Source organism: Pteropus alecto, unplaced genomic scaffold (genome assembly GCF_000325575.1).
Source record: "Pteropus alecto unplaced genomic scaffold, ASM32557v1 scaffold76, whole genome shotgun sequence".
In the NCBI taxonomy this organism is placed as follows: Eukaryota; Metazoa; Chordata; class Mammalia; order Chiroptera; family Pteropodidae; genus Pteropus; species Pteropus alecto.
The window spans coordinates 11,709,903-11,773,004 of NW_006443138.1; the positions used below are offsets into that span (position 1 = coordinate 11,709,903).

The 63,102-nt window shown below is 36.1% G+C and overlaps 2 protein-coding genes across 4 annotated transcripts in view; both read right to left on the reverse strand.

Annotated features, from left to right (window-relative positions):
* Positions 1–964, reverse strand: part of PHLDA1 (pleckstrin homology like domain family A member 1) — a 3,671-nt gene extending 2,707 nt beyond the window's left edge. Inside the window, exon 1 of the mRNA XM_025041085.1 lies at positions 1–964. This exon is cut by the window's left edge and continues 270 nt beyond it. Within this exon, the coding sequence (XP_024896853.1) occupies positions 1–881 (881 nt within the window). The 5' untranslated portion in view covers positions 882–964.
* Positions 965–12,823: 11,859 nt separating this feature from the next.
* Positions 12,824–42,711, reverse strand: NAP1L1 (nucleosome assembly protein 1 like 1). Of its 3 annotated transcripts, XM_006923766.3 has the most exons (16): positions 42,559–42,711; positions 34,989–35,025; positions 30,602–30,687; positions 29,091–29,193; positions 23,441–23,582; positions 23,095–23,175; positions 22,251–22,379; positions 20,615–20,686; positions 19,726–19,865; positions 19,138–19,283; positions 19,028–19,047; positions 17,421–17,543; positions 16,733–16,762; positions 16,172–16,219; positions 15,098–15,168; positions 12,824–14,409 (listed from the first exon to the last, which is right to left on the reverse strand). In XM_006923766.3, the coding sequence occupies exons 2-15, from the start codon at positions 35,003–35,005 to the stop codon at positions 15,133–15,135; spliced, it is 1,173 nt and encodes a 390-aa protein (XP_006923828.1). In that variant the 5' UTR covers positions 35,006–35,025; positions 42,559–42,711; the 3' UTR covers positions 12,824–14,409; positions 15,098–15,132. The 3 variants fall into 3 exon arrangements, with proteins under 3 accessions (XP_006923828.1, XP_015453948.1, XP_015453947.1); XM_015598462.2 differs by lacking the exons at positions 29,091–29,193; positions 30,602–30,687; XM_015598461.2 differs by lacking the exons at positions 12,824–14,409; positions 15,098–15,168; positions 16,172–16,219 and adding an exon at positions 16,400–16,495.
* Between the last annotated feature and the right edge of the window lie 20,391 nt (positions 42,712–63,102).

Sequence of the window (63,102 nt, forward strand, 5' to 3'; positions counted from 1 at the left end):
TGCTGAACCAGGTGCTGCTGCTTCTGCCGCGTGGACTTGACCGCCAGGATCGCTTGGCGATTCTTGTACTGCACCATCTGCAGCGTGATCTCGGCGTTCCAGCCCTGGTCCTGCGGGCACCGAAAGTCGATCTCTTTGCCCTCGGCCATCACCACAGTGAAGTACATATACTTGCCCTTGCGCTCCACGCAGTCCACGGTCTTCATGTTAGAAAAGTGCAATTCCTTGAGCTTGACCGGTGGCTCGAGGCTGGCTACAGCGGGGCCTCCGGGTTGGGACAGCTCAGCCGGCCCCTGCCCGGGCTGTGGCTGCTGCTGCTGCTGGTGTTGCAGCTGCTTGGGCGGGATGAGCAGCAGCCCCTCTTCAGTGAGGATGCAGCACTTTTTCTTCCAGAGCTGCAGCAACCCGTCGCTTCGCTTCTCCAACACACCCTCCTTCAGCGCCTTGCAGCCACTGCTCTCCAACATCCTACCGGCATAGAGGGGGCCGCCGCTTGGCTCGGCCTCTCTACTTCCAGCCGCCCGGGCCGGGGGCAGCAGCAGCAGTCGCGCGCCGTCCTCGCCCCAGCGGCTCCCGCGGCCGCCTGCCCGGAGCGCGCAGAGGAGGCTAACACGAAGGAAGCAGAGAGGCTCGGGGTCCCGGCAAAGGGGCAGCCGCGTCCTGACGCGCCACAAGGTCCCAGAACTGCGAGCCGCCCGGCCTCTGCTGTCCTCTTGCGAGCGCTTACTGAAGGGCACTGGCCGGGTTGCCTCGCGGCGCTTTTGAATGGGCCATCCTCCCCACCCCCGAGTGACACCCAGCGGAAAAGGCGGCTCCCGGCGCCCGCACCGCGGGGGAAAGCCCAGCTCCGAAAGGCGCTCTGCCGCCGGCGCACGCCTCATTAACTTGGGGCCTTTCCAAAGCCGGCCGCGTCCACGCCCCCCGCGTCCCTTTGCTCCGCCTCTCACCGCCCACTCGCTTCCGCACTCCTTCCCGGGATGGCTGCAGGGATCCGAGCCCCGGAAACTCCTCTTCTCCGCCACCGGCGACAGCCGAGAGCACCCCAGCCGCCCGGCAACACATGCCGACGCCCGGAGGGCGCTGAGAGGCCATCCCCACCGTCCCGCCTCTCTCCAGGCGGCGCGGCTGTCCGCTAACAGCCTCACTTATGAAGATGGGGCTGCGCGGCGGGTACGGGTCCCAGGCTGTGCCTGGAACGCCAAGTTGTCTCTCTGCCCTCGGGAACCAGCCCTGGGGACTCGCGCGGGGAGCCCTCAGAGCCAGTGTCCAGGCCTGAGCGAGCAAGGAGCCTGGGAATGTGGCTGGCGAGCCGCAGAGTCCCACGGAAGTGTGCTTTCCTTCGTAAACATCTCAGTGCACAAAGGCCGAGAGGGTACGGTGTCTTTACATTCACATTCGCTCACGGTCATTAACTAGGTCTTCTTGGAACAGAGAATTGTTGTTAAAGCAATAGTGCTACCATCTGCCCCGTTTAGGAGGGGTAGGGGAAGGTGGAACCATTTCAGACGGCATCTTGCCGTCCTTTTCTCGACCGGCAGCGCAGGCACTAGCCCATCTTCACCCAGGACACAAGCTCTCCAGCTTTTTTCTTGACTCATCCTTACAGTCTGCAACGTCTCACAACAGTAATTGAATCCCAACGACAAATCTGGGGAATGTCCCGTGCTGAAAGATCCCACACTTCAAGGCACAGCTAAGCTCTTCAAATGGCAGGTCTGCGGGTCCCTTTCTTTGCAAACTCCTAACGGGCCAGATCTCTGTTTTGTAATCTTATTTATCTGTGACCTGGGGAAGGTAACGCTGTACTCGCCCCTGATTCCTACTCACATTCAAACAATTTCTGTAGAAATTCCGGAAAACAAAGCAGAGAACATAAACCGAAACTAAACCTCTTGGTGGGGAAAGTCATCCATTGTAAACAGAGACCCTCAACTCCCCTGAGGATATAAAGAAGAATCACACAAAGAAGTAAACCAGTGGTGGACAAGTCAGAGTTGGCCAAGGTAAAAGGAAAGGCTTCTGCTTGTGCCCAAGAAGGAAGAAGGGAGAGCTTAACTCATCTGCTAGTTTCATATGGCTGGAACAAAGAACTCATTAGGGGTAGAAGTGAGCGATGAGCGTGGAGAGCAAAGCAAGAGTAAAATGCTTTGTGTCATGCTAAGAAAAGTTAATCCTACTGAAATACACTTGGCTGGCTCTCAAGGCCTTCATATTGTTAATGAATTAGCAGTCTTTTAAGGAAAAAAGGCAGTTATTAAAATTACATGAAGATTTCTAGTAAAATTATGTAAAAAAAGAGCAATTCTGTGTACCAATAACAAACACCACGCCTAACATCTTAGTTCTTCCCTTGCCTTTGTAGGACAAGTGAGCATTCCAGAGAATTTCTACATGACCAGCTGTTCATCTTTTTAACAGAATGCCATTCTTCAGCTCATTTGGAAAGAATATTTCAAGTTTGTAATTCAGAGTTCCTGATGGCAGGTGTAGTTGGGGAAGACATTTCATGTGAGAAAATGATGCAATACAACCTGACTGGGTAAATATAAGATGTAATCTGGAAACTCAAGCCATTTTTTTAGGAGAAACAATAAAGCATTATCTAATCTGTAGTTTATCCAGGTGCAATAAATGCATTCTATCTAAATTGCTTCAAAATGTCTGAACAACAAGCATGATTTTCAAAAGCACTTATTATAACTAGAGAACTTAAAACTCAGAATTTCTAGTTGGGTATTTTACGACTTAGTGCCTTCATGACCACCAGCTCAGAAGTCAGTCTACGATATGCTCTCTGACCACAGTGCATTGATTATTAGAAATCTCAGTAGTATGGGAATCTCGTAGATTGGTGACAACTCTGATGGTAATTTATTTCACCAGTCACCACCAACTCACAAAAATAGTCGTTAGCAATGAGATAAATTTACATACAAAAAAATGAATTACAGAAAAAAGCTGTTTCCAAAGAAACACCAGAAGTTCAGCTGCAGATATAATGAAAATCTACAAATGTCACTTAAAAGTGACTAAAGTTTAGAAAGCTAGCTAACAAAATTTTTGCTTTAGTAAACAAATTTGAAATGGCAAATTCAAATTGTGTCTTACAACTGCCTGCATCGGTTGACTATGAGCAGCATCTGACACAGTTGATCATTTTCTCCTCTCAGCACAGTTCTTCCCTTGGTTTGAGGGACATTACCCTTAGTTTTCCTTCTACTCCCTCGGTCACTGTCTCAGTCTCCTCTACAGGTTGCTCCTCTCCCCCTCAATCTTTTAATACTCTAGAGTGCCCCAGAGTTTGGTGTTTGATTCTCTTATTTATCTACACTCACTCCCTTGTAGATCACATCCAGTCTCATAATTTTCAATAACATCTATATGCCAAAGACTCCAAAATACATACATCCAACTGCTTGTTGCCAAAGAATATAACAAAGAGTACCAAAGATAAAAAATATAATACTAACACATAGGGCAAGGGAACACATACTAGTGAAGATATTCACTGGGTAGTTCACTAGAGGAAAAAGTCTGAGGGGATAGAAAGCAGGGTTCATAGAACTTTTGCTAATAAAAAAAAATTTTGAAAAATAGCACTCTGATAGGATGGAGTCCATAGGTTTATATATGATGGAATAAAACAAACTTCTGGATGGAATTGGTTCAATAAGGGTCTGGAGTCACTTAAAGTTCATGGTTTTTAAAACAGCTTTAGATGTTTAGAATGGCTGTGGTGAAAAACAGCCTTCGGTCTTGTTTGATATATTCTAGGCCAGTATTACTGCAAATTAAACATTTTCCTTTCACCCTTCTCTAACTCCTGTTTGGGAATCTAATAAGGAACTGATATATGCCCTCCCAAGCTTACCTCCTCACCCCGATTGATCTCTACCTACATCCCCCTTCTCAGATGATGGGAATTCCATCTGACAGTTGTTCAGGTTAAAACCTTGGAGCAGTAGTGCCCTTAGAACAAGCCAAAAGAGGCCCTTACCTTATCCAGAGTGCTGAGCTTTAGAAGAATCAAAATGACATTTAATTCTGGAGTATAGGTACTCAGAATTCTAAATACCCTGGCCTAAATGGCCTTGATTGTTCCAGGGTATGCATTATACCACCAGTGCATGCACTGATATGTGATGAGGGAAAACTTTGAAGATACAGTCTTAGTTGTCCACACAATGCAAAGGAGACCCCTTGCCATACAATTCAAAGTTAGAGATGGGAAGAGAAGGAAGGTGGGACATGGACTGAAGATCAGCTCTGGCACTGGAATTTAAGAATCTGAAATTCAAACTTGGCCCTCCAGGTACTTATGAAAGTATATCTGTCAAGATAGGAGCACTGGATGTCTTTTCACGTAACAGAACTCTTAAATATTTAACCATTGGTGTCTCCATTGTACTCGTCCCAGGACTGCAGATGTTTAGAAGCATGCCTGCCTTGCAGTAATCCTTCCCTCATTTTTCGTGATACCTAACCCACAAATTGATTCAAGAAATCCCATCGGTTAAGCCTTCAAACTACATCTATATTCCATCAATTTCTCTCTACTTCTTTCTTTACCACCATGATCCATATCACCATCATCTTTCCCCTGAATTACTGTAATGGCCTCCTAACTTGTCTCCTTGATTCTAACCTTGTTGTCTTATAATCTATTTTCAACACGGCAGTCAAGTCTTTGCTCAAATGTGCACTCAGTGAGGCCTACCCTAGCTACTCTAAAAACTGCAACCACCCAATTCCCCTTAATTTTCCCCATAACATGTATTACCTAACATACTACTAAGTAACATTATTATTCCTACTGCTTATTTCTCTTTCTTTTCCTGTAGAATGTAAGAGGACAAAGATCATTGTTTTGAAGTATCCTGCTCACCTATTATGATTCTTGGTACATAGTAAGCATTCAACATATGTAGAAATTTTAAATTGAAACAGAAGGCCCTGTCATATAAAGAAAAACAATGTCTTTAAATGTTTTTGACAGATTTTTCATAATGTATTCCACTTTAAAATTTTTTCAAACTGTAACAAGACTATGAAGAAACTTCCAAAACTTGCCATTCCAATACATATTTGGTATGTATGTATTTTTAATCTATACTACACATTAGGCTTCTTTTTTAATCTTAAATGCTATTTATTCTACAGATGCTATCTAAGTCTTACTTTTCAAAGCAACATGCATTTTAATATTGAGAGGTATTTATATAAACTGTCATCCTGATGGTTTCAACTAAGAGTAATCAAAGGATGAGGAACACAGTAATGGAACTTAATCGGTAGCAGTTTCTCTTACTGAGTAGTTAAATGGCCAGATACTTCTTAGATGTCCATTAACCTATACTGGCTTAAAGACATTTGATTTAACAAAACTTGGAAAGTTATTGTTTACTTTCATGTATACCTCAATTACAAAAACATAATATCTTAAATCTATAAACATCCCAATTCTCAATTTACAGTAAAAACTCATGACAATGATTATTATTAAAAATTTGGATAAAGTTCGAGTGTCTTTCAAGAAATAATTAAAAGCCAAATAATTTTTGAAAATGTCAGGTTACCCTTATTAGTATATAAATGCTCACATTCAGACTGCAATTTAGACTTCTTAGCCATACATTTCTTCATTTTAAAATACTATTCAGTAAAAATCCATCATACAGATTCTATCTTCCAAAATACATAGTTGTAAAGGTTAAATATTAACTCTCTTCAATTGAATACATAAGTATCCAGATTTCTTAGGTGTGTTGGCCTGGCTGCCTTCCTTTTTGCATTACTAGTTGATGAACTGATGCCTCCTAGTGATCAATTTGTATAACACAGCTTAGAGCAAGTCAGTTAAGTAAAAGGTGCTCTATTCAAGGGTTTTTAAACTGTTATTACAGCCCATTTGTAGATCAAGCAATCAATCAGCTGGGTCCTATTCTGCCATTAGCCTAATTCAGGTCCTCATTTCTCTCATCCATGCTCTTGTAATAGCCCAACCAATTGAATTCATATTATTCTATATGCTGCATTGCTATCAGTTCTTGTCCTAGAACATGATAGAAAACTTTCAATTACCTCCTATTGTATATAAGAATATTCTAATTCTTCATCTCGGTATGGAAAACCCTCCACAGAGCAAGTCTTACTTACCTTTACAATTTACACTTCTTCCACTCAACACGGTGAGCTCCACTATCTGCTTGTGCCGTGTTTTCCCAAATCCTCTGTAACCATTCAAGAGACCAGTTCAAATCCCACCTCTTAGATTTCTTTTGGCTAATTCGTTCCTAATCATATTTCACTACTTCCAATTTGATTAGTTAATATCTTGGATGACAATGTTTTCATCATTGTACCTAATAGTGCAATGGATCACGACAGGAGATGGCTGAGTAAGTGCTGATCGACTGATCGACAGCACTTAAACCAAAGGAGACTAAATGCTAGTTCTGGCTGGAAATACATTGCTATTATTCAAAACAGGGCAGGCAGTCTGCATAGATTTTATTGAAGACGTTCAACAAGTAACTGGGTCCAAGAGAGTCTGGTGATGCATTAGATACATGTCAGGGTAATATTAGCTTTGAAGTGACAAATGAATAATGAGTGGATAAAATGGAGCAGAGTTTGGCTCTCTTCTTTTTGCCATAAGTTCAGCACATAGGAGATAGCACCTTTGAACAAGGAAAGGTAGCCCAATGAAGGAGACCTAGAAGAATCAATCCTATGATGTCACAAAACTGCTACTACTCAAGTATTGATACTCTGACTTCTGGATCTTCAGGGGTGCCAGTAGAGAAGCATCAGGTATTCTACAGTGACTGACAGTGGAAGCACTGGTGAACTTTTTAGTTTGAGCCATTGCCGTGGCTGAATAACATCCAAGCCTCTGCCCTCCATTGAGAGCCCCAAAGCACCCAATACCCTTTCCTAAGTCCTCTTCTACTCAAACTAAGTAAATGCTCCTGTTCTTTGCAACTCAAATATCTGATGGCTAGCCACTTGGGCAAACCTCTCTATTTAAGGGAATAGATTCCAAAGACAACTCTTTTTGGTAGTGTTCTATTATATCATAGCACATAGTCTAAGAGGAGACTATTCAATTTGATATTGACATCTGTAAAAAAAAAAAAAAATTCAGTAAATGAGCAAAGACCTTTTTTAGGTGTTACTGAGGAAGTAAAAGCAATTAGTATAAATTAATTCTTTCCAAAAATTAGAAGATGAAAATAGATATAGTATGATAAATTTGCTTGGGTGCTGTAAATGGAAAGTTTACTGTAGAAGAACAACTTAGGCTTGCAGACTAAGAACTGGTGGAAACTGCATCACAGGTAGGACCAAAGAGTAAAAGGGATGAAATGAGAGAATTCTGTAGGGTAGCCAGGCCCAGAAAGGTAAAGGGATGTTTTTACCAGATAGAAACCCAGGAAATCTTTTTATGGCAAGCTTCCACATTGCCGCTAAACCCATCAGAAGCAGCCAATATCCATTTTAAAGGCAACAAAATTGCTACACAATTTCATAACTACCTGACTTAAGTAAATCATTATTATTTGAATAACTATTAGCATCCCTTCACAGGTCAGAAACTCGTTTCTAATGAGATTCTATTTACATTTTTAAGTCATTGTCTCAACCTCATTTGTGTATGGATGGTTCTAGGAAAGGTATTATGCAACATAAAGTGAGAACTCTTGAAGATTTAGGACTCGTCAGAAAGCATCCCTTGGGGGTGTACTCAATTACCTTTCTGGGGCTCATTTACTTATTTTTGAAATGCAGTTATTTGCCTCATGTGTTCCAGGAAATCTACAATCAAATAATCCTTTCATAAATCTGTCTCTTCAGTGTATGTGGCCAATGTGACTGTAATCTCAACCTCCATTCTCCAATTCTTAACAAACTCAGCTTCGGCTCTAGATGTCCAGATCTACATTTACCAGCCTCTTGGGTGTTCTAAGAACAAATCATAGCCTCTTCTTTAAAGATAGTTGAGGTGCCAGGAGTCTTTGGCCTCCTTCCACCCCACCTATTGCCTAGAACCTGGATATAATGGTCGAGCTGCAGCAACCATTTCAAACACTAAAGCAACTTTAACAATGTGTAAGCGCCATATGCCATGCCCAGGACAGCAAACCAGGGGTTGGAAACCTCTTTCTGATAACTATAAAATTAAGTCCAGATTAACTCTAGTCTCTAAAGTTGATATTCTGATATCTGTAGCTTAAAGTGTTTAACCACTTGTGCACACAGGAATATGTGCAGGAAGCCAGTGCAGGGGTCTCTCAGAGGCCAAAGAAATACTGGTTCCAACACCAATCAACTTCTATCCTTACATATAATTACCATCCTCAAACAAATATTAAGGATTATTTCTATTATCTTAAGTAGTTAAATACATGATTTCAAAATGTTGACTTATAATGCTATAAAAGCAAAAGTCCCACCCATTTTAAATGCTAACAGTATAGCAATGTAGTTTTCCTCTGAACTCCACTGCTAACAGTATATAACAATGTAGTTTTCCTCTGAACCCTTAGAAATCTATACCTAATGGTTATTTTATACCTGCCATTTGCCATCATTCCTCCAGCAAGATGCAGTCCCCTCGCATTGGTGGGTTTGTGGCTGACTCTAATGAATAGAGTACAGAAGAGTCGACTTCCCAGTGTAGGTCATAAAAGAGATTCATTTACCTAACTTTTGGGAACCAACCACTCTCCTGTGAGGCAACGTCTAGAGTTCTGGCCACGTCCCAGTTGAAGTCTCACCTAGTATCAACCATCTGTACATGAAGAGCCTTCAGATGATTTCATTCCCTCCCCTTCAAAAGCTGTCCCTGCTGTTCAGCAGAGCAAAAATGAACTATCCAAGCAGTCGGCAAAGGAAATCTTGTCAATGTTTTAAGTTTTGGCAGTGGTTATGTCATGTGGTACTGGGTATCTGCTACAACCACTGATAATACTCTCCACGTTCTAATAGTCCCACTGAGTTTACAGAACAATACACAGTCCAGCTTTGTTTCATTGGTTTTCTCAATATAAATGACTCAAGTATGTAGGACTGTGATAATTACAAAGGATCTTGGACTATCTTGGTTGACTTAAGATTCAACTTCTGAGGAACTTGTTACAAGGTCCCATAGTATCATGGGTGGTAGACTGGAAGGAGTCCAGATGAATCCTAAGAAATCTATGTACACAAAAATTTGCTGTATACCTACCATCTTCCAAGCCCAATACTGAAAATCGGGATATCCAATAGCATGCACCTCTAGAGTACTTCAGTTCGGAAATGAAGAACCAGAGTATTAATTCAATAAAAAGGTGACTCTATTTTGAATCAATAAGATATATGCACATATGGCAGGAAATGAAAGAAAAGGCAGCCAAGCAGGGCTGAAACAGTGCAAAGAGAGGTTACACGGGCTGGGTTGTTTATGTCGAAGATGCTCCAAAGGTTCTAGGTCTACTCACCAAACCAACTGAACAGCAGACAACAGATTCAGCTTCTACTTTTGAAACATCAATGGGCCTAATCCAAGCCTAAAATCACATCTGCTCTCAAAACACCTGTCTCATTGTCCACCCCTAGACTGTCCATCCAGGTAGATGTTTGGGATGTATAGGATGGGCTAATTACGATTTGGTGTTTTGGAGAATGTCATAGTAAAACATTAAGCCTGAAAGAACAAGTGTTGGACAGACTCCAAAGCCTATGTTTAAGCATTCTACTACCCAGTATATAAATCATTTAATTCCTATATTAAAAATGTTTAGTCATTTACGGGTTACAAAGTTTTAGTCTAAATTTAGATCTTTTCTATTTTTTATTCATTTTTTTATTCCTGTAGAGCAACCTTGCCTACGATTCCCAATTGGATCAGCTACTAACTCCACCTATGTGAAGGTAATTACCAATATGGACTAGGGTAAGGCTTGGAATCCTATTATGTTGGATAAACTGTGAAGTACTTCACTGTATGTCATTTTGGATGTACTTCCTGTCGCCTGATAAGACCTAGAAACAAGGACATCCCAGAAATAAGCATACCCAACACTCAGACTTGGTTTCTAAATACCATTCCCCATTAAAAAACCCTGGGATCCTTAGAGGAAAAGCCTAAGATGAGATCCCCGCCCCCCAAGTCTTTTTCAGCTGAACTACAGTTAAGTGCTCAAATGACATAAGACACAACACAAGTGCATAGGAACTTCATAAGGATACCACTGGTCAAATCTGGAATGATTTAAGCATCAAAATGAATTGTGATTGCATAGTAAAATTCTCTACAAGAATGTCTTTGTAGTGAGAAAACAGCATTTAGAATGTAAAGGGCATAATGCCTGCAACCTTGTCAAAGATTTTAAAATACTGTTATGCATAAGAATATAAATCAACAAATGATTTAAAAATATACAGGGATTCTTTCAACTATTATTCCTGTTAGAGAAAAGCTGAAACATCGATAAAGCACTCCCCCCGCAAAAGAACTCTGGAACTTGACTTTAAGAGGATTCATCATAGGTAACCCTGAATCCATTATTTTTTAAAAAAGGAAATTCACCTCTTATTCTTGACAAGGTAGGCTACTTTAGAACTAGTCTCTAGTCCTGAGGCCTCCAGCATTTATGTTCTTACCTTCAAGTGGCTGACTCTCAATAGTCTTATCATATCTTAGTTTAAAAATTATCTTCATGGCAAGGTCACTTGAAATACCCTGAACAGTGGTTTTCAGAGTTTTAAACCCTGTAAAAGGATTTCTAAGGCTGTCTTTCATGGCATGGCCCCTTGTATCTCTCCATCCAGTCTTTCAATACCCTGAATTTCCTACTTAAGGACCTTCATTTATTTCCTCCAGTATCTTCACCTGAACTGCTTTCTGCTCATAGGCTCCATCCCTCACTACTTATCCTTGAAATTCTCACTAAAAGCTCTCACACACAATGCATATTCTGGCAGAAACCATTTTACCACTCCATGAAAAGTTCAGAGCCACAACTGATTAATTTCATTATGACTTGCAAAATTATTAATATTAATACCGTTAACTCTTACTGAGATGTCAACTTCTGGCATTTGTATTTTGGATCACTTATCCCCAGTTCGTCCTTCTTGCTTTTATGCTGAAAATATATGAACTGAAAAGCACCGATTTTAAGCAATAATTTATGCTGAGTATCAAAATTAAACAAATGGATTAAAGACTTATTTCCTGCTGGCAATTTATTATTTCTAAATTGTTATACTCAGTTTCATTTATTTTATACTTAGAATTAGTTAAAACCTTAATTTTTAAACTGAAAAACCTAAAAGTACAGTATGTCAAATGGAAGAAACACAAGATACAAAGCACATTGTATTTTTTGACAATATAATTAACTAAATTACATCAATTTTCTCATGGATAAACACTTAACCTTAAGTAATTTCACAATACAACAAAGATGTTTTCATTTCTCTGAAGTCAAGTAAGTTGTTCTTAATCAGTCCAAGAACTTGGCTTTTTATCAAAGTTATAGTTTTAATATCTGAATTTTTAAGTCAGTATACAAAATCACTATACAGCTATAAGTTAATCTCAGTTATCATTCACATTTTTAGCTATTAGACTTAGTGCTTTAAGTAGCAAATTACCTAAATTATGAACATTTTTAAGACAAAATCCAGTTTACAATTACTGAATATATATACAGTGCAGTTTAAAAAATAAATTGGCATATAATTTTTCCTTTCTAAGATTCCTATAAAGAATGTATGCTTCTTTCTAAGCTATCCATCTAATCTGTACATTTAAAATAACATCTGGCTTTATTTAAACAGTCAAAAAATTAAAGGCTTAAATTTTTATAAGACTAATCTAAATAATGGACTCAAATTCTAAACCAAGCCCTGAAACCAAGCATCCAAAGAATATTTGAATATTAGTTTAATATTTCTGCATGGTATGAGGTTTTCACAAATAATTCAAAGTTTTGTATTTATTTTTAAAAATGGGAATGGCCTACGACTCAGATAAACCCACAAATTCATACTGTCTTACAAGGAGCAGTAATATAAAGTTAATTCAGTTATTTTAGGGGACATCATTTACTAATCAATGTTATTAACCTATCCACAGAATGAAAACATTTCTATCAAAGCTACTGTCTCCTTTTCAGGTTTATCTGTTATTAAATGAGTTAAAAAGGAAATAGAGGTAGAATCCCATTTTTTCTTAAGTACTACTCCAAACCAATTCCACACAAGTAATTTTTGTCACAAATACTGCTTTGGTGAACTAGGTAAAATAATTCTGAGAAATTACATAAACTTAACTTTCAGACATCCAATCTGATCAATTTAGAGAACTAAAAACTAATCAATTTATGGATCTGTTGTTCTCTGCTTATCATATTTGAATGACCATAAAATGTTAAAAAATATTTTCAAATTATTTGTAGGTGATCATATTGGATTTTATAATTTCTGAAGGGAAAAAATGAGAACTTCCTGGTAGCCAGTGCCTGGGCTAGAGAAAACTATAAACAGAAAATGTAATGGAAAGACAAAATTTTAAGTGTCTCAAAATGGCTATAGCTAACAGAATAAAATCTGCAGAACTGCGGAATTCCTTCCTTTCTAGTCTTCCAACAACAAACTTCGTTTCGCAGGGCTTGGGAGGTTGCTCGCAACTTGAAATTATTCAAATTTATGGGCCACTGTGGACTAACCACAGAATAGCCTACTCTAAGCATCTCTACTCTGTTCTTCCAAAAAAGTATAGTCACTTTTTAAATTAAAAAACCACCCAAAATATCACGAGTACATTTTATAAAATTAAATGCAAATTTTATTAAGGAATTCAAATTACATATTTCAAATTTCTAGAATGGAATAGAACCATTTCAGAATGGAGAAATGGCACAGATGAACACTGATATCTCTTAAAACTCCAACTTTATTAAGAGAACAATTCCTCTGCAACCACATTACCCTTATATAACAAGACAAAATAGTATCTACTCCTTCACTTTGGCAATAGCTATTTCCTAGAGGAATAAAAAAAACCCAAACAAATTTAAAAAAACAGTGGTTTTGCTACTTTAAGTTCATTAAAAATGGGATCCTATGTTTAGATTAAAAATTTTTTTTTAAGTTCAGCTGTGTTCAAATGAGCTATGGGCACACACACACAAAAAAATCAGCACAGAATGTCTAATCAAAGCAACCAAAATCATTCAAAAACTAAGAGGAAAAACATAAGGTGCTTTCATGGCATTTTTTCCCCCTACTAACTATTGCAGTCGGTTAAGGATTTCCAGTAGTTAATTAAAATCTCAGAAACAGAATGGATAGTACTATGCAAATAACAAAATGTGTCCATGTTCCAAGACCTTCATATTAAAATTTCAAAACGGAAGCTCTATTACCTCTAAAAATGAACCTATATAATTTTATTAAGAGTAGAAACTCTAAGCTGTCCTCTAATTACAATCCACTTAAGTCCACCCTCACTGCCAAAGCTTTTAAGTTCACCACAAAAAAAAATAACAGTAATTAGCCTGAGGTATTTTAAAGGTGGCTCTACAGTCTCAAATTTAATGGCATTTCCCCCCCTAAAAATGGTGTTGTTTTTTTTTTTTTTTTTCTTTTTGGTCCCATGATCTCTACAACATGGTCATAACTAAAATATCTAAAAACAATCCTTGGACCTTTTGAAATAGTTATCCATCCACTTCTATTAAAATAGGAGCCAAAGTGTTATCTGACCAGATTCATAATAAAGTACTTAATCTTTGTTTCCCAGTTTATCAAACCATGGAATGAATAAAATGCTGAATATCAGACTCGTGGTGCAAATAGGTCCAAATTTTTAAGTTTTTATAAGGTTGAGAAACATTTCATAAAATTTAACTTAATATGCATAACACATCTGTGAGGTAGTTAAGTAAACAGTACTACCCATTTTAATACATAGTAAACAGAAGCATGGGTAAATAACATATTTTAAGCACTAAGAATTGGAACTATAGAGGTTTGGGGCCCTCTCATTCTAACCAAAAAAAAAAAAAAAAACCCTTAACTTTTTTTCTTTTAAAAAAAAAAATTACATCATTTAAGATTAAGATTTTGTCTTTCTTTTCCACACTTTCTTACTAGGAGATGCAGTACACCTCTTCCAAAGTTGGCATCCTTTTCTTCAATATAGTACTCTAGGTACAACACTTAATTAAAGCTATGACTGCTTCTACCTGAATTAGTACAAAATTAAGACATTACCTTGTGAGAACTAAAATTATATTTGACATTTTTATTTTACGCTGCAAAAACAAAAGCAAACAAACGAACAAAAAAACTTGATATAGGCTTGTCAAATGATGAAAATTCATCCTTTTCCAGGGAAGCAGAAGGTAGACCCTACCACAAAGAAAAGATGCTTAGTTAATGGAAGTTAAATTTAAAAGTACAGTTAAAATAATGAAGCTTAACTTCTGATAATACTAGGTTTTATTCACCCTCCTTGTGGTAACCAATAACCATACTACTATGTTAGGGTTCTTTACAGTTAACTATGTAACCTAAAATACAAAAATCCATTAACAATCTAAGTCAATACATGTAGTCTTACTGGAAATTCTTAACCATATACTTGTTCTAACAAGTTTTGTTTTCGTTTTTTTAAAATGATGAAATGTCTTTGTATGAACACTACATTTCTAAAACAAAATAATGAAGGCAAAGCTTGTGCAAGCAAATCTAAACCCATTTAACTACTAGCTGAAAAAATACTTTGGTTCTTCAGGAAAAAAAAAAGCGTAACAAAAAATCTGTTTCATTTAACAGTTGTTTATTTTCATAACTGTAATCTAATAGTTACACGATAAAAATACTCCAGAAGAACCAAACTATGTGGCAATGAATGAAAATGTGTGAAAGAATTTCTGCATTCAACACATCTGGCAGAAAAACTAAAGTTAAAATGCTAGGTAGAACAAATTGGTCTTTAAAATATCAATTCCTTTCCTTTAAAAAAATTACTGAGTCTACCAAGAATATACAAAAACATAAGGCTGTAAGTAAATAATAATTGTGTTTAGGCTATTACAGTGCAGGTTATCCTCAGGCCACACACATCCTGCTTCACTGCTGCTTGCACTCTGCTGGGTTTTGATCCTTCTGTTAAAGGAAAACAACAAGTCAATCTATCTTTTTCTACCCTGCTTAATTTTTCAATAGTAATTAATTACCTTAAAATCACATTATCTCACTGTCTGTCAAAATTTTTGCCAAATTAAGGGTACAGCAATGATGGCAATTAATTTATTCAAACATTAGCAAGTCCCAATTTACACTGTAGAATGAACTCCATGAGACACCCTGAGCCATAATCTTAAAAAGTTAAATAATCAAGCAATTTGTTAGCCATATTACCGATTCTGCTTTTATAGATCAGTTATTCAAAAATACTGATTCCATTCATAATAATGAGTGATTCATACCTGTGAGACTACTTAATTTGATGTTTAACTACCCTCTCTTTCCTATTCACTAGGTTAAAGTACCTTCTGAATATTTTATAGTATTTACCAAATAAATGAATGTATTAAAAAGAAAACAAGTTTCAAATGAATCTTGATAAAAGTACACTATGTATTTTGTGGGAGGATAAAGGCCTTTACCAACCCTGATGTGACAAATTCCAGGAATAACAGACTGGGACTCCTGAGAGATGGAGAACAAGGTGGCTGGAAGAATCTAATGGTACTGATACCCTATTCCCAAGCATTCTTGCATTCAGATGATTTAAAAACTGACATTTATAAGCTTTCTTTCAAAGGAAAAACCACCTGAGACCACAAGCTATAAGTAATTTAAAATGTTTCTAAAAAACTAGGGGAAAAAAAAAAAAGAACTCTACAATTATGTGCCACTGAAATAGAATCCTAGGGTTTACTTAGCCTGAAACTATGAAAAATACAAGGTCAAAACCCAAAATAAAAGTTTAAGAGAGGTGCATCAAAATTACATGTACTATTGAAATGCCAGTGTGTATTTAATATATCTCCAGTCAATGAGTTTTTACGACTTTAAAGGACAAAAATAAACTTTACATTTGTAAACACCAATTTTTATTTAACCCGCCTTAAAATTAACAAAATGTAGCACTGATTTTGCTCACCTTTGAGTCATAGTCTGGATCATTTTCCTCATCTTCTTCTTCCCCTTCCTATATTAAAGTTCAAAATGCATCCATGAAGTAGGTACACAGTAGCAAGAAATGGCTCATAATGTAGGGAGAATTTAATACAAGTTACTCTATAGGTCAAGAGGTTTTCATGATTACAGAGTTTGGTGACAATGCAATTTAATTTGAAAGCTTCTAATATGAAAAATTTCCCAACACAACTTGAGACATCCAGATAGCTTTTATTGAAAAGATTTACTGCAGCCAACGTTGAAAAAGTTTACTGCAGCTTTTGACTTCTTCAAAGAGCTGATAACCCTGCAGCAGAACAGAATTATTTGAAATAAAAAAAATGTTCTGAGTTTTGCAATTTATTTATTGAAACCTTATACATACATTGTTTGGCTGTAGAATTCTAAAATCATAATTTTTTCCAAAAAAAAGTTTTTATCCCATATCACAGAATAATGATTATAGCAAAGGAATATATAAATCACTCAATTTGCTTCTCAGTGTGTTAGACAGAGAATTATTGGCTCATTTGGTAAACATTACCTCATCCGCTTCTTCACCTTCTTCATCATACTAAAAAAGGAAAAAGGATCAAGTTTGAATGAAGCTAACAAATATTTGAGAACAGCATTAGTTTCATCCATCATTGTATTCACTAATACCTAAAAGGAAAAATACTTTCCCTAAGGTGACTCATTATAAATTTTAAAAAGGGCAATTGCTGTAGGAATCACTCAGCTCAGTGCCATTAAAACTGACGATTTGAAAATTTAGAGCATAGTACAATTGTGGATAAAACATGATAATACAACTATCACTGTAAATATTACTTGCCTGTACTTATGTGTGAAACACATTGCACAAAAAAGACCTAAAGCCTATTTGATCGCCATTTAGCAGTAAACAGATCCAAAACATATGGGGGCAGCATAATTTTACCTTATGTAATTTAATATTCATTCAGATAAAAGTTCTATGTTTGTTTCATTTGGTCAAAGACAAGAGTATAATAGATCTTTAACACTAATCAAACATAGTAAAGTTTTACTAATTAATCCAAAGAGGACCCATTTAGAAAAATTAAGGAAAGTAATCTACAGATCAGTAATTATCCTGATTGCATTAGTCTGTCTTGCTTTCTAAAAATTACTTCTATTCGTTAAATCTCTCACCAATTCTGACTATCATACCCTCACCAAATGATTTTATTGCAGGATTCAGATTCACTCACATCATCATCATCATCTTCAATAGCTTCTCCAGTAAAGTATAACACTGATCTTGGGATTATACGTTCACGTAAAAAGTGACCAATTTCAAAGTCTGCAGCAAGGATAGCTTCAGCATCATCATCCTATTTAAGAAAAAAAGCATAAAATGTAATAACTTGGTTATTTAATTTGGCATATGGGAGACTCTTGGGTTTAAATTATGAAGAAACTCAATTTCACTTTTAATTTCCCGTCATTTTTAAACTAGCTTATGTGTGTGATCAAATAGTCATCTATATATGCCCTAGCTTTACAGGTTTTTAATAAAAGAAAGTTAGCAGGCCAGTGTACATACTCAGAGAATCTTTGGGAAATAAAAAATTAGAACTAGTCATTGCTTTTTTTCTGGCATTAAAAAAAGCAACTTTGTTATATGACTGCAATTTTCCTTTTAAAGCATTAGTTACTGAAAACACCAACAGTAAGAAAAAATCTCAGGCTTTCATAAATAACATTAAGTATATGACACATAATACAAGACCACAGAGGATGACTTCACACTTCCTAAAAGATAGCACCCAAGCAACTGTATAATGCCATATAAGGAGACAAATTCCCACTTGATAAAAGACTGAGTTAATCTAGGATTTCTATTTAAAGGCAAAGCACAATACTGAAATGGTGCTGAAATTTTTCAAAATTGGAGGTGTTCTATCCATAAGTACTCAAGATTGTTTTGTTATCAATATTTGGTAGCAGACTTAAAATACACATGCGTGCACACACACACACACACACGAACACAAACTCCAACCCATCCCCTGACATGAAAATAGAGTGAAACTCTTAATGCTCATAAATAGTTATTTTTACCTAAAATTCACTTGCCACTTTCTATTCCCCATTTCTGTCCTATAAAAGACATTTTGAGCTAAGCTAGTTATCACTCTTCACAATATACAGAAATACCTGCCTTTTGCAGATCTGGTCTAAATAGCCAAAACTATTCCAATTCAAAAGTATTCACATAAACATAATTTCTAATTCCATATATGTATAAAACTATTTAAACTACATCAGTTAATTTAAAAACTTTGCCAATGAAAACCAAATTCAAAACATACCTAACCTACCCTGCCTGTATAGGCTTCTTTAAGGTTGTTCCTCATTCCAGGCTATGTGCCAGGAACATTTCTTACATCTTTGGCTACATATACATATATAAAACCATATTTCCATTGGAATAATAAATATAGAAAGAGTTCTAACCAGAGTGTGGTTAGATAAGTTTAGTAAATAGTTTAAATGACTTAGTACATTCTAGTTTCAATGAGGAAGAGAATTATCGTCTTGAAAACTTGAATTCCTTACAGCAATATTTCTAAGTCTAAAAAAACCCACAAAAAAAACCCACAAAAAAAACTTTAGCTTTTCAGCATCTCTCAGTGGAAGCACTATAAGCATTTTGAATGGAATAATTTTACAGATGCATAAAGGTCTTCCAAATGCACTGCAAGCCTCAGAACAAAATGCTAGTAGGAACTGTCCCACTCCCCATTTTTGAGAACTAGTCCTTTAATTTCATATACGGTAAACAATTTAACAAGTAAGTAACAATTCAGCTTACCAGATCTCCACTCTCAGGAACTGAAAAATTGAGAAAAGAAATCCAAATTAATAAAAAATTAAAGCTTATAATAAAATAGCCATCAATACTCACACTAAAACACTATTTACCTTCAGGAGGGGCAAAAAAATTAAAGAAGGAGTCATTGGAAACTGTTTTGGTCACAGTACGAACTGTCCCACGTCCCTTGTGTTTCTGCTTCTTTTTAATGGTTTTCAAAGTGACATTCTTCCCCTTTTTCCAATCTATCTGGCACCTTCCAAAACGAAAGGAAAAAAATTTATCACAATTAACACATTACTTTCAATTGCAAGGAGAGCTAAGATTTTTCTAATTCAATGGTAGATTTGATTTCAAATTTTAGAGGGCAAAATTGGTTCAAATGCTTTCTATAGCAGTGTAAGAGAAAAACGTTATTTCTAAACAAATTTTTTCAATAAATACATTTATAATTACCATGAACTCGCAATATAATTTAAATGTGCACTTCCTTTGGAGAAATATCTGTGACAGTCTATGAGCCAAGAATTCTAGAAAAATGGATGAGCTCTTCTCAGAAAACATTTTACTCACATGTCTATAGATAACCTATGCATGTATGTATCAAGCACACACACTAGGAAATATCAAATATCACAAATCGTAAGTAAAACAGAAACAGATGTAATATTCTATTAAAGTAGTAAAATTAAACTCACCCTGTACAACCCATAATTTCTGGTCCATCAAAAGAAAAGGGATCAGAATCATCTGGTTCTGACCTCATCCTATAGGTCTTTGTCAACACTTCATTTGTGAAATATTCGTTGGGTTCAAAGTGAAATTCCAAGACAAAGCTCTTAAAAAAAAGAAGCAAAAAAAATTTATGAACTCCTACATCATCAATTTCAACATGTTGGTGATTTCTATGAACATAAAATTCTAAGTGATGTTTTTCCCACTCTGGAAAATAATCAGATAAATCCCAAATTATGTTAAAAGCAAAATGAGACACAAAAGAAACTGAATAAAACTTAGTTCAGCTCACACTATTTAGTAACATGTTTACAAAATAGGTTAGGCACAGCTGAATAAACTGACCAAGTCCCACTTTTTCCCTCAATCCCCATAAATAACTTTAAATCTTAGACTAGAACCTAGATTGACAGAGAAAAAGCCCCTTATTACTCACAATGTAAGAATCTATAGCCTGTAGTAGGTTTGCTCATAATTTACATAATACTGATGGTTTTGGGGAGAAGCTGTTGGTTGATCTTTTATAATGTGGAAGTGGGGACCCTCTAACATCTCCTATTTTATGTAATTCCCAGAAACATACCTTTTAATACAGAATAAGTTATATTCTTATTCATATTTCCTTGCTATTATTTTTTACCCATTTTTAATACAGGATGTTATGTTCAGAGAAGAAAAAGAATAAATGTTGCATCACATATCAACATCCAAACATTTACTTCCTACCAAATGTACCAAGTATCAGTTTTAATTTCTTCAAATCCCCATCTCTAATCCTTGAATGTCACACCTCATTTATCTACTTGTAAACATCTAATGTTATAAATTAAAAGTATTTCAAAGTTCTTTTACCATAGGCTGACCAGCATCTGAAAACTTCACTTTAATATCTTTCAAGTGCTTCAGAATAGGTTCATCATGTTCCTTCAAATTAAAACAAAAACATTAAAATGAGCGATATGGCATTTTAGTATTAGTATTGTCACTAAGTAAACACTTAGCTGATATTTCATAGTGAAGCTTTACATAACAATTGACTACATCATTACACAGACTGAATGAGCTGAAGAGTACAAAACTAAATCTAAAAAATGCATGTTTGAAATGATGGAGAGGATGCGGAGAAAAAGGAACCCTCATACACTGCTGATGGGACTGCAAATTGGTACAGCCACTATGGAAAACAATATGGAGGTTCCTCAAAAAACTAAGAATTGATCTACCATATGATCCAGCAATCCCTCTACTGAGTATTTACTCCAAAGACTTGAAAACTCATATCCCAAAAGATATTTGCACACCGATGTTCATAGCAGCATTATTCACAGTGGCAAGGACATGGAAGCAACCGAAGTGTCCTACGATAGATGATTGGCTAAAGAAGCTGTAGTACATATATATAATGGAATATTACTCAGCCATAAGAAGAGATGAAATACTGCCATTTGCGACAACATGGATGGACCTCGAGATAATCATGCTAAGCAAAATAAGCCAGACAGAAAAAGCTGAAAATCACACGATATCACTTATATGTGGCATATAAACCTAAAAGCAACAAATGAACAGGACAAACAGAGACTCAGGGACATGGACAATGGACTAGTGGTTACCAGATGGTAAGGGGTGGGGGAGGGAGAGGTAGACGGAGTAAAGGCAGTCAAATATAGGGGAGTAGAAGGAAGTTGAAGTGGGTAGAAGGGATAAATATATGGTAGTTGAAGGAAACTAGACTTTGGATGGTGATCATACAATAGAATATATAGATGCCAATTTATAATGTACAACTGAAAATTATATAATTGTATTAACCAATGTTACCCCAATAAACTTAATTTAAATAAATAAGTAAATAAATAAAAAGGCATGTTTGCTTTAAAAATGTTTCCTGATTATAAACTGCTGTTAGCTGCTCTTGTTTCTTTCGTTCTGCTGGATGCTTTCCTACTTTGCTAAAGTAGAATTCAATAAGCAGTCATTGTTTTGAGATAATTTCTTTTTCTTGACACTAACTTCCAACAGTTACAATATAAGGCAACAAGTACTACAGTACAGATGGGTAGTGGCTCAGAAATGTTTCTGATTAAGAGAGGCAAAGTTTCCCAGAGAAAGTAACAATTGTAAGAGTTAAAGATATTTACAGTATTTTTTTAAAATGCAAATGTACTTGGAATAGTTGTATGGGATTGTAAAGTCTCTTCCCATACTACCTTCATACTAAGCATCTAAACAAAAGGCACAGGGCCATGAGAAAGCACCAGACAATAATGAGCAATTATTAAGGGACCATTTCAATATCTAATTTTTGAAAATGAATTATAATGTATCTGATTACATTAATCAAAGCTGCAATTTACCCTCTGTTTCGAAGGAAAGCAATCATTCTACAAAGGCCAACAATGAAGAGACTAGTCATAACAGACAGTTAAATTTCAAAGGTTTATACTCGCTGAGGTAAACTGGTGTTTTTTTTAATGAATAATATTACCTGAACCATATCACTGAGCAAGTCAACATTCTTAAAAACAGTCAACAAAAATTCAGGAATTCCCTTGGGGTCTTCTTTTTCTTCATCCTTTTTCTCATCTTCGATCTTGGCCTTTTCTTTCAGCTCCTCCTTGATAAATGACAGCATACATTATTGAATACTTAGATTAGACCTCTTGATAAAATCTTACACATCCCCTTAATGTAAATGCAGTAGCAGAAGTATAAAAACCAACAAACTCCTAATCACTATAACTTTCAGCCCAAATAGTTCTAGTCCAATTGTATAAATACTGCTGATACCCATACCAAACCTTACTTTTATAAATACTGCTATTATCATACTCTTCCAAAGAGAACCACTAGGACCATGAGTTGTAAGAAAAAGTTTTAGGAAAAAAAATTTTCACTTTATCAAAATAAAGACCTTTAAGCATAGCAAAAAGGAAAAGCAAAAGAAATATAAACCTTGTTCAATGTCTCAGCCTTTTACATTTTTTAAATCAAAACATTAATCAAGCAACATTAAAATAGCAATTCTGGAAAAACAGGGTCATGTAACAGAGCACCTGGATTTGTGTCACGGCTCTACCATTTATTAGTTGTGGGCAAGTCATTTAGAAGACTTGAAAAAAGAAAACGATCCTTTGCATGCCATCATTAAGTTCAAAGAAAAAATTTACATGAATCTATAAACGTTAAGTACAATAAAAATGTAAAGAAAAAGTGAATCTCGGCATATATGGTACCAGGTTGAACACTGGCTCATCTGTACTCACTACTCATCTATGATAAAGAAACAATTTCCAAGGTATAAAACATACTAAATTAAAGTTGGTACTAACCGAAATTTCATCTTCCTCATCTGGTTTCCATTCACATTCTTCTTCTGTGGGTTCATAAATTGCATTAATGATCTCGAATCGCTAAAAAACATAAAAACGAAAACAAAAAAAACAAACAAAAAAAACACTTGCATAAAAACACTGGCATCCAAACTAAAAACTAGCTGTTTCTCATTAAGAACACACTGAGATTTAATTAACACATACCACAACTTAAAGTGCTATTACTGATAGTTTCCCCAAATACTCTAATAACCATTTTGCTGAGAGGTCTAAAGTTTGTTTCCAGACTTGCGTTATCCTCTTGAACTTTAGATAAACAAAACAAAGTAGTAGAAAGCATTACCTTATCAAATAAAGGCTGATAGAGAACAGCATACTTTCTTTCAAGATCATGAACTTCCTCATAGAACTTGGCTTCTATCTGTGCACATTTAACTTGAAGGTTTTTGAGAGCATTCACTCGTCTTTTAACTACCTTAGGCAGGCTGAAAGGTTAGAAAGCACCAGTTACATAGCATCATAAGTCACACTTCTTTTATCATATTGAAATTAAACCATAAAAGTTAGTGAAATAGGTTTCCTATGTGAAGTAGAAGATCTAATTCAATGTTATTAAAATTCAAGAGATAAATACATGGACCTCTCGATTTATAAGAATTCAAAAGTAGAAATTTAATCAGGTAAACTAATAAAAAAATGTAAATCATATTGTCAACCCAAATCTTTCATTGTACTCGAGTTCAGCTTTGTTCTTATCAGTGCTGGCGTCTCAGCTATAAAATGCAGTCTTTTTTTCTTTTTAGGCGAGGCAACCCTTGCAAGGACCTTGTCAGTTTACAATCCTTTATTTTTTCAGTATATTTTTATGCCTACAGCATCTGGTTTTCCTAGGTGGTCTCTCATCCAAGTACTAACCAGGCCTGATCCTGCTTAGCTTCTGAGATCAGACGGGATGGAACTTGTTCAGGGTAGCATGACCATAGACTAAAATGCAGTCTTAAGTTAAAAATAGTCTCTTAATTTGGAATTTGAAACTATATTAAATAAGAATGTAATATTTTATGCAGAGGGGACATGGGTTTTTTTAAATAGCAGTTTTATTGATATAACTCATATAATACAACTTACTGGGCATAGATATTAAAAAGGTTATAAAGACCTTTATTACCTATTAGCCCCTTTTAAACACCTCTACCACACAAAATGTTCACACTCAAAATTTACCTAACTTCAGGGAATCTGTGTAACAAATCCAGAGTCCAGGTTAGAAATGCCTGCCACATGTTATAAATCAAGTAATTATCTTAACCACAACTTTAGTTAAGATAATCAGAAGTAAAAAAAAATACCTAAAGATGTCAAATTTTGTCTTACGATTAAAAATAAAAAGCCTAATGTTCTGTCGAAGAGGCTGCTGGCCTCTTCCTCAAGTCCTGTTTCAAAAACCCAACCCTGGAAACTTTAGAACTAAGAAGGAAACAACTATTTCAGTGTATATAAACAGAAACATACATACAAATACACATACACAAACACTATGAACAACTTGAGTAAGGCTGAAGGCTGTCTTTAACTGGTACAGGGTGAGCTACCATCTGGGGAGGGAATGGGAATAGCCAGCGTGGGTAGCAGTGAGGACAAGCTGGAAAGAAAGCCTTTTAAGTTCTGTGCTTGCCTTGCAACACTGCTTATCCTCTTCACCACCCTTTCACAGTGCCAGCGTTCCTTAGATAACATGAAGTTGATGAAAGCTGAACTGGCTCAGAGCCCACAAGCACTCACTGCTCTACCCAGCCAATCCAGGTACAATAGGTTACAACCAAAGGAAACTGCCTCCTCCCAAAGCAGTCAAAAAAAATTGCCCACAATTGTCAGCCGACTTTGAATCTAAACTGACTAGAGCTCTCCTTAGCTTAGGCTCATTTTGCCCCTTCTTAAACTCCATGGGATTGTCACAAACCAGTCTGATCTTCATTCCTCCTTCAATATTTATTATTGGAGTAACTCTTGCAGCCCAGGATCCCTAAGTGCTAGGGCGAAAATAACTAGACACTTGAGTACAATTTCTATGAAAGATGAAAATACTTATAATCTATAGCAGCTATATTAAACTAAGAATTTCAACAGAATACAAATAAAGAAATGAGAGGAGATACTAACAATATGAGACAAGACCAAGAAAACTAAAACAAGGTGGCAATATTATGAAAAATACAGTAACTAAAATAACCAACAAACAGGATAAACAGGATAGGTTCAATTGAAGAAAAAGTCCATGAGGCTGAAAAGCTATCCAGAAAGATAGCAGGAAAGACCAACAGAAAAGCTATGAGATATGGATGACAAATTTACCAACAGCTAAGACGCAAAAGGAGGTGGATATCTAAAGAAATGAGAATAAATTTCTCACAGTTAAAGCAAGATGAAAATCCTTACTTTCACCCCAGGTAGGTTAATTAGATTTATGAATTATCAAAGACAAAAAGAAAGTCTAAGAGTTCAATGAAGATAGCAAATTACCTACAAAATAAATCAGGCTTCAAAAGAAAACAGTGTGTACAAGAAGAAATGAAGTAAATTTTTAAAATAATTAAGAGTTTTGAATTTACAATTTTATAGCCAAAATGTTATTCAGATATGAAGACAAAAGAAAAACTATGTCAGGTATATCACTTCAGGAAGTATGCCACAGATATTCATTATATTCATTAAAAATAATTTTTGAATATCTAAAAAAAAATCCAGGGAGATGCTATATATAAGGTATGAGTGGTCAAATATGTTGGTACATTTTACTATTGCCCTGAAGGAAAGAAATAAAAGGACTAGACGTTATTTATAAACAATACAGGTATTGGTAAATTTAAAAAATCAATAGGGGTAAATAAACTTAGGTATTAGGTTATGATCCACTTTAACATAATAACAACAAAAAAAAGAGAAATGCATTAACTTTGAAACCAACAGAAAACAACTCAATCTACTCAACAGACCTGTAGAAAAAAGAAAAAAAAAGTAAAATAAATTTAAAAACAAAGAAAAGATGGTAGCAATGAAGTCTAAAAACATTACCACTTTAAAGAAATGTAGAGTTTAAAATTACTAATAAAGAAGCAAACATTCATACTAGAGTAAGATATCAGAGTTTTCTATAGCCTACAACTGACAGATCAAAAGGAGAATAAATCAGAGATTTTTAACACATCTTTCCCAGTACTGTTAGATCAAGCAGATAATCAATAAGCAGTAACAGAGAACCTGAACAATACAATTACTAAGCTTGAAACAGTAATTTTAGCATATAGATCTTCACACTTAACAGTCACAGAACTTTACAAAAACAGATTAAGGCAAGAAAAAATACAATTTTTTTTTATAAATCCAGTGAACTAAGTATGTATTTAAAGAAATTGGAAAGAGGAACAGAGCAAACCCATATAAGTCAGAAGAATAACAACAACAAAAACGATATGGAAATGGAAAGTCAAAAGCTGGTTCTAAAAAACATAAGATTTGAGACATCTTGCAAAACTAATGAAGATGCAAAATACAGACTATGAAGGGAAAATAATCACAGATTTAAAAATTCCTATTGCATAAGTTGTTCTAGAAAACAGGAAAAAAGTCAAGAAGCCAATGTTTATTTCCTCAGGCAGTTGAAATCTTGATTATAAAACAAGGGGATAGAATTACCACCATAAAAGCTTTTTTATAGTACATACATACATGCACACATGTATACGCTCATTTCACTAATGAATAAGGATCCTGAATAAGATATTAACTATCCAATTCAATGGTGTGGTGTAACAATCCAGCATGATTAAACTTATTCCAGAAATGCAAGGCTAGTTTGATATCCAAAATACCATTTCCAAAAATATATATTTAGTACACACTTAATAAATTCAAACATCAAAGACCATCTGAATTGATATAGAAAAAAAGTAAAAAAAAAAATCATAAATAGACACGAAATTTAATGGAGATTTTATATTCATTCTTGGTTAAGACTGGAAATAAGACAAGGATGCCCACTTTAACACTTCTGTGCACCATAATACTGAAAGTCCTGAACAATTATAAAGAAAAATAAACGTGATATAGGAGCTAACCCTGCCATTATTTGCAGGTAAGATCTTTTGTGGTAAGTGAAAAACATAAAGAATTGCTATAATAAGTGTAGCGAGGTTTCTGGATACAAATTAACTTAAAAAACAAACAAACAAACAAACAAAAACAACAGCCCTCCTTCTCTGCATTAAGAACAGCTAACCAGAAAAGCTAACCAGAAAACACATTAAAAAATAAAATACTACTCACAATAACAACACAACTAACATATACAGAAATTAATCAAGAACAGACTATGAAGAAACTTTGTAAAAGACACAGATTATTTGAATATATATAAAGATATAGATTATTTTAATATTAAAAAGATATTAAGTAGCTGCCATTTTAATCTATATATTCAATGTAACTGCTATCAAAATTTTAGCTTAGTTTGTTTTTGTTTTTTTTTTTGAGAAAACGCTGATAAACTTACTGTCAATCATATGTACGATAAGACCTACAGATGGTTAGGTCAACCATGGTGGGGTAGAGGAAAGCAACTCACCCTGACAGATATTAAAACATACCATAAAACCATAGTAATTAAGTGTGACAAAGACAAAAGACAAAGATCAATGAAAAAGAATGCTGCTCAAAGACAGACACTAGTGTTTATAAGCAAGTGATATGCAATAAAGGTGGTACCACAAATAAATGGAAGAAGAATGAATTATTTAATGAAGTGTTATAAAAACTAGCTCACTAAAAAAGAAAGAAAAAAAGGATCTGGATGCTTATTTACACCAAATACAAAGGTAGACTGTAGAGGGATTAAATATCTAAAGGGGAAAGGTAAAACTAGGCAATAAAAAATGGAGAAAGAACAAAGAAGGACTTAACCTTAAAAGAACCATAGATCAAAACATTTAACAAACATAAAAATTAAGGATTTCTGTTAAATGGAGGATGCTATGGATAAAGTTAATAGAAATGGACACAATAGAGTATTTTCGAAGTCTAAAACTGATGAAGGAATAATACCTAGAATACATAAGAACTCCTGCAAAACAAGAAAACAATAGTATCTCCAACAGAAAAACAGACAAATGAGTAACCTAAAAGCCTAAAAACCATGAAGAGAAGCTCAAAGCTCATTAGAAATCAGAAAATACATAGAAAATAAGCCTGCACCTCTTTGGTAAAAATATAAAAACTATAAAGCTGAATGATGCCAATTACTGGAAGGGCACAAGGATAAAGCAACTTTCATGTACTGGACACAGTCATTCTAGAAAGCAAGCTGGAAGTACTCAAGGCTTGCAAATCCCATAACTACATATGTCGGTGATTAGTACATTTCCCAAAGAAATTCTTACAAAGTTCCTTAAGAGGACATGTACAAGGATGACCATTACAATGAACTCAGTGTTCAGGAGCTTGGATGCAATCTAAGTGCCTATCAAAGAAAAAGCATATAATAAACATGGTGAACAAACATCAGAGACCTAGGCAACATTTAGAGGCTAGAAGCTATTAGAGATACATATGGATGGATCTTAAAATAATAAAGCCATTTAAAAAAAATTTACAAGAAGAAATTTTTGCTATTATTTATATCACCAATAAAAAAAAATAAAAAATCTGTATTTCTTCTAATTTTGTTCATTTCTAACAAACTTCTAAACAAATCTCAGAAATGGTTAAGACCAATATTTTTCCTGTGCAGATGAACCAAAATACAAAATAAACTTTACAAGCCCAACTCTAAATTGATGGTACTTAGCAAAATTTTAAACTCCAAATAATCCTATACTGGATACTAACAAACATTAGCTTTCTACTATTACATACGTAAGTCCTAGATGGTCTTAAAAATAGATACACCTGCAATGTTGACTACAGAAAGATAAACAAGGACTATGAAAATGGACTTGTACCTTTCAATGTATCCTGTTGGTGTTTCTACCAGACCATCAAGTCTTTCTTGGAGAGCTGCAAGAATCTGAGGATTTTGCATCATCTGAACAGTCAGCTGACGCGCTTTAAAGAAAAAAGGGCATCAAAAGAAGGATTTTATGAAAATGCATTATGCTATTTTAATAGGACAATCCAATCATGAGGTTTTTCTGACTAGCCCATAAATCGCTGGCATGAATAGAGACGAGCAGCAAGCTAAAGAAAATTCACTGTAGGAAAACCCAATGTGCAAGACAAGTTCAGATTCCTAATCATCTCTAATGCATCCCATTTCTCAAAGCCATTTCCACAACTGCTATCAACAATACCCTTTCTCTTCCTACTATCTTGTGTTTCAACCATCTTGCATTTTGGGTAGCTCAAAGATTCACCCAGATGCCTATCCACGACTCTTGATAATCCTTTGAAGGCAGACAGTACATTCAGATAACTACAAATATAGCAATGGTTTCAAGCCTGGGAAAAAACCAGTAGAATGAGCAACCTGAATGTTTATTTGACGCTTGTATAATATGCCTGTGTATCTCAATGGAGAAGTTAACAGCTGAAATACTCAAAGGTTGTAACTAAAGCCAAACAAAATTTGGTTATTAACGGTGTCTAAAAAATTATACTCAATCCAAAGATACACATCCTGCAAAAACTATTTTGCCATCATATCTTCTTCAATAGACATTACACAAAATTGGCATTTAATTTTCTCAGTTATGTTCTGAAAGTTCAATTTATTTCTAATTTTGATTATAAGATGGCATATAGTTGTGATAACAAACATGCTTTTAGAAATATCAATACTGGCCACTAATATCTTTTAAAAATATGTTGCAAGATGAAAGCCAAAACTAGAAGTTCAGTAGTCTTTACAATTTATCTTATTCTGGCTTAAAAATGAAAAGTTGAGTTGTCTGGTACCTTAATATTCTTGGCCCATATCTATGGGGCATAATCTAAAGCAATGTAAATCCTTACCACCATCATCAACCCCTTTTGTTTGGTTGGAATGGATTTAAAAAAAGACACACACACGCAATACACATACAGGTATATTACATATTGTCTACATATGAAATACTAAACATTTTCAAATAAGTCTAAGCTAGTGTTATTTGTATAGAAACACCACCAACCCCCAACCCCTACACACACACCAATACCTGTAACATTTCTAAGTCATCAGAACTCACTGGTAGCTGTTTTGGTATAGCTACGCCATGACATTCTAGCAGTACAGGGTACATATAGTGATTTCTGAGGAGTCACTATATCCATACCTTCCTCCCTTACTATCACTTCATCTCCATCTCCCTCTTCCCCACCCCTGTAACATATACACGCACGAACTATTACTGAACTGATATATGGGCCAGTGGATAAAGTGGAAAAGGATCTAAAAAGAGAATGGCGTTTATTACTATCTTCTAGAAGACATGTGCCAGCAAACACTGGCTCCTGAAGAAATTTAAAATAATACCTTTGATTTTTGTTTCTTCACCAGTTTCTTCTTCTTCTACTTCTTCAACATCATCCAAATCTTGATCAAGTTCAGACTGTTCTTTGCTACAATATCATAGTATCACACCAAGGTTCAAATGTACCAAATTACCAAAAAAAGTTTTTAAAAGAATAAAAAATATCTTTTTAGAAAACTTTTAATTCATTTTCTGTTAATATGCCTCTTTCAAAAATATGAAATAGGAAATCCAAAAGGTAATTCAGTTTTCTTTCTAACTTTATATGTAAACAAGTACAAATAAGAAGCACTTAAAATTTCATTTAAAAGCATGTGGTCAAATATAAAGTTTATAATTCAAGCTTTAAAAATGTGATTTAATAGGTTTTGGTTCAGAGAATGTGATATCAGGAAGTATGTGCTTTCTAACCAGTATCTACTGACTCCACTTTTCTTAGTAACAGCATCCTAATTTTATATGAAGTGGCAATACACCAAGCTAAACAGTCTACATTTCCCAGCCTACCTTTCAGCTAGATGTGGCTACGTGACTATGTTTTGCCACTGAGATAAAAAGTAGTAGCATAGACATTTAAGAAAGCTTCCTTTATAGTATGGTAAACAGGAGGTCTTTTTGATCTTGCTTCCTCTCTAGAATAGGGATGTGATGGCTAGAGCTTCAGCAGCCACACTGGATCATGAGGCATCCTGGAGAATAGCAGTCACCAGCTAAGGATGAAGGAGTGTGTAAAAACAACAGGATTCTGGATCTCTGTTGGCTGTGAAGCAACTGTATCAGCCTTTACTATCTTTGAGGATTTTCCTCCCTTTTTCTTTGCTTCATAGTGGACATGGGGAATAGTAAAAGCTAAGAAGGCCTGAGTCTACATCATGCTCAGAGCAAAGCCAGGAAGATGGCACCATTGAAAGAGAAGGTAAAAAGTAATGAGATAACATTCTTCCCATTTCATCCTAAAAATCTAGTTTTTGATCATGAAATTACAACTACCATTAGAAAGGGGAATAAAAATATCTAGGTCAATATATAGATTATCGTGTAATTCCTTCTGTGATTTTACATTTTAACATTTTGGTTTAGAGATTTAGTTGCTCTATGTGTTTAGAAACAACATTTGAAAAATTTTCATAAATGGACAAATATCTAATTTTCACATAGTTACAAGACAGAAAAGGTCAACTCCTTTCTCCTAGCAAAATTTATGTTCCCATCAACTAAGGGAGAAAAAAATCAGCCTCCTCATCAGAAACAATAGATTATTTCTGGAATATCTTTCACTCAGTATAAACTTAAGCATACTTAAAGTTAAGGGTAACTAAAGATAATGTGAAACAGCTCTTCATCCAGTGTCTTTTCATTCAATCATTTATTAAACATCTAAATCTTAAAGCTTTAAAACAGGGGTCCACAAACTATGTCACATGGCCAAATCCAGCCCATGCCTATTTTTTGTAAATAGGAACCTAACAACATTAATTCATTTGTGTATTGTCTATGGCTGCTTTCACACTACAGCAGCAGAGCTGAGTAGCTGCAAGACATCATATGGTCCAAAATGCCAAAAATATTTAAGATCAGGTCCTTTACAGAAAAAGTTTGCTAACACTTGATTTAAAGAACAAGAATCCCCTCTTCCACTCACCCTCCTAGGGCTCACAAACATCCAAAATTATAGACTCAATTTATTTTTTTCAAAATTTAAAACAAAATGAAAGTTAAGATAACAGATTGCGCATACTCATCTAATCTTAATCCTTCCAGAATTCCCACTAAAATTATGAGAATTTTTTAAACAGATAAACACTGAAAGACCAGGAGACAAGAGCAGCAACTTCACTCAGAATTGAAATTTAAGCAGTGGGAAAAGTTGAGAACCAGCCCAAACACAAATCTTAAAAAGGACACTCCTAGAACTAGGGCTGGGAGATGAATGTGGATAAAATAGGGAGGACTAAGCAAAACCTGATAAACAGAAATGCTTAAATCCTCCCCCTCACTCTAGCAAAAGAATGGCAGTTTCTTCTCTGGAAAGGGTTAAACTCTTCTCTGGAAAGGGAGAACCCAGACTAGAGGACCACAGACACAGGTATCTAAGATATGACAATATACACACTAGAATGCTAAATGTAGAGCCCTCTCCCTAGCATCTTTCTCCCTGTTTGGCTCCCATAACTCTGCAAGGCAAATATTTTTGCACTCTTCACTGAGGTATATCTAACTAGCCCCCCCCCCCCAAATACAATTCTGACACAAGATTCTCACAACAAATACCCACCCTGACGACCTCAATGAAATCTCAAATAGACAAGCATCTCCCTCTCCAACACTCCGAATTTTCCAGTCAACTTTTTTTTTTAAAAAACATCCTTCAACTGCCGATCCCCACTCCACCCCAGTCTTAATGAGCAGATAGACAACCAAGTATTACCTCTTTTTGAGGAAAGTCTCTTACACTAAGACCAAAACAGAAGAAAATTTTAAGAGCAAACAGATTATATATACAGGAGAAAGAAACATTCAGAGAAATAATATTACAATCAATGAAACAAGAACAAGATGCTATAAAAATAGGAACAGAGAGCAAAAGAGTGCTTGAAACTAAAAAATAGGAATTTAGAAACAAGAGTTGAAAGATAAACTTGTCAGCCTTGCCTAGAAAGAACAAAGAGAAAAAAATGGAAAATAGTACCAAAGGTAATTAGAAGAACCAGTCCAACATACAACAGAAGTTCCAGAAAAAGAAAATAGAAAAAAGACAATCAACAAAATAAGAATATTCGACAGTACTGAAAGCCATCAAATAATCAGACTCAAAGGGTCCACACTACTAGATGCCTAACTCGAGAGATAAAAAAAAAAAAAAACCAGATCGACCATGTGAAAATTTTGGAACTCTGAAGCCAGGGTAGCTTCCAGAAATAAACAGATATGTATATATGTTTTTTAAAAAGTGCCACATACAAATGATCAAGAATTATAATGACTCTGAACACAGCAATACTGGAAGCCAGGTGACAATGGAGCAATGCCTTCAAAATTCTGAAGAAAACTGATTCCCAAATTAGAATTCTACACCCAAACTATTAAGCATAAGAGTAGAAAAGTCACTTTTGTTCATGCCATCTCAAAGTACTCTACTTCTCTTGTACTCTTCTAAGAAGAAAACTTTGGATACAGCAACCAGCAAACTCAAGAGTACAGAAACAAAAGGAAATCCCAGGAAGAGTAAAATAGATCCACAATGACAATTGTGTAACCAAGGCTAAGAAATCCAGATTGGAAGAATGTGATTCACGAGACAAGCACGCTGAGAGCCATTATCACTAAAATGCCTCCTGCCACTCTTTTTATACTAAAGACAGCATGCATGAGAGGATTAGCCAAATTCTTATATATGCAGTTCTTGAATGTGTTGTCCTTGTACTAGTTTCCTGTCCTCCCACCTCAATACTCTGCTGCCCACAACAGCTATGGATAATAATATCATATCTTCTCCATCCTCAAGTGTTCTGCTTTAACCTACTCCACTAAGTTGACAGGCTACTGTAAAATTACAAGCAACAAATAATGCGGCTCATTCCATTTTCCCTGACCATATTTCTGCAAGACACCCATCCACACTACAACCCTGCCAGATGCCAACTTCATTAAACCTGTTTCCAGGATGCAAGACCTTGCCCAAGAGTTCTCCTAAATAAGCCCTTGAAAAACCTCAGGAAAGTTGAGCCACACTATGACTCAGATAGTCTCTTGCTTCTTACTTTCCTACCTATCTTGGAGACTTCAATAGTGGTAATATTGCCTTTTTCCTTACACATTTAAGTTTGTGACTGCTATTCAGATTTTCAAAATTAAACATTAAGAATTTTTAGGTGGTGAGACTAAAGATCAAAGAAATGAATCAGACAAAAGCCAACAGAGTGCTCATACCTCTGAAGAGGAAAGTTGGGAGATATGATTGAGAAGGGGCACACAGGGCTTCTCATAGTAACGTTCTATTTTTAAAAACTTGTACACGAGTGTCCTATTATTCTTTAAATTTTACATATACATTTTATACGTTTTATCTTATATATACAATATATTACAATTTAAGTAGTAAAAATCTTTGGGAAATGTATATGGCAAAAATGGATTCTGCAAGATTTTTATGATTCATTATTGTGCTCAGCACTCCCCTAAGAATAAACACTGACAAACAGCTTACTATATTTATGATAGTGATTATATTGTCTTGGATACACTGTACCCAACTTTTATAATAGTAAGTACTAAACATTAGTCATTACCATACATTTTCATAATACATAATTAGTACTTCTGTTAATTACATCAAGGTACAAAGTGATGACAAATCTCTGTAAAAAGAACCAACTATCTGCCACTTACTTGTCAATGTCTGCCATGTTGTAAGAATTCCAAATATCTAAGGAGAGAAACATCAATCAGTTTAAATAAATACAATTTATTTAAAACCAATAAAAAAATTTAAAACCAAAACCCTTTAAATCAATACCAAGTTGAAAACTATTCCAAGAAATGTATACTCCCATTAAAAAAGCATGTGTTAAAAATAATCATGGAATACAGGGACTTTCGTATTAGTCAAAGTAATTTTTCAGAGGATGTTGCTCAAAACAAGCAAGTTACTAGTAGGCATTTCTAATCTATCGTATAAGGACTTTTATAGTACCACTATTGGTAAATAATCTACTGTATGGTAAAATCACAGAAAAGGAACTATACAAAGGGTCTTTATTCAAAACCAGCATGAATGGTCAATTTTTGCTTAAATTTTTAGGCTACTAAGTACTGCTCAGAACAAACCCACTTCACTTTTAATAGTATTAATTTTTATCAAATTCATGTTAAAAAGCCAAAATCTGCCACCACTATACTCATCGTGCCTCCCCAGAGATTTTTTTTTAATTTAATAATCTCTGTATCAAATGTCAGCCTTTTACACTATTTAATGACAGTTATAAAGCTCTCAGTCCCAACCTATGTTAAGTAAACCTTACCCACCTTTTCAAATGTACTTCATGTCACATCACTGATAACCATTACATCCCCTAGCCTACCATGGATGTACTGGAGCATTGTCAACAATGCTCTTGGTTACTGTTAGAAGTGATCAGAGAATATCTTAAGTTCTTTCTCACTGTACGATTAGTATTAACTAAAAGAATACTGATTTTAGAAAAACAAAACAAGGTAAAATGAGTTTTCGAGAAAAATGACTGAATGACACAGGTAATGCAGATTATGGAAAAAAAAATGTTTTAATCAAATTTAGAATCCTACATTAAATAAAATCAAGTTTTTAAAATTTGAAACTTAAGTCTTTACTCACAAAATGCTACAAGATGTGATTCCATATACCAACATGCTTAATATGCTTATAGAAGAGTTAAGAAGAGTTATTGATTTTAGCAGTTGAGTGCTAATATTTGGAGTATTATTACTACCATGCTGCTAACCCTCAGTGTCTACTTTGTGGCATTACATTTAGAATTCAAACTCTTACAACAAAATTCAGTTGCTTCTTTATTAAAGAGAATTCAAGACAACAGGATTGCATTTAATTCTTCAGAGATGCCTTCTCCAATCTGTTCATTCTGAATAAATTAGATTTCCTGGTTGTACACACTTTTTTAAAATAAGCCTAATATTGTAGTAAGATCATCTGGGTTGACACCAACTTTGTAGCAATCTTGCTCAGGAAAACATATTCTGGCCTTATTTCATTAGCTACAAAATTAGGAAAAACTGTTCCCTCATTAGATTGATCTTATTAAGAAGCAAATTCATGTAAAAGACTTAATTAGCTTTGAGAATGGTTAAAAACAGATTTTTATTTCTGACAAATATACAGACTAATAAATGTGTCACAGTAATGTAAGATGTTAACATTAAGGGAAACTGGTTTAAGGGGTATATGAGAACTCTCTGAACAATCTCTACAATTTCTCTGTAAATCTAAAATTACGTCTAAGTTTATTTAAAATGAGAGTCCCATATCCAGACTCTGAACCAACAGGTCTAATGGAACAGCCCTCAAAATATGCATTCTAAACAAGAAACCTAACGTGAGGCAAGTAATCTCAGATAATCAGATCACATTGAGAAATACAAGTTTAGGTTAACATCTACATTATGTATTTTTACTGCAATTAACAACATTAAGTAAAATCAATGAGAATTTTATTCATTATGCATAAAATTGCTTTCTAAGAGATCTGAAGAATTTCCATTTCCAGTAGTGGCAAGCTAGATTATGCAGATCAATTCTACCAATGACAAGAAATTTAAAGTGCACAATAGAAAATTTGTTAAAATCTTAAAAGCATGGAAAATGCAAATTAGATAGTAAGGAATTACTAACCCAAAATGGAAAGCAAAACAGGAAGTAAAATTATAAACAGAAGGATGTCACTTTTGTCCTGAGGACAACCGTCAACTTCAAATTTGAAGTACTATGGGTGAAATCAAAAGCCCTGAAGCTATCCAAGGTGAGGAATCTTTATAGCAACTGTCCCAAATGTCCCAAATTAAGCAGGAACCCCAAAGTAAATTCTCAAGGATAATAAACCAGCTCTCCTGGACAAAAGCCCAAATTCACCTCATTAGGAAGCTAGAAGCAACCTTACAAGAAATCTTCCGAAATATGGCAGAAACTAAAAGATAGAAAATACTGAAGTTAAAGGCATTTTAGAATACAATAAAGTCTACCAAAGGTTTAATGCAAGTTCTAGGAGGAGAGAATGGGCAAAATATTTGAAGAAATTAATAGCTAAGAATTTTCCAGAACGAATGAAAGATAGTCCTACAAATTCCAATCAGGATAAATAAAAAGATGCACATTTGTATATATCAGTGAAAAAGCAGGGCACTAAAAACAGAAGTCACCTCAAAAGCACACAGAAGACAGATTAACTTCAAAGGCACAAAAGACAATTGTTTTCTCTTCAGTAATAGACACCAAAAGACAACATCATCAACTGTTGCACTTAACATGCTGAAAATAATTGAGAGGTTTAGAGTATAATACCCAACCAAAACACCCTTTAAGAATGAAGGGAAAACATATATTTTGAGGCAAAAATATCTCCAGCATCCCAAATGGAAGGTATAAAGTATAAGAAGAAATGAGGGGCAAAAAGGAAATCTAAATAAGTATTTTTAAAGAAATAATATCACCACTATGCAATGTGTTAAAAAAAATTTTTGAATGTTAAAAAAATCTTGAACTATCACAACATGTCAGTGGTGAGATTAAGGGGGAAGGAAATGGATTCAAGTATTCAATTGTTCTTATGTATGCATATTTGTAATTTCTAGGGTGAATCCCAAAAGCTTAGCAACAGAGCATATAAACTCCAGAGTAAAACAATTAAAATATATGTATTTTTACATCAAGCTAAAGAAAAATAGGACGGACAAACGGAAAACACAAAAAAGCAGATTTAAATCTAAATATCAGAGTAATTATATTAAATGTAAATTAACTAAAGGCTCCCATTAAAAATTGTCAGTGAAATACAATCCTAAAGAAAGCTGGTATCACTGTACTAATATAAAGTATAAGATTTTAAGGAAAAGCATTACCAGAGAGAAAAAGGTAAAAGGTTCAACTCACTACCCAATATGTAATACAGAGAATCTTCAATACACAATTGAAGGCAGATCTTAACCTGAGAACTTATCACAAAATTTTTCAGAGAAAGGGAACAAATCATTGAATCAAACCATAAACTGATTATTTCGTGATCTTTTAATAGCTAGATGTCCAGACGTGCTATCAAATAACTTACCATTCCAATAAACCTGATTATCTTCTTACTCTCAATGAGAAGGAAAAAAACTAACATTTATGGAGCCTACTCTGTAGGGGACTATTACAAGCTTTCCTCTTATTTGCAGATTAAATATTAAGCAACTTGCTCAGCCACACACAAAAGAAACTAGGAGTCAAAATTTGACTTCCAAAACCGATGTCCAGTCCACTATTCCAAAAACAAAGGTGCCTTCCCTATCAGACTACTGCTCCATAGATTATACAGTAACAAACTAATAACATTTTCCGTGGTCCAGAGACTCACTACTTTATCTAGCTCCAACACAACCTCATAGTCAGAATATATTCTTTATACTTACTTTTAACTTAGAACCGACTTTTTAATTAGCGTCCTAAGCAAAATGGACTCCTGTTTGAGAACACTATCTTCTATTCAAGGAATCTCATTATCTAGAGTATTATCTCATACAATGGCAGAGAGACATATTGGGATGGTCTGATATTAGAATACACCCAGCATAAACAAACAAAAATCATTCACATGGAATAAATACAACATATGTTGGAAGAAGACTTCATAACCATTGTGTTGTGGCTTTTCCTTGGGGGGAGCAAAGTAGAACCCAAGCAAGAGTGCTTCTGAATTCCAAACTGATGTATGGCATAACAATTTAAGTCAAGTGAACTCCCTTTAAAATCAATACAAAATTTTCATTATAAATCATTGTTATGTAACCTTGGATAAGTTCTTTACCTGTTTCCTCAAATTTTCATAGTATGTACCTCCAAGAGCACTAAATCAAATAATAATACATGTAGAATAATTTAAAATATTGCTTGAAAAACTACCCAATAAGTGCTGTTATATTATTTACCCATTGTGCTCTTCTGTATCCTTTACCTTAGAAAATAACCTAAATTAATAAACTTCAAAATTACAGCCCCCTTTTCCAATAAAAGATATGCCAAACTCCTGAAGACCTAAAAATGTATCAACCTATGCAGCAGTAAAAGGTAGAGTTGCTAATCAGAAGTATCACAGACTACCTTCTGTGGCAGCCTGGTAATGTGATCCAGTGGTCTGCTGTCAAAGTACTAAACAATTTAAAAAGGAAGGGAAAAAAATAGCACACATCTTCTTGAACTCCTACTCTGCCAAACAAGAACTTATTCAGATGAAATCAGTATGAAATGGGACTTAATATCACCATTATAACAGGTTCCTTAACATAAAGGTTATAAATACTCTCTATCCCCGACTTTTTCTTCACAGCAGTCATCTCAACGTTTTATATCTAGACAATTTGTTTGGTTCTTGATGTAAGATATATCCAAATAGGCGCTAAAATATTTATTCGAAGAATCAACTAAGAACACGAGTAATTAGATTCAATTAGACTTGAGAATCTTAATAATCATTAGTTTTCTAAGTTAATCAGGATTCATTCCCTATTCTAATCCTTCCTATCTTTCATTAATATTTCAAATTAACAACCACACAACAAAATAAAGTAAGTAAAGTTCTTTATTTTGACATTGTTAGAGAGAAAAAAAAACACAGGCCCAAAATGGCATCACTCATGCTAAAGGCCCATTGATATCAAACCTAGATTTAATACCTGATCTAACTGCAGTTTCAACCTCTCCCAGAAACATCTTAATCAATCAGTCTGGAATTTTCTAGTCAACACCAATGAGGTAATCTGTCACATGGACTCTCTCTTTCCACCCCATAGAAAGAGGCAATTGCACGATTAAAAACCTCCCTGCTGAAAACAATCCTTTCTTTTTTTCGTTAATAGCAACCTTGCCTCACCCTTCTTCTTATAAAAACCTTCCAGTTGTTATAACCTCTCAGAGGCCCCTTTCTAGTTGCTGGATGAGATGCTGCCCATTGCTTAATAAAGCCAATTAGGTCTTCAGATGTACTGGACTTAATTTTTTTTAGCTTCATATCCTTGAAGTCAAACAGATTCTGCCTCCTTAAGTCCCTTTTCCTACAAAATGACTCTGTACTGAATGTAATTTGAGATATTTAGAATCAAATCAGTCACCTGGATACAAAATGCACAAGTTAAGTAATAAAATGAGCAATAGCAATTTGGATTAAATTAGTTCTGGTACAAGTTTGTTTTTTTTTTTAATCTCTAGAGGACAAGACACACACATGACATGTTTAGTATCAGCTTAACAATTTTCTGTCAATAGACTCAACATTTAAAATTGGTACTTTCCAACAGGTAAAGATTTTCACACAAGTATGGCGATTTTTAAAAGCTATTTATCAAATTAACCCAATAACGAACTGAAAAAAACCATTCATTACGTCAAGATTTTTATATTACCAGATGCAAGCCGACCTACCAATGTTTAGTTCAATCTACCCTCCCATCTTCTTTAAAAGTAAATTTCACATTTTACATCTGGCCCATTTGAACTCAGACAACTGTGAACAAGCATTTGAGACTTACTTAATACTCTTAGGTCACTGTAAACCACATTTACCTCCGCTCACTTTTAAATAAGTTATTCTATATACAGCAGGTTCTTGAATATCCATAGTTTCATTCAGTGTCATTTCATTATAAAGTTGGTTAGATGAAGTAAAAACTTAACGCATTTCTATGGATTAGCTTATGGTAAAATTAGTTTCCTTATACAGTTTCGCTTAAAGTCAAAAAACCTACCCCATGTCGTTAAGTGAGGATGTACAGTGTTTTCCCCTTACCCAAAGGTAATGTGTATTACTTCCCAAGGAAAGTAAGTATAGTAGTATTAAAGCTGACAAAATAGGACCTAAATACTAATTTGAAAAGTTTTTTTGAGGCTATATTCAAAATGACAAATTTTACAACTCGGCTCCCCTGAAACCAGTCAAGCAGTGTAGTGAGTTTTTAAAGTGGTCATTACAAAAGTAATCAGACAGTGATAGCCTGAAATCAGTGATAGCCTGTATCCAGTTCATTTCTTTGTACTCTCAAAGCCTAGCCCTCCCATACAGGACTTCATTCCTTGCCTTTCACTGCCGCCTTTTTTAAGAAGTGGGGCACTGATAAAGCAGCAGGTTACAAACTTGGCTCAGAAAGTGTACATTTAACTACTCATTCGATTCCACAGTTTCTCCATTCATCTCTAAAACCAAACAGGTATTAAGTACACTATTCTGGGTACTTCAATAAAGGAACTAACTTAAGAATTACAAATAATTTCCGATAAAACACCTGGTCAAGACACCCCTCCAAATTCTAACTACCTGAGGTACACAAAAAATCTTTTGTTGAGAACAGCTACCATAAGTGCCTTACACACATTAAATATTTTAAAATCTAGCAATGGAGGCCCTGCTTCATCACCCATCACCTAATATTCATATTTTTCTCCAGTATCAATAAAAGACCAAAGAGAAGCAGGTAGGAATTTGAAATCCAAGGGCTGGACTTCATTAGTCATTTTCACAGCCCACCGTCTCTAAAACTTGCAGTGTAAGGACAACTAAAACAAGGGTCTCCAATGTCCCAGGCGGCGGCCACGTGTCGAAGGAAGCCGCCGGGGGTTTCCCCGCCCAGCACGGTCACCGCCTCCAGTGGGCGGAGAGCCGAAGAGCCTCACAGCCTCCCCGCCCCCTCCCCGCCCCCGGGCCTCGTCCCTTCACAGCCCCTCCTTCCCATCGGAATTCGCAGCCTCCACCGTTCTTTCCATCCCCCAGCGGCCTCCCTCCGGGTATTAAATTTGAGGGAGCAGGGACGTCAAGGCGGCAGGCGGCTAGGCACTCGAGCCCAGCCCGTACCCGGGGAGCCTCCCGGTCCCTAACGCGCCGGCCGTCCTCGCCTCAGGGAGCCTGGGCGACGCCGCGGCCTCGCCCGTCCGCGCGGAGAAGCCGGTGGAGCTCAGAGTACCTCCGCGCAGACTGGCACGGCCTCCGGCCCTCCCAGGCCGCACCAAACCCCGCGTCTCCTCAGCGGTTCCCCAATAATGCGCCGGCGGCCTCTCAGGAGACAGGGTCGAAACGCTACGGACGCTTCTGGCTCTGATTTCCCAAGACGAGCCGAGAGGCCCCAAGCGGCCAGCACCCCCTGCTCTCGTTTCTCTGTCCCTCCCCTCCGCGCCGGCCACCCGGCCAACATTACGTTCCCCTCTCCCTTTCAGGTCCCCATCCGTTACCGGTGGCTAGCACGGGGAGCCAGGCGGCCGGAGCTGCGCAGGCAGTGACTCAGGGCAGCGACGTGAGGAGCAGGAGGCGGCGCCGCGAGCAGATGGCGCTAAAAAAGACCCGAGAGCCCGCCGCTCGCGCTCATATACAATTAGCGTCAGCACGTAGGCCCCGCTCCGCCGCCCTCCCCCCGCCTCGACGTCTCCTAGCAACGCGAGTGGGAGGCGGGCACAGGACGGGTTGCATAGCAACAGAACTGTCCTTCTTCTTTAGCGACCTCCAACCCTCTGTACCACGCTAGGGTTCCTCGGGTTCCCGCCGCCGCCACCGCCCCCTGCTACGCACACGCCATCTCTTCTTTTTCCCCTTTGAAAGGAAATCTCAACCTCTTCCGTTCTGGGAAGGGCCCTGACCCGCGTGCCTCGACCCGTCCGCCTCGCCCTCGTTGGCGTGGTTCAGGGACGAGTGAAGGTGGTGGTCAGCCGCCCGCCCGGTTCAGGCTCGCCGCATCCTGATGGCGAGAGCTCCTTGTTCTCGTCCTCGTCCCAGCCGAATTCCTGAAACTCCCCTTCCCCGGTAACCATTATCTGTATCCGCCCATTTTTTCCCTAAGAATAACGGTTTTTTTCTCCTTACCACCTCGGCGGAGTCTCCTATCGGTTTGGCTTTTCCCAACTCAGTGGATCTCCGTGGTTTCCCCTAACGTCCTTTTACTTGCCCTGTGATCTCTCATTTCTGCTTTAGATCTTTTGATGGATAAAAATGATATGTTTGTGTATTCTCTGGATGCCTTACAATGAGGACAATCTTGTTTCATATTTCTTAAAAAGTAAATCCTATGTAAATCCCGAGGACTGTGGAACCACAAAACTAGTTTTCAATTGATGCAGGATTAACTAATATTCACTTTTAAAACAGTGGTTCTCAAAGCGTGGTCTGAGGGTTCCCAGACCCTTTCAAGGTGGTCAAAAGTATTTACATAATACTTAACTAAAACGTTATTTGCCTTTTGCACTCTCATTCTCTCACAGTGGAGTTTTCCAAAGGCTACATGCATGACATGTGACATGGAAACCTTGAAAACCGAAGTATATATTAGAATCCAGTCATCTGCTGTTAAACCAGGCAGAAATTTGCAAAAACGGCAAACAATATCAATCTACTTAAAATTTTTTGTTTGTTTTGGAAAGTAGTTACTTTTGTTAACATTCAGTCATGGGAACCAATTCCACGCCAACAGAAATCCCCTATCTGGAGTGCAGTGAGGACAAACTGCAAACAGTTCATAATGAAGCATGGCTGTGGAACCAGCTCAACAGTGTTACAGCTTAATTATGAAACAGAATGGCTGTGAGGTGGCCCTGGGGTGAGGCCCTTCTCCTGCTAGATAGCGTTGCTCCGCTGTGGTCAGGTCAGGTCTAGTCGGTCCAGCCTGCTCCATTCTGCCCTACTCCTCTCTGGTCCACAAGCATCTTCAGTGTTTCAGCTCCCGCCAGAGATACACAGCCTTCAGCAGAACGAGAAAGTGTGTTTTCTGAGCCAGAGGGGAGCTGATTTATACAGAGAAAAGTCCCTGTCCCTGGTCCCTAATAGGGCTGCCCTCATGCAAATGAGGACTTCAAATACTCACAGTTTGATTGTCCTAAAAGCACTGTCCTGATTGGTCAGATTCAGGATCCCATACGATTAGGATCCTAGCTGTATCCTAGTCAACCTAAAAAATGAAACACTAATAAATTTCTAATAATGCATGTCTTTTAATGTGATTTTTAATGGAGCTCCTCTGATTGGTCAGTGAAAATACTAATGGGGATGTAGATGCGCTGCCTTGATGGGGTTGGGGAAAGTCTCAGTCTTATTGGTGGAAATAGGATTCCAGAAACTCCTTTTTAAGGGTTTGCTCAGATGGCAGACAGGCATTCAGTGCTGGAGGCAAGAAGCTTAGTGCAGGCTTCTCCCAGAAAGGCAGTTAGCATGAGGCCCCTGTTTAGAAATGGCCGCTAGGCTCTGTTTTTAAATTTGAACCCATTTAGTCACCAGGAGCCCTTCTAAGTAGATATCTTCTTTTGGGGGGTTCAAAATTTTTCATATAAAAGATTATTTTATGTTAACATTTAATTGGTTTATTGTTTTTATATAAAATAATACTCTAAATTTCTTAATTTTAATTTCTTATATGATAAATATCGGTAATGTACATAAAAGTTTTTTGGGGTCTTCAATTTTTAAGAGTGTAAAGGGGTCCTGATACCAAAAAGTTTGAGACCCTCTTCAAACTGCCTAGAGTCATCTTTTGTAATCCGCACGTTTAGCAAGTGTCTCTATTCCATTTTAGAGAATACAGTTTTTTCCTTGACACATATGTCATTGAAATTCGTTGTCTTTCCCACTCTATGCTACAGATGCATCAGTTTACCCATCCATTTTGTTTCTTCGTATGTAATTCTTTTGTTTTTCTCAAACTTTTTTCATGTACATCCTACTCAACAATGATGTAAGGGTAGCAAGGATTATAAGAATAACAGTAATGACTCCTCATGAAGAACCCACAATACATAAACTAGGTAGACCTGTGCCCAATATGTATATACACTTGGCACTAATTTCAATGGAGGCCTCAAGAGCACTGCATTCTAACCAAAGCTATGCACAATGCAAGATAATTAACATATTAAAAATAAACTAAATAGCTTTCTCCTTTCCATAAATCTTTTTGGTGGTAGAACTTATGAGACCGAACTAAGAAGTTAGCCTTCATGATGGTTTCTATCCCACTCCAGAAGGCCCCACAAATTTCAGGCACTGACTTAAGGCTCCAAATTTCTGACCCCGTACTTAACGGCTTATCATTACCAGTTTACATTCTTTTTTCTCCTCTTTTCTCCAGCATCCTCCTCCAGCTCTTCTTCCCTTTCTTTCAACATATCCTAGCCAACCTAAAAAATGAAACACTCAAAATTGCTAATAATGCATGCTTTTTAATTTGATCTTTCGAACCACAGTTTTTAAGTCTAAACCTCTGCCATTTAAGTCCAGATAAGGCCAGTCATTCATGCATTAACTCAACAAATATTTATATATCAGCAACAACTTGAGACACTGGAAATATGGCATTGAACAAGAAAGACAAGGTTCCTGATTTTATTGAACTTATGTTCTAGTGAGGTGGGGCAAGTGACAGACAAGTAATGAAATAATTGTAGATATTAGTAAGTAAAAGAGCTTTGAAGAGAAGAAAATGAGACAAAGGGGTTGAAGATGACTGACCCGAAGAAATCATTGAGCTTTGCTCGTTGACCCTTCTTAGACCCTCAACTCACACAATGTAGTCAACTCATCTAAATACTATAAATGGTGGCCCAGGTCACTGATTTGGACCATACTAAACTTTCTATTAAAGTTTCTTTTTCCTTCATCCCTCATTATTTATTTTTGGTAGATTTTTACAGCATCATAGCTTAGTAATTAGAAGTATGGCTTCAGGATTCAATAGACCAAGTTTCGTCCCAGTTGTGTTGTGAAATTTTAAACAACATGTAAGTTGCAAGACATATAGTAAACATTATAAACCTCTTTTTGAGATTTTGTTTTAGTTTTTATTTTAATTAATGGTTGAGGGAACTTCCCTTAAGTCCTCTTCTAGTGCTATTTTTGTGAGATATTTTATCAAAAGCTATTTTACCACAAATTTTTAAACATGTTTTTCTTAGCTGAAACAATCCACACTGATTACCACAAAAGTATTCCACATTTTTAAATATTGAATACAGACACTGTAGAGATCAACCAGACAAGGCAATAATAGAGAAACTAGCACATTTTAAATATGCTTGTCTGTATTTCAGTTCCTAAGTAGTAGGAAAGTGCATAGACTTGAAAGTCATAGATTCATCCCAACACTCTGTGACCTTGCACAAGTACTTATACACTCCAATCCTTAGGCTTCCTCATCTGTAAAGTGCATTAATAATTCTAATAACACCTGACTCTTCTTTAGCATGAGACAGGGAAATATATGTAAGCCTCCCAAATCAATGACTTGCACTTTAACTACTCAATAAATGTTTATTTTCTCCCCTTCCAATTAGTCAGCATGTAAAATGTCTAATGCCGCCAATAATAATTATCATCCAAAACTATACAAGTTATATTTAAATAACTGTTTTCTTAGTTTTGAATCTGGTTGGTTTTCTTTTTTCTTTTTTTTCAAATTATTATGTACATGAAACATAAAATCAATCTAAATTCCAGTGGAGAACTGTGAATAAGTTGCTTTAAATTTCTCCCCCTACATCCAGAAAAGGATTAAAGATTTTTTTTGGAAAATATATTTTGCTATCATTTTTATTTGAATTTTTTTATTGAAATTATTATAGATTCACACAGTTGTACAAAATAGCATAGAGATATCCATGTAAATTTTATCCAGTTTACCACAACGGTACAAACAATCCATAATCTTATTGAGATTTTCCCAGTTTCACTTGGACCCACTTATGTGTGTCTATGAATTTAGTTCTAGGCAATGTTATTACATGTATAAGTTTGTGTATCTATCATGGCAAGCATGATACAAAAGAGTTCTAACACTGCAAGTTTCCCTGATGTTGCCCTTTAATGATGATTGGTTTTTCCCCCCCTAATTTACATGTCAAATATGGTCCTTCCTTCCCAGATTTTACTTTTTCCCTTTGTTTCTCACAAATAGACCACGTAGGCAGAAAATAGGCTGTTCCTTAGTGTGGATTTTCAATATTTCTTACCTGAACTATTTGCAATAGCCTTACCATTAGTCTCCCTAATATCAATCTCTTAGTCCTCTCTGATCTACATTACCAAAGTTATGGTTCTAAAATGCAAATATAATCAAACTCGCTTTGTCATAAAATGTTCAATGGTACTTTATGTCTACATGACAAAATAAGGCCTACAAAGTCCGTTCCAATCCAAAGCCATTCTATTTTTCTAGACATACTTCCCACTACTTATCATCATGAACTTCATACCTTATGACTTTGAACTGCTCACCAGACCCTCAACATGCCAAGTGTTTTCATGTGTTCTGCTCTTCCCTTCTACTTCAACATCTAGTTCAAATTTTTGTCTTGTCTGCGGAAATTTCCGTAACCCACAAAGTCATATCTGGCTGCACGCTCTTGTCTGTTTTCAGACAACTTTTTTCTGTATACATGTATGATGCATATATGTATGTTCCCACGTTTCCTTCTTCTTCAACATACAGTATACTAGATTGTTCATTGCTATAGGGCAGTCTTTGTTTTTGTATACCCGTGGTTTAAACAGTGACTAGCCGGGAAAGGCCTTCAATAAAGGCCTTTGTTTGAGAGAATAAAATAAAAGGAAAAAAAGCAAGAAAGAGAGCAAGGAAGGGAGGGAGGAAGGGGAAGTAGAAGTCATTGAAAAAAAACCCCAAAAGTCATAATATCTTATTAAATAATCCTCTGTTGAAGACAATTGTATCAACTCTACATTTATCATAGAGTCTGTTTCATAGAAAAATGTTTCCATAGAGAAAACTTGACAATCTGGTCTAAGCAAGATGATTTTTGGATATGGTTTGGATATTGTTTGAATATTTGTTTAGATATTATTTTTCCTCATCCATGAAAAAACTTACTGATAAAAAAGAAAGTAAAGAAATACTGAAATCCTTGAGATCATAATGAATAAAGAAAATAAATTATATGGTATTATTTAGAGACAGTTGGAGTGTCTGTTATTGAGATAATTGATAGTGAAATGTGGTAGATGCACACCACAGAGTATTATGCAGCAGGAACATTGATTGTAATATGGCAATAAGGATGAATCTGTGAAGAGCAGTGTATGCAAAAATAAAACCAGAATTAAATATCATTACACTCTCATTAGACTTGCTCCAGTTGAAAACAAACAAAAAAAATGAACAACAACAACAACACCTGATGGTACAAAATGCTGGTAAAGATGTAGAACAACAGGAACTCTCATTCATTGCTGATATGAAGCAAAATTGTACAGTCATTTTTGGAAGATAGTTTGGGACTACCATATAAGGTTAAATATCTTACTTTAAGTTATTATACCTTAAGGTAAGGTACAATGGAATACTACTCAGAAATAAAAAGGAACAAGCTACTAATTCACTCAGCAACATGGATAAACCTCGAATGCATTTTTCCTAAGTGAATGAAGTCAGATTCAAAAGGATATATATTGTACAATTCCATTTACATGGCATACGGAAAAGGCAAAATTATAGGGGCAGAAAACATATCAATGGTTACCAGGGGTTCACGAGGAGTGAAGAGGTGACTCCAAAGGGCTGCAGAGGGAGGAAATTTTTTTAAGGTAATGAATTGTTCTATACTCTATAGGTAGTGCTTACCTATAGACTTTATACTTACAAGCCTTATCTATTTGTCAGAATCTATATGTTGTATTCAAATTTTAAAAAATCAACCAGGATGCTGAAGGATCCTAGGATGGAATGCAGATTGTCCAATTAATCTAACTGTATTACAAATATGCAATATCGGAGGAGTAAATAATAAAGTAAATGATTTTGGAAAATTGTTTTCACTAGATACTATAAGGCTGAAGGCAAAAAGAGCTATGCATAAACATTGTACTCTATTAGTAAATTCGTTTCTAATTGGGGTAAGTATTAGGAATTCTAAACTAATTTACCTATATACTAGGAAATCTATATTAGTTTGCTAAGGCTGCTGTATGTAGCAAGGTACCAAATTGAGTAGCTTAAGCAACAGAAATTTATTGTCTCACAGTTCTGGATATTAGCAGTCTGAAATCAAGGTGTTGAGAGAGTTGGTCCCCTCTAAGGGTTGTGAACGAAGGATCTGCTCCAGGCCTTCATATTTGGCTTGTAGATGTTCATCTTCTCCCCAAGTCTTCACTTTGTGTTTGCTCTATGAATGTGTCTGTGTCCAAAATTCCTCTTTCTATAAGGACACCATATTGGATTAGGGCCCATCCTAACAACCACATTTTAACTTGCTTACTCCTTACTCTGTAAAGACCTTCTCCATATAAGATCATTTTTTGTGGTGCTGGGAGCTGGGACTTCAACATATGAACTTTGAGAGGATATAATTCAACCCATAATTACTAGGGTCAAACAAATAAGTAATTGGAGATAAGGGGAGCTAGATCTCTCACTATCACAGAAAAAGGCACAAATAAGAAAGGAAAGAAGGCTAAAATGAGCTTTGTGGTATTAAATTGGGGGCAGCAATATCACTATGAATTCATGTTTATAGGTAGATGGATGTGTGCATATATAAATTAGTATATATACATATATTTCCTAGCTCTGTCCATTGAGAGGGCCTAGAAGTGATGACGCTCCAGTAGTAATTAGCATGCCCAGCACCCAGGTGTTTATTTTGACATACCATTTACATACAATGTATTAATTAAATACAAACATATATGTATGTAAATATTAAACACATTGAAATGGGGGTAGTAGGGAATGAGAATGGAATACAGAAAGACAGGGAATCAATTTATTTATTTAGAGGGGTCTTATCAGGAAGTAGAAAGGAGTTACAAAGTAAGTTTTTTTAAAAAAATTGGAATGTGATTGTACCGTTTGCCAACACTAGACATTCATTACCTTTCATTTTTTCAATATTCTATCTTTACAGATTAAATCGTGATTCATATTTTGAAAAGTTGGTTTTTAAGCTAGAAGAAACTAAGAGCAGTAAAATTAGACTTCTCATCAGTTGTAGCAGAGTAAATTTGAGCAATCAAAGGACACGAGATAAAATATAGATATAAAATTTTAAAAATCAAGTCAGCAGCTTGGTGATAATAATCACTAACAGTCATTAAATATCTTCTATGTGTCAGACACTTCTATAGAGTTTTACAAATATTAGCTCACTTAACACTCCTATGAGATACTATTATTATCCCTATGTTATAGATTTGGAACTTGAGGTTTAGAGAAATCCAGGACCTATCCCTAGGCTACCCAGTCTGTAAGTGGTCGAGTCAGGATTTGAATACAGGCAGCCCGGCGATTTGAATACAGGCAGCCCAGTGTCAGAGCCTGGGCCTGTAATTGTATCCTTTCTAGTTAAATGCATAAGATGTCCCAGAATTCAAGGAATTTACTCTAAGAGAAACAGACATATAAGCAAGCAATTACAACTCAATGTAAGTGCTAATAGTAGAGAAGAGGGTATCAGAAAAGATATAGAAGTGACACTTTTGAAAACAAATCTTGAAAGTAAGAGCTTGCTATATGATAAGAGCAGAACAACATTCCTGGCAAGAGAACAGCCACATGGAAGACACTTTGGTCTAGTTGTTCAAGGTCACACAGGAAATACATGTAGAATACAAAACTATTCAAACAATGACTTCCGCCTTTGGCTGGGCATGGATTTCATATACAGAAAAACTCTAGTCAAGTCATAAATTGTGTTGGTATCAAGTGTTTGCCAGTTTGGTTTGGGCCAATCATTCTCACTATTTTCAGCCATCAAACTGAACCTCTTTATATAACTCCAGAAATGTCATTTCTTAGTAATGCAAAAATGCATTTACATAATTTTACACAATCAAGGTTGTATTCTTTATGAGTCACAAACCAGACTGAATCTATTTTCCCTATGAAACAATCTTTTTTAGAAACAGTTTTGAAAAATATGTCACAGAAGTCCAGAATAGAGTAATAAACAGCAGGGCCTGAGGCAGCAAACACTATGGCTTACTATGTGTTAGCCATTTTTCTAAGTTGTCTACATGTTTTAGCTCATTTAACTCTTCTAACAACCCTGTGAGGTAGCTAATTTCATTATCACTATTTATAGATGAGCTCACTGAGGTACAGAATGGTTAAGTAACTTATGCAAAGCTGCAATCAGCTTAGTAACTGATAGAGCCAGGACTCAATAAAATCAGATAATTCCAGTCTGAATAGAAAAGAGTGATGCTATTTGGTTCTTTAAGTCATTTCTTAATTCAACAGATGATCTAGTATGGCCTAGATCAATGGTCACAAACTCAAACATCTACAGTTGCCAGACAAAGAACATATTGTGTGAAGTCAGCCAGGTACAGGACATAAGAAGTGGTAGGGATTGTGAGCATGGAGATCACAGATTTCATTTAAAGGGGGCAGTAACTCTTCAGCTTCAGTCAGTTATTACATGGGTTCAGTATTATCAGATTTCTCAATTTTTCAAGAGGAGCTGACTTTTATATGAAATCTTCCAATTTGGGAAAAGTGTATAAAATGAGTTGAGTTCTGATGTGCTGTGTTTGAAATAGCTGTGGTATCTCCAGCAGTTAGAAATTTGAATGTGCCATTCCAGGAGAATAATTTGAGGGTCAAGTATGGATTTAGAAGTCTTCAACACAAGGCGTGTAGATGAGGATGCCCGTGGAAAAGCCAAGAAGAAAATAAGGGGACTGGGAACTCCAGCATTTAAAGAGTTGGAAGAAGAGTTGGTAAGTAAGAGCTAGACTAGAAGAAAAGGCAGAGATGAGTAGTATCTGACACCAGAGGGGGAAGGTGAATGGGGAGGGTTTATCAGTCTATTCTTGCTATGAGTTGATGTACTGATTCCCTTGGGTAGAAGAGATCCTTGATCTCAATAAGAAGAGCTATTACAAATTCAAAGAACAATTTTGAAAGTCCAAGTGGGCTATGACTTTTCTAAATCAAAAATTAGTACTGGAAAAGGATCCCAGCACTTTCCTACTGCTAATCACTTCGATGGTTCTCATTTAAAAGGCAGAAGTAATTAACTTCCATTTTTTAAATTTTAGTGATATTTTATTAGTGTAATAATTATTATTCCACTTCTTTGGGTTTTTTAAAATATATATTCAGTTTGCTCTTATGACATTTTGAAATATCTGAAAATCTATCAAATTTCACCAGAACCACCAATAACAAACACTGTGATTCTTTTGGGAAAGCAATACCCATTTAGGTGTAAAAGAATTTTTTACCTACAAGTTAAAACTTGGTGCACGTATCAAAAATTATTTCTAACTTTGCTCATATACTATTTTTTTTTTTACACTGAATTTAGGACACCTTCTTCTAGCACAAGGGGAGTAAAGGAATGCATTTACTTGTTGGGTTCATAGAGGTAGTAAATAAAATCTATTTTCCCTGCCTGAGTTTAGAATCGATAGATAGATGCAGGAGGCAGGCAACTGGAGATCAAAACAGCAACTTACTTACAGATAAGTCAGGTTGTAAAACAGGGCTTTGAATCTGCATGGACTTCATCTCTATCACAGATCTCCTTGCAGGCACAGGCACCTCCATACCCTCAGCAAGGCAGAATGCAGAACTAGACAGACACATTCTGAAGAAAAGAGAACTCAAGAAGAGACTGGGCTTTGCTTGCCCCGTTCTTTTTCCCAAACACCCCAATTAGACACATCACTCCTGCCCTGGAATAAGCAATCCAGACTGGAAAGGGTAAAGCAGGTTTTTCCAGTGGAGATTCTTCTACATGGAAACTTGAGGTGGGAAATGGAGGCCCTACTGCCTTATCTCCTTGCAAGGTCATCCCACAAGATGGGTCCTATTATCCACACACAGCTAAAGCTGGACTCAGACCCAGGTCATAGGATTTCAGAACAGTGTCCTTCATACCACCCGAGGAGGCTATGCCCCTAAGGTCTGTGGTTAAATGGAATATCTCATTTAAATTTATTGGATGGGCAGTTAGGGAAGAGGTAATAAGGAAATAGCCAAAAAAGTCACTGCACTGGGATTCAGGAGACCTAGAACATGGTTGCAACAATGTTACCAACTGGTTGCTTGGTCATGGTCAAGTCATTCACTTCTTTGTTTCTTAGTTTCTTCATCTGGAAAACCATTATAGAAAGTCTTGCCATTCTACTACTACCTAGAAGATTAAATAAGATATTTCATTAAAGCACTTTGAATTGGCATCAAGCTGTAGTAAAAAAAGGACAGTTATTATTTGGGATGTAACTATTATTTCAATAATCTTAAATAAAATAGGGAAACCAGATTGTTTTTTCTGAATGTTTACATTTAAAAAGCAAATGTTTTAGAGGCTGGCAGAGGTGAATTTAAATCTCAAAGTCCTTCACCGAGTAAATCCGGACAACTAATTTAATCTTTCTGAATCTTGAAAAGGATCAGAATATGCCACCCCAAAATATTCCGCTTTAGCATAAAGATTATTTTCAGGTGAAGACAATTGGAAGTCAGCAGATGCAAAAAGAATTCTCTGCCCTCCCTGCACTGCCTAAAAGCAGAGTGTAAGTTTCCAAAGGAGGAAGGGGCCTCCCCTGTACCAGGGAGAGAAGAGTGACTTCTATACTCAAAGATGAGAAAGTTGACACCAAGATGAGTTTGCATAAAAAGGCCTTATGAAAATAACCCTTGGCTTTCATTAGTTTTCCCCATACATTTCCTAGTCATTTCCCCAGAAGTTATCATCCTTTGAAGCAAAAATTCTCTTCCTTGTTTAAGAAGGGTATAAAAACTCCTAAGTATACCAGCTTCTTTGAGTTTCACTTATTTTTCTATAAACTCCTGTGTACGTAAGTATTAATAAAAACATGTGCCTTTTCTCCTGTTAATCTGTCCTTTGTTAGCTTAATTCACAGGCATTATTAATGCAGTGAACTAAGGGAGTAGAGGGAAAAGTTTTTCCTCCCATACAACCTCCTTCTGAATTTGTGAATAATTATAGGTTCTTTATCTAATAGGGTTTGTGAGGATTAAATTAAGGGCCTAATTTACTCAGTAAGTATTACTTTTCTTTTTTTTTTTTTGTCCTAATCTAAGGATCGACTTACCTACAGAAAGCTTTATCTTCTTGTCAAGTTGTTTTTATATGTATAAACCATTTGACTGAAAAGTTGGCTTTTTTGACTAGTGTAACTGTATTTTTGTAAATGCTGGGTTAATGCGCTAATTAAATATGATTCCATGACTCAGCATTATAGAAGAAATTAGCAGACATCTCTCATACCCCTTAATACCTGTCTTGAGTACTTGAATTCTAAAACATTAATTCTTATCAAAATAATTAACTTATGTAGCAAGAAACCTACTTCAGTTAATTTTTGGCATCAGCACATAAATATATGTTAATCACTGATTCAGTCATTCAATTGCAAAGTTTTATTAAGCAATTGCTATGTTCAGATGCTGAATTCTATAATGCTGGGGGACACAATTGGTGATTTAGTTGAGGATATATTCTATATAAACATAATAAAAGGAAGAATGAACTATAATAAGGAACAACATTCTATGAAAGTTACATAACCTCAATTTCCTCCCCTACAAAATAGAAATAACACTTTTGATCTCACAGAACTGCTAAAATCATTATATAAGAAAATAAAGTTGAAATTAGAAGAATTGAAAATAGAAGTCTTGGTGGAAACTATTATTTACCCACTAAAATTCATTCTCCTTTCCTTCTGGCTACATGGCCACTTTCCTAAACTCCTTAGCCTCCTGCACATATGATTGTATTACTAAGTTACTAAGTTTTTGCCATACAACATAGCAGAAATGACATGTGCCTCTTCTAGGATTGGGTTTTAAGACATTTGATCTGCCTTCTCCATGTTCTCATTGACTTTTTAGCTATAGAGCCTGGCTTGGTGACTAAGGCTCTATAAGGTCATGCCCCAGGGTGTGATGGAGAAACCTAATGGCTGCCTTGCTGACCTGGACCACTCTCTATGTCATAATGGTTACATGACAGAGAAATAAACTCTATAGTCTTTAAGCCACTGTAGTGTTGGGTCTCTGTTACAGCAGTTTGGTCTCATCGAAATCGATATGGCCCTGGTCTAACAATTTGGCAAGGCCTTTACAAGCTTTTGAATGTATGTTTGTGTAACTAGGAGTACAGATATAAGAAATAAGTGGCTCAGTGATGAGTCTACTTCTTATTTCTGGCAGGCCTAAGCAGACAAAACTGGAAACTGGGAGGTAAAAAGATGAAGGAAAGGAACTAATATTACTCTTTAAGTTATTGTGAAGCATTGATTCCAAAGTAAGCAAGGAAGCATTGCAAATTATAGGACATTCAGAGAAAAAAATGTTTTTCTTTCTCCTTAAAAATTTACTAGATGGTATAGTCTTCAGGAACTAATGTTTTTCCTTTGTGTGTGTGCGTGTGTGCGTGTGTGCATGTGTGCGTGTGTGTGTGTGTGTGTGTGTGTGTGTGGTCGTGGGGCACCAGTATTTCTGTGGGGTGGGGAGAGAGACACACAGAGGCACAGAGACACAGCAAAACTAAGAGAAAGAGACAGAGAGGCAAAGACAGAGAGATACACAGAAAGAGAAATATAGATATTTCAGATCCAATAGTTACTCTCTGGATAATTGGACAAAAAATTGAAGAGGAGGGTCTATAACTCATTCTGGTGGGGAAACCTCAAAAGATATGTATTTGGAGTATACGTATAGAACCTGAACTACTGGGTCATTCTCTGCAATCAGTGGGACACCACCATAGACTAAATGTTTATACCACCCCCTTGGCCCAAATTCATACATTCAAACCTAATCTCCAGTGTGATGGCATTAGGAGATGGAGCGATTAGATTATAAAGGTGGAGCCCTCATGAATAGGATGAATGCTCTTATGAAAGAAACCCCAGAGAGCTCCCTCACCCCTTCTGCCATGTGAGGACAGCAAGAAGATGGCAGTCTATGAATCAGGAAGCTGGCATTCTCCAGACACCAAACCTACCAGCATCTCATCTTGGATTCTCAGTCTCCAGAACTGTGAGAAATAAATATCATTTAAGTCACACAGTATATGGCATTTTTGTTCCAGGAGCCTGAACAGACTAAAATAGATACCACCAACGCCAGCCCACAGATATACCTTTGGGACTTGGAGTGGTGAAGGTCATCATTGGCAGCCAAAGGCAGTTTCTGAATGCTCTTCTATACTGAATAACTCAAACTCAGGGGAAGAAATAAGGATCCTGGAACAAGCTCTGTAGATAGAGGATGAGTATGCAGATGGGGAGACCTAAGAAAAAGGAAACAGAGGAGGAACTAGCTAGAGCTGCTCCATCCAATGCAGTCACCACTACCTTAATGTAGTTACTGAGCACTTGAAATGTTGCCTATCTGAATTATGATGTGTTATAAGTGTAAAATCCACATCAGATCCAAAGATAGCCCAAAGAAAGAGTATAAAATATTTTATTAATGATTTTAATGTTAATGACATGTTGAATTGATACTATTTTGGATTCAATAAAACATTATTAAAATTAATTTTACCTGTTTCTTTTTACTTTTTTATTTTTTTAATGTGGCTGCTAAAAACTTTAAAACCACATTTGTGGCTTGAATTATATTTCTATGGTACTGTGCTGGTCTAGACCAGGGTCAGCAAACTTTAGCCCAAAGGCCAAACCCAGCCCAATGCCTACTTTTGTAAATAAAGTTTTATTGGAACATAGTCAAGTCTATTTGTTTACATATTGTCTCTGGCTGTTTTTCCTACTACGGCAAAGTTGAACTGTTGCAAAAAAGACAAACTATTCAAAGTCTAGCCTATTTACTACATGGCCGTTTACATAAAAAGTTTGCCAACCTCTCTTATATTTAACCTACAGTTTAAAATTATTTTCCCTTGAACCCTATAATTTATTTTAGTAACCCCAAGTTTAGATAAAGTCTGAAACAACTATATAGGCTTCAATGGCATACAAAGGAAAATAAATTCAAGACAATAGAAAATGTGAGACCTGCCCCCATCCCGACTCCATTCATCCATCTGCAGGCATTTGTGTTGAGGCAGCTGTACCCTATCAAGGAATTTTAGGTGAAGACCAACATCAAAGAGTGTGTGTGTGTGTGTGTGTGTATGTGTGTGTGTGTGTAGGTGATGCGAGTCCTGTTTGAACTGAAAATGATAGGGAGGGAGGGACCCCATGCTGACAAAGAGTTCAAAAGGAAAATCTTCAAAAGTAAACTTTATAGTAGAGGGCATCAAGGTGGCTTGTAATGGGGGGTTGGGGTGGGAGTGGCATTTTTCACTAAAGAATTACAGACTAATAGGATACACAGAATAGTATCCTGGTTAAAGGGTGGAGAGATGTGGGTTTGTAATCCTGGTTCTGTCACTAACTAGCAATCCTGCTCAAGAGCTGTGAAGATGAAATGAAATCATGCTTAAATCGTTTGCATACTGCCTGGTATGTATCAAGCATTTAGAAGATTACTATTGTTTTATTTTATAAACAAAATACAGATAAATTTAGAGAGAAAGTAGAAAAAGTCTTAATTTTTAAAAATAATAGGCGTTTTGGAGAAAACTGCAAAGACAATGAGGAAACATAATTTCTTTTTTGTTACTAATTCCTGACTTAATACTACATGCAGCTGTGTAGTAATAAATGGTTCCTTTGTTAATGGCTGATGTTTTTGATCTTGTCTTTCTGTCCTCCTGCCTGTGACACCTAGGTCTGAAGAAGGTATGGTATGATGAGAAGTAGCATAGTTCTACATGAAAATGAAATGCTGCTTTAGATTTTCCAAAAGATTCCTACTTTCTCAAAGTTTCTCTCTACTCCACTGGCTTCCTGTGAGAGGTTATTCTATTTCTAGTGGGCCTGAAATCCACCTCCCTTCCCCTCCCCAGAATTATTCTAAGAGTTAGTGTAATGGATTCCAGAAGGTCACTGTTACAATACATCTGAAGAGACAGGAAGGAGGAAGCATAGATATATATTTTGTTGTGTGTGTTTTGAGAGTTATTTATTTATTTATTTAATTTTTGGTGGTGGTTGTTTTCCTGCTATTGAAACTTGATTTGTTTCCTATTTCTGATTAAATGGGTTAGAATTCTGTTCTTTGAGGCTAGGGCTACTGCTATTGCGTGCGTGCATGTATGTGTGTGTGGGGGGGGGCACTGTTAGAAATATGCACTAGCAGTCCTAGTTTGTTACAACCTTCTTTCTAGGTATAAAGTGCAGAGTCTTCTGTCCTGAGTGGTAAAAGGATGCTCAGCTTTGAAATTCCGTTTTCCTGCCTCAATTCATTAAAATTTTGCACTGGAAACCTATTAGGTTCCCTATGTTTATGAATTCTGAATCTTGCCTCCCAGGAGCCAATGAGAAAGGCTCTCCTAGAGTCTTCTGAGATTCAGAACTGCAAAATTAATGACCTTAAGTAAGGTCTGCTTTTGACAGCAGTTAAAAGTCACATGGTCCCTTATCCGATAATATTCTTTCCACCCAAAGTTCTTAATCCTCTCTCCCTTTCTTGCATTATCTGAAAAGGAAAATAAGTGAAAACAGATTCTGTCTAGGCTTTGGATAAACCTCCTGAACTCTGAGGATTTTCTACTATTGTCCTCAGGCTTTTTGGAGAAGCTTCTCCTTTTGCAATACCTCAGGACACTGGCTGAAGCCAGCCACCTTTAGGGGGTGGAGATGAGGGAAGGCCTTGTCATCCAATCTCTTTGTTTGCTATCTTGAAAAACAGGTACCATCGGGCTGTGACGCAATCCCTTAGTGCACAGTACTTGTACCATTTGAAAAGTGTTTTCTAGACCTGTTTATAAATAATTAGCAATTGAAACTACCAAAATTATTTCTCAATCTGTTTTTAAAACATCGATTAGGTAATAATGGCAAACATTTATTGAACTGTTACCATGTATTAGGCACTGTTCCAAATATTTTATATATATCTAATCTTCACAGCCCTTTCAGGTAGCTACTATTGTTATAATTCTCATTTCGTAGATGAGGAAACCAAGGCACAGAGAGGTTAAATTGTTTGTTCAAGGTCACACAGTTACTAAGTGTGAGAGTCGGGGTCGAGAATTTAATGTGGCTCATATACAGGAAGCACTATTATGATTTTCTCTAATAGTCTGTAGAGCGTGGTGAATAATGCATAGGGCTTTGGAATTAGACAGCATAGAGTTTAAATTCTTATTATCCTCTTACCAACTGAATGATTTGGGACAAGTAAATTCATCACTTCGAGATTTACCTTACTCATCTGCATTTTGAAAATAATAATACCTCCCTCGAGATGGTATCATTGCATAGATTTAATGAGAAAACCCGTGCTTAGCAGAGACTCTGTTAACAGCATTACTTTTGGAATGAGAAACTGTTCTCAGAATTATTTTTGGTGAGACATTTATAAAAGGAATTACAAAAATATAAATTTCTACTGATAGTTAGACAAATTACTTTCCTCAACTCTACTACCTGAGAATGATCTAGGTATTTTATAAGGTTCAAGAAATCATCCCAAACTGCAGCCAATAATTTTAGTTACTCTAGAACAGTACCGTTCAATAAAACTTTCTGCAATAATTGAAGTGGTCTATATCTGCCCTGTTCACTGTGGCAGCCACTAGCCACATAGTGGCTCTTGAGCACTTGAAATGTAGTTAGTAGGATTGAGAAACTGATATTTTAATTATAACTTAAATTAATTTTAGTTTAGATAGACACGTGTGGCTGGTAGCTACTTAATTAGACAGCATAGCTCTAAATGATTCAATTGATTATTAACATCTGAAGAAAAAAACCCTAGGAATATCTTTAAGCATTAGAATTTTTAATTTCCTGTCTTACATGCAGGATAGGAAATAAAATTGCTTAACTATTTACTCTAATGAGCCATATAGGTATAGCCTAGATGAAATCCAGGTATGATCTAGTCTCACCCCTAAATTGTAGATCAATCAGTATTTTGAATGATGTCAGCTTTCTTCCACAATTCCCTTGCAAGTTTTAGAAACATTTATTCCTTTATTATTACTATAATGCTTTCATCTATCACACTGAGAATACAGCTAGGAATAAAAACTATATCATAGATCTATTTCATTTCAATGACTAATAGGCGATTAGAGTAAATGCTTTGTTGCTATAAAACAAAAAACAAAAAAACAGGAAGATGAGCACTCCTCTAGGTTGTTCACTTCACTGTTTCTTGTAGCAAAAGTCATTCTAAGAAACCATATCTATTGATTGGTCGATGCCAAAGATCTTGGTGGCCATTACACCTGAACTCAGAGTTGTACATGTAGGCAGTTTGCAACATTTTAAGAGAATTCGTAAGCAGGTTCCAAAAGAATTTCAATTAATTCAGCAGCTTGGAAGCTGCAGCTTTTTACCCAACTTTTCCAGCAGTCCAGGATGACATAGTATTCTGCTGCCCTTTCTTTTCTTATGGTACAGAAGTTAGGAACCTCAATCAGATACTTATTTAAAGTTTCGACAAAAGAGTTTGATTATATTCACAAGCACTCTTGCTACCAGCACTTGCGAACAATTGAGTAGAAATCCTGTCTAGGTAAGAATATGAATTGAAATCTTTTTCTTTCTTAGCAGAACAAATTTGCTCCCTAGTACCTAAAATTGTACCTAGTAAAATAGTACCTAGTGAAATTGTACCTAGTAAAATAGTACCTAGTATCTAAAATTGGCTCTCCCTTTAACCATCAACATCAAATTTCTTCATTTCTCACGTTTCACTAGAAAAATTTAGTCAGGAATCGATTGAGATATGTCACTTCATAATGTTTACATAAACCCCTGAGATTAGGAGAAACCGTTCCAACGTTATGGTCACTAACAATTCTTTTAGATCTCCCTAGTTTTGCTTCAAGATTGTTAGCTAATGATACTTTTCTCATTTATGAGCATATGCTCTTTGTCAGAGTATTACATAAATAATCTCGTTTAATCCATACAACACATTGAGGAATAGAGATTGTGTTATATTTTGCAGATTAAAAAGTGAGGCTTGGAAAGTAAGTAAATTGCCCAGATCACATAATGTGTATAGGGTTACAGCCAGCATACAAATCCAGATCTTTCTGACTCCAAAATTTGAACCATTTAACGACCAAAGTATTCTCTCTTGGTTAACGGCTATCAACATACTTCGGCCATGTAATCTGTCATCTATAAATACATTCTCGTTAGTAAAATGTAATGTTAAATTTTAGAGAGTGTATATGAAATAATTTATTCGAATAGCATTTGGGTGTTCTGCAGAAACACAGATGTGGTCATTTCTTTTACTTGATGTCTCGCTCAAGGAAAATTGTCTCTTCATGTGTATGCTATTTTTAGTCAGAACAAAAGACTGATATGTTTTACTCGGGCCTTAACTGCCAAGAAACTTTGGCCAAATACATTGCTCAGTTATCATAATGAACTTATCTCAGGTGCCTAGTGATATCACTTATTTACTCAAGGTATGATACTGATAAATGTATTTGTGAGGCATATTGTGTGCCAGGGGCTATAATCATACTGGGAATGCAAAATATCATGGTGAACATGACAAAGTTCCTCAGGCAGCCCACAGTCAAATAGGGAAGAAAGAGATTATATAACTAGCAACACAAATAACTATAATTGTGATAAGAGTCACAAAAGATAAATGAATGGTGGCATAACCTGGCCAGACAAGAAGAACCTCTGAAAGTAAACTCTATCATTACTCAGCAGTTCTATTATGTGCTGGTATTTCATTTTATATAATTTGATAATCAATACATTAGAAAAACACAAAAATAACGGAAGACATAAATATCCCTTTTACTTATCAGAAAACACCTAATAATTATTCTTGCATTTATTCTTCTTTCAGTTCTTTTCTAGAACTCCAATTTTTAAAAAAATTTTCTGGAAAGTATATAAAGCAGTTTTACTACAATAAAAATGTAAATTGAGTTGGAATAATGTCATTCCTTTGGCATCTGCATTAATTTGGAGAAGACAAAGACTAATAGAGTCTTAGCCTTCTGTTTAGAAGTTAAGAATGACAAGCAAAGATCATACCTCTGTGAAATAATTCTTACTTCAGAAAGTTACACCGAAAGATGACTAAAAAACCAGCATCTCCTGCCTTTAAAGGTTTTAGCTCACCATCATCATTAAGAACTGAGATAAAAAAAATATCCTCATGGGTTAAAAGTTCTAGAAATTAATTTAAGACTTTCTTTTCTACTTAGAGCTTCCCTGAATGGGGGTAAATGTGAATGAATTTTCACATGGCTCAGCCAATGATCAGCAGATACAGGTGTTGGCACATTAACAACAATAGTAGGAAACCTGTACCTAAAGGGGACTCCCATTCTTTTCACAACATCACTTCCCCGCCCTTACCTTGGTGTGTTCTATAGAATATAAAAGCTGAGTGTGCTAATTTATCTTTGCTGGTATTCCTTGCCCCTGTGTATTTCCCACGTTCAGAAGTGGAGAAGAGAAGATGCTTTAAATACAGAACGGCTCAGAGATGTGGCCTTCACAGACTATCTTATCAGAAGGACCAAGCCTCCCACCAAGTAACTTGGAACCCTGGCATGTCTGCTCCTCACTGCCAGACCCACTTGCCTGAAATATCAGCAGATATGCATTTGCTTTATGAGGGAACCTCTTTGCAAATTAAAGCATCTCTGGAAAGTTCCTTTCTAGCACCTAAAATCAGCCATGCTGAACTAATAGGAATTTGATGAGTAGGGGTTGGAGAATAGAGGATTTTAGAGCACGGA

Excerpts from the sequence above, each read along its gene's own strand:
- NAP1L1 (XM_006923766.3), bottom strand. Across the intron at positions 19,048-19,137 it reads TTTTTTTGCCCCTCCTGAAG|TTCCTGAGAGTGGAGATCTG; the intron begins GTAAATAGTGTT and ends TCAATTTTTCAG. Across the intron at positions 15,169-16,171 it reads ATCCAGACTATGACTCAAAG|AAGGATCAAAACCCAGCAGA; the intron begins GTGAGCAAAATC and ends TTCCTTTAACAG.